This window comes from Taudactylus pleione, unplaced genomic scaffold (assembly GCF_031769625.1).
Source record: "Taudactylus pleione unplaced genomic scaffold, aTauple2 ptg000009l, whole genome shotgun sequence".
Taxonomy (NCBI): Eukaryota; Metazoa; Chordata; class Amphibia; order Anura; family Myobatrachidae; genus Taudactylus; species Taudactylus pleione.
Genome location: NW_028284412.1, coordinates 14,736,987 through 14,809,075, shown reverse-complemented (window position 1 = coordinate 14,809,075; position 72,089 = coordinate 14,736,987). Strand labels below are relative to the sequence as shown.

The following is a 72,089-nucleotide window of genomic DNA, read 5'->3' as shown; positions in this document are numbered from 1 at the left end:
AAATGGTGGAAAGAGCCACCTCTTCCCGTCCAGTGCTGGGAAGGTCAGGCATCGCAACCACCACCACACTTGGACTCTCCTTGGGGATTTGTGATATCTTCTTAGAAAGCACAGTTCTTCGCTGTGCTTTTGCCAGCTTAACTCTTTTGATTTTTTTAGTGGGAGGAGGGCTTCCATCGTCATGTGAAGCTGAACCACTAGTCATGAACATACTAGGGATCGACCTTAGCCGTTTCTTGCCACTCCGTGTCGTAAATGGCATATTGGCAAGTTTACGTTTCTCTTCAGCTGATTTAAATGTCTTTTTCAAGGTCATTTTCCTGAACTTTGCCATTTGGGATTGTATGTGCCCTCTACTATGACATTGGGCATCGGCCTTGGCAGACGACGTTGATGGCATGTTATCGTCTATGTCATGACTAGTGGCAGCAGCTTCAGCACTAGGAGGAAGTGGTTCTTGATCTTTCTCTATTTTATTTTTATCGGAGAAAGTTTGGTCCTCCATTTATGTTATATCGATTTGATATATACGTGCGGCTAAACACAGAAAATAATTTTTTTTTTGGTTTGGACTGGAGTGTACTTTGGGGGTTACAGCACCCTTTAACGGTCAAGCCAGCCGGCCCTTTACTTATGACACAGGCGCACGCTTGGCACTACTTTGTTGATGCACGTGCGGCTACTGCGCACACAATTCACAAACACAGAAAATAATTTTTTTTTTGGTTTGGACTGGAGTGTACTTTGGGGGTTACAGCACCCTTTAACGGTCAAGCAAGCCGGCCCTTTACTTATGACACAGGCGCACGCTTGGCACTACTTTGTTGATGCACGTGCGGCTACTGCGCACACAATTCACAAACACAGAAAATAATTTTTTTTTGGTTTGGACTGGAGTGTACTTTCGGGGGTTACAGCACCCTTTAACGGTCAAGCCAGCCGGCCCTTTACTTATGACACAGGCGCACGCTTGGCACTACTTTGTTGATGCACGTGCGGCTACTGCGCACACAATTCACAAACACAGAAAATAATTTTTTTTTGGTTTGGACTGGAGTGTACTTTCGGGGGTTACAGCACCCTTTAACGGTCAAGCCAGCCGGCCCTTTACTTATGACACAGGCGCACGCTTGGCACTACTTTGTTGATGCACGTGCGGCTACTGCGCACACAATTCACAAACACAGAAAATAATTTTTTGGGGGGTTTGGACTGGAGTGTACTTTTGGGGGTTACAGCACCCTTAACGGTCAAGCCAGCCGGCCCTTTACTTATGACACAGGCGCACGCTTGGCACTACTTTGTTGATGCACGTGCGGCTACTGCGCACACAATTCACAAACACAGAAAATAATTTTTTTTTTGGTTTGGACTGGAGTGTACTTTCGGGGGTTACAGCACCCTTAACGGTCAAGCCAGCCGGCCCTTTACTTATGACACAGGCGCACGCTTGGCACTACTTTGTTGATGCACGTGCGGCTACTGCGCACACAATTCACAAACACAGAAAATATTTTTTTTTTGGTTTGGATTGGAGTGTACTTTCGGGGGTTACAGCACCCTTTAACGGTCAAGCCAGCCGGCCCTTTACTTATGACACAGGTGCACGCTTGGCACTACTTTGTTGATGCACGTGCGGCTACTGCGCACACAATTCACAAACACAGAAAATAATTTTTTTTTTGGTTTGGACTGGAGTGTACTTTGGGGGTTACAGCACCCTTTAATGGTCAAGCCAGCCGGCCCTTTACTTATGACACAGGCGCACGCTTGGCACTACTTTGTTGATGCACGTGCGGCTACTGCGCACACAATTCACAAACACAGAAAATATTTTTTTTTTGGTTTGGATTGGAGTGTACTTTCGGGGGTTACAGCACCCTTAACGGTCAAGCCAGCCAGCCCTTTACTTATGACACAGGCGCACGCTTGGCACTACTTTGTTGATGCACGTGCGGCTACTGCGCACACAATTCACAAACACAGAAAATATATTATTTTTTTAGCACTTGGGGGGAGCACCCTTGATGGACAGAGCACCCCCTGGACAACACTACAGCACCCCTTTAGGACTGGGACACTGCACAGGACTTTGGAGTGGACACAGCCCCTATGGAGAACTGACTGCACAACACAGTCCAGCCAGCCCCTATGGACTTTGAAGTAGTGGACACAGCCCCTATTAACAACAGCAGCACAGCACAACACAGCCAGCCCCTATGGACTTTGAAGTAGTGGACAACAGCAGCACTACACTACACTACACTACACAGCCCTAACTCCCACCCTCCCTCTTCACTGTCCACAGCCGAGTGAGAAAATGGCGCCGACGCGGGTACCTTATATAGGATCCAAAACCCGCGAGACTCGGAAGGCGGGATGATGACGTTTTGCCTCGATTTCAGATCCGAGTCAGGCGGGAAAAGTCGAGCCTGACTCGGATTGGACTCGGATCGGGGGGGCTCGGGGGGGTTCGGATTTCAGAAATCCGAACCCGCTCACCCCTAATTATTATTACAAATTTCTACCACAAATATAATTTGCATTAAACCCATTTAATGTACTGTTACAGAAGTCAGCAGGGAAATAGTCTACAAACAATCTACAGAGGTTGATCAAATCGGACAGGGTGCTCCAGAACTTTGAAACATCTCATCCTATAAAGGTTGCATGTTACGGTACAGGGGTAGCCTTACAGGAATTGGTATGTAATGCCGCCGGTTCTAATCCAGGTGGACTAAATACTGACAGTGGAAGGCCGAACAATGAAGATCCCGACTAGGGCTCGTAAGTACCCTAACCTCCCCTCTCCCCCCTAACCCTAATCCTTCCTTAGAGGGCCCAACCCTAAGTACCCCACGGGGTGCCTAAACATAACCCTCCCCCTTCCCGCACCCTAAACCTAACTCTCCCGGGGGGGTGCCTAATCCTAACCTCCCCACAGTGGTGCCTAACCCTAACAACCCTTTCCCCTAGCCTGACACTAACCCTCCCCGGGGGTGCCTAACCCTAAGTCCCCCCGGGGCCCCGGGGCTGCCTAACTCCCCCCTTCGGCTAACAGCTATAAAGCCGGCTTACCTTCGTTCGGGATGCTGGGCGTCCAAATTTCAGTATCGGGCTAAAGATAAGCGTTGCGATTTAGATCTTTAGTCCCTCGTCGCGTTTCCAGCATTGTGACTCCGACGGGCGGCAATCCGGACGGTGGTATGTTAACCGCATCCCGTCTTACCACATTTCTCTACAATCAATCACATTTGCAATGAGGTCCTTAAACTTGGGGTACACACTAACAGATATATCTCCAGATCGAGTGATCTGCAGATATATCTGCAGATGATGGTTGTTCGTACACACTGAACAACCATCATTTGTGTTCAGGGTGTAGAAGGGGGCGGGTCCCGCTGGCGGGGGGCGTGTCTGCCCCCTCCACGCGGCTGCCTCTGCATGTGTACGGGCGGTCTGCAGATATATCTGTCCATGGGCTGTGCAGCACGACCAATGTGATATATCTATGAACGACGGTGTTCATAGACATATCGCGGGTACACACTGGCCGACGGGCAGCAGATATATTGGCCAATATATCTGTCAGTGTGGTCCCAGCTTAACAGTGGCAGAAAGCAATTATGCCCAAATTGATTATGAAGCTTTAAGTTTTGTATGGGAAGTAAATAAATTCCTTAAGTATCTTTAAGTACAAATTACTCACAGACTAAAATAAACAGATAAAACAAATGGCAGATAAAATAAAACAATCTCACTATGATCCTGTTCTGACTGACCTTTGTAGTATTCCTGTAGTAAATCAAGGGCCTGACTCAGAGTTGTACTCTATGACAATCACAGATGCAATTTTGCAGGCTGCAGATGTGAGAAATGTGCAGGTGTAGCAGCCGCCCAGAAGTGAATAGAGACGCCATCACAAAAGACACAGCAACAAAATACACATTCTCAGTGCATGCACAAATCCTCCGATAATCAGCCACTTGGGTGACTCTATGGCCACGCAGCATGTCTACCTGAACTGAGGTTCGGTAAAAAAACCCGAACGGAACCGAGTAGAACCGAGCCTGCACATCCCTAATTAGCATATGGCTTTGCAGACGCACATTAAATGGCAGCTACATGCCTGCAATTTTTCCACCACTCCTCCATTTCCTCCCTTAAACAGTGCCATTCTGCCAATCACCCTGCATGGAGGATCGCAGATAGGTTTCAGCACATGCACAGTGCGATGCATGCGCAGTTTACTCACTTTGCTCATTTGCAAAAACATCGACATAACGTACAACTCTGAATCAGGCCCCAAGACCAGCATCACTCCAGTGTAGAGATGAACTGTTAGAATGTCTTGGCAAATTTGCAGCCAATGTGGCGGTTGAGGGGAAACCAGGTGCCGTTCAGAAAGCAAATGCAGAAGGAAATGTTCAGATAATGTTCCCAATTGTGAAAGTAATCGCTCTAAAGATTCAGGGCTCTATTTATTAACATTATTTTTACTAAAATAAAGTGAAAAAGGGTGTTTTCACACCCTTTTCACATTATTTTAGTTTCACCTGTATTTATTTCAGGGCAATTGGAGTAGAATTAGTAAAATTCTACTCCAACCCCCAGTATCACTTATTTTTAGTAAAGCAGATCGCATTTCCCATAATTGTAATGGGAAATGTGATCTGTGTGCAAGTTACTAAAAATAAATTGTAAAAAAATACCGGGGGAAGCCCTGTGATAATAACGCCACCTGGAGGTGGCGTTATCCAGGGTCTCCCCCGGTTACAGGGCTCCCACTCTGCTCTCACGGGGAGAGCAGAGGCGGGAGCCGGTACCAGTAATCAGCTATGTGGTCTAAATAGACCGCAAGCTGATTGCTGTAAAAAAAAGAAAAAAAAAATTAAACATTTTTTTTTTAATTTACCTGAATCCAGAGACCGGTGATCGGGCCTCCGGTGATGGCTCCTCTCCGGTCAGCTGGTCTCCCACAGTGCACTGGGGCCCGGTCATCAGGTGATCGGGCCCCAGTGCAGTATGGGAGATCACCTGATCGGGAAGCCCGGAGAAGATCACCGGAGGCCAGGAGGATGCAGGTAAGTGTAATGAATGGAGGGGGGGTTGCGGGGGGGAGGGGGGGGTCACGGGGGTCCGCGGTCGGGGGCGGGGCTTAGCGTCGGTGGGGGGTAGAAGCGGTGGTCGGTCGGCGCATGCGCGGGCTCTTAGTCGCGGTATTTTTTCAGAAAATACCGCGACTAGAGTGCGGATGGGATCCGCAGGGACAGAGCTTTATCGCAAGCTCTGTCCCTGCAAGGGATTTATAGTAAATTCCTGTGATATTACCTGAATTCGCAATGCGAATTCACTCGGTAATATCACACTACAATCCGCATTCAGTATGCGGATTGTAGTAAATAGAGCCCTTAGGGCTCTATTTATTAACATTATTTTTACTAAAATAAAGTGAAAAAGGGTGTTTTCACACCCTTTTCACATTATTTTAGTATCACCTGTAGTTATTACAGGGCAATTGGAGTAGAATTAGTAAAATTCTACTCCAACCCCCAGTATCACTTATTTTTTAGTAAAGCAGATCGCATTTCCCATAACTGTAATGGGAAATATGATCCGACCATAGTTACTAAAAATAAATTGTAAAAAAATACCGGGGGAAGCCCTGTGATAATAACGCCAGCTGGAGGTGGCGTTATTCAGGGTCTCCCCCGTTACCGGGCTCCCACTCTGCTCTAACGGGGAGAGCAGAGGCGGGAGCCGGTACCAGTAATCAGCTGTGTGGTCTAAGCAGACCGCAAGCTGATTACTGTAAGTATGGGAGATCACCTGATGGGAAGCCCGGAGAAGATCACCGGAGGCCAGGAGGATGCAGGTAAGTGTAATGAAGGGAGGAGGGGGTCGCGGGGTTTCACGATCGTGGGGGGTGGGGCTTAGTGCCGGGGGCGGGGCTTAGAGTCGGTGGGGGGTAGTAGCGGTGGTCGTTCGGCGCATGCGCGGGCTCTTAGTCGCAGTATTTTCAGAAAAACTAGAGTGCGGATGGGATCCGCAGGGCAGAGCTTTATCGCAAGCTCTGTCCCTGCAAGGGATTTATAGTAAATCCCTGTGATATTGCCTGAATTCGCAATGCGAATTCACTCGGTAATATCACACTACAATCCGCATTCAATATGCGGATTGTAGTAAATAGAGCCCTTACTATGTTAAGTGATTCTTAAGAAGGAGAGGTGGTAAACTAGAGTGAAGATGATCAGAGGTGTAGCAAGTGGCCATATGCCCGAAGCACGTGCATGCTACGCCCCCCCCATCCCCAAGTGTGCCAGGGAGGAGGCGTGTCCAGCTTGTGGGGATAAATTTAAGGGAAATAAAAATAAACATTAGGGGCAGCATCAAACTGGGGCATAGATAGCTATTTATACTGTATATTCCAACCCACTAAGTAATTCCACTAAGCCCGAACAATGAAGATCCCGACTAGGGCTCGTAAGTAACCTAACCTCCCCTCTGCCCCCTAACCCTAACCCTCCCTTGGGGGTGCCTAACCCTGACCTCCCCCCCAGTGGTGCCTAACCCTGTCCCCCACAGGGGTGCCAAACCTAACCCCTCTTCCCGCACCCTAAACCTAACCCTCCCGGGGGGTGCCTAATCCTAACCTCCCCCCAGTGGTGCCTAACCCTAACACCCTTTTCCCCTAGCCTAACTCTCCCTGGGGGTGCCTATCCCCTAAGTCCCCCCAGGGCTGCCTAAACCTCCCCTCCCTCGGCTAACAGCTATAAAGCCAGCTTACCTTCGTTCGGGATGCTGGGCGTCTACATTTAAGCGTCGGGCTAAAGATAGGCGTCGTGATTTAGACAACTATCTTTAGTCCCTCGTCGAGTTTCCAGCATTGTGATTCCAACGGGCGGCAATCCGGACGGTGGTATGTTAACCGCATCCCGTCTTACCACATATCTCTACAATCAATCACATTTGCAATGAGGTCCTTAAACTTGGGGTACACACTAACAGATATATCTCCAGATCGAGTGATCTGCAGATATATCTGCAGATGATGGTTGTTCGTACACACTGAACAACCATCATTTGTGTTCAGGGTGTAGAAGGGGGCGGGTCCCGCTGGCGGGGGGCGTGTCTGCCCCTCCACGTGGCTGCCTCTGCATGTGTACGGGCGGTCTGCAGATATATCTGTCCATGGGCTGTGCAGCACGACCAATGTGATATATCTATGAACGACGGTGTTCATAGACATATCGCGGGTACACACTGGCCGACGGGCAGCAGATATATTGGCCAATATATCTGTCAGTGTGGTCCCAGCTTAACAGTGGCAGAAAGCAATTATGCCCAAATTGATTATGAAGCTTTAAGTTTTGTATGGGAAGTAAATAAATTCCTTAAGTATCTTTAAGTACAAATTACTCACAGATAAAGTAAAGTAAACAGATAAAACAAATGGCAGATAAAATAAAACAATCTCACTATGATCCTGTTCTGACTGACCTTTGTAGTATTCCTGTAGTAAATCAAGGGCCTGACTCAGAGTTGTACTCTATGACAATCACAGATGCAATTTTGCAGGCTGCAGATGTGAGAAATGTGCAGGTGTAGCAGCCGCCCAGAAGTGAATAGAGACGCCATCACAAAAGACACAGCAACAAAATACACATTCTCAGTGCATGCACAAATCCTCCGATAATCAGCCACTTGGGTGACTCTATGGCCACGCAGCATGTCTACCTGAACTGAGGCGCCAGAGCCATGCTATTAGCATATGGCACTGCAGACGCACATTAAATGGCAGCTACATGTCTGCAATTTTTCCACCACTCCTCCATTTCCTCCCTTAAACAGTGCCATTCTGCCAATCACCCTGCATGGAGGATCGCAGATAGGTTTCAGGTAGCACATGCACAGTGCGATGCATGCGCAGTTTACTCACTTTGCTCATTTGCAAAAACATCGGCATAACGTACAACTCTGAATCAGGCCCCAAGACCAGCATCACTCCAGTGCAGAGATGAACTGTTAGAATGTCTTGGCAAATTTGCAGCCAATGTGGCGGTTGAGGGGAAACCAGGTGCCGTTCAGAAAGAAAATGCAGAAGGGAATGTTCAGATAATGGGCCTGATTCAGACCCACTCGCGAGCGGCTGTCCGCTCGCAAGTGGGTCGATGGTGTGCACTGAGCATGCGCACGACGGAGGGAGCTCCGTAGTGCGCATGCGCGAGACGCGACGAGCGAAAGACTTTCCTTCGCTCGTTGTGTCTGATCAAAGGGGGCGTGCTGTCGATGTTGATTGACAGCACGCCCACCAAAGGGGGCGTGCCTCCCAGACGGGGGCGTTCCCAAGGGAACGCCTACTGTCAGAAGCCGGCCCACTGACATCACTAGTGATGTCAGTGGGAGTGATTTTGGCTCTGATAGAGCCAAAATCACTCCGGGCCTTGCGGTTGAGAAACTCAACCGCAGGCTCCGGCTCGCAGTGGCGATGGACCATCAACCTGCACGCTCGTATAGGCTGTGGGTGGTGACCCACAGCTATACGAGCATCCAGGAGGACGCTCCATTTTTATGGAGGACGGCCCTCATTCAGAGCGAGCGCTCTGCTCAGAGCGTCCGGCTCTGAATGAGGGCCAATGTTCCCAAAAGTGAAAGTAATCGCTCTAAAGAATTACTATGAAGTACTATCAGGCTGTTAAGTGAGTCTTAAGAAGGAGAGGTGGTAAACTAGAATGAAAATGAGCAGAGGTGTAGCATATGGCCAGGTGCCCGGAGCACGTGCGTGCTACACCCCCCCCCCTTCTCTCCCCCAAGTGTGCCAGGGAGGAGGCGTGTCCAGCTTGTGGGGATAAATTAAAGGGAAGTAAAAATAAACATTAGGGGCAGCATCAAACTGGGGCATAGATAGCTCTTTATACTGTATATTCCAACCCACTAAGTAATTCCATTAATAAAATCCAGTTTTGTGTGTACACCTTACCTATATGGTGTTTTCTCTGCAATAGGGAACCTCTGAAGAAATTGATCCTCCCTGGGCAGACAGTGTCTTCAGTCGGTACTCACACTTCATGTAAGAAATGACACGGTATGGAAGATACCTGTTTGTGTAGGAATTAGAGATGAGCGGTTCGGATTCTGTGGAATCCGAACCGCTCCGAACATAGGGGATCCGAGTCCACCCGAACCCTGTTTGGGTGTTCACCGCCTGACTCGGATCCCCGTTCGGGGCCGAACGGCGGCCGCCTGATGTCGGATTCTCACTAGAGAATCCGATGTCAGGGCTCCTCGCGTGTAGGGCAGACCGCTGTGATAGCGGTCTGCCCTACACAGATACAAACACACAGCCGCCAGCGGCAGCTGTGTGTTTGTTACAGCAGCCAATGAGAGTCACACAGACTCTCATTGGCTGCTGCACGGAGGGAGCCGGCTGGAGCTTACTCAGGAGCTCCATCTTCCGGCTCCCTCTTCACCGCGTGGCAGCAGAGCGGACGGCGCAGGAGCGGGGATTCAGGAGGGCATACTACTGGGGGGCCTGCTAATGGGGGGCATACTACTGGTGGGCCTGCTAATGGGGGGCATACTACTGGGGGGCATTCTACTGAGGGGCATACTACTACTGGGGATACTGCATAGGGGACCCTACTACTAAGGGGACTGCATAGGTGGCACCACTGCTGGGGGCATTGTGTAAGGGACACCACTGCTGGGGGCATTGTGTAAGGGACACCACTACTGTGGGCATTGTGTAAAAGGGGCTCTACTGTGGGCATTGTGTAAAAGGGTCACTACTGTGGGCATTGTGTAAAAGGGGCACTACTGTGTGTCGTAACATAAATAAGAGACACTACTTTATGGAGTAATGTGAATCAGGACCTATGTGCGTTGTAATGTGAATAAGATTGTGCACTGTGACTCCTTGGGCCGTAGCCCACTATGTAAACAAGTACTGTGACTCTGCTGGCCGTACCCCACTGGGTGGGTGCACTACTTTTCATTTCTGCCACTGCTGTGTGGCAATGTGTCATAGATGTGCTTTATACTGTGGTGTCTGTGTCATTGTGCCACTGCTTTGTCGCTTAGTAACCAGTCAGCTCACTGCAACCTTTGGCCAATAATGTTGAAAACAATATTATAAGCTGTGAGGTGGTCTAAATTGACTGGAAATTAATGTTATTGAGGTTAATAATACTCTAGGAAGAAAAAAAAGACCAATTTATGTGATTTTAGCTTTTTTTGTAAATTTTTGTAAAAAAATCCAAATCCAAATCCAGTCACCGCAGTTTGGCAAATCCAAATCCAAAGCCGGACGACGAATTAGAACCAAATCCAAATCCGGCAAAAATTTCATCATTATGTAACCAATGCCATCATCATACAACAGCCCCCTGTCACACTTGCCCCGTTACACCAGGGTTGTTTATACTGTAGATCCCCTTCAGTTAATGTACCTGGACGTGACGTGGAGTGAGGGCAGAAGTGTGGTGTCCTTAAAGCGATGTTACTTTAGAAACTTGTACCCAGTGGCGTAACTATAAATTTTGCTCCCCCATGCCAAAAAAGTTTCAGGCGGTCCCCCCCGCCAAAAGATCAAACACACCCAAAGACTACGTTTAAGGTGTGTGGTTACATGATACAGCAATGTGCCTTACACATTATGACACACTAAGTAATGCCACTTATAACACAGTGTGCCATACAGGAATGCCCCTTACAACACATTATGCCACACCGGAGTGCCCCTTACAACACATTATGCCACACAGCAATGCCCCTTACACATCCCACACAATAATGCCACATATAACACATAATGACATACAGTAAAGCGCTTATAACAAATTTATGCCATGCTGTAATGCCCCTATTTCACATTATGCCACACTGTAATGCCACATACAACAGATTATGCCACATACAACACATTATGCCACACAGTAATGCCCCTAATAGCACATTGTGCACACAGTAATGCCAAATACACATTATGCCAAACAGTAATGGCCATTACATCCCACCCTGCGTCCGCACCTCGGCATTATGGGAGTGACGTCATGACATCACTCCCATAGTGCCCTGTGGGACCCGGAAGATGGAGGGAGCTCCGTCCTCCGGCTGCCGCCGGGGGTTTGCATAGGAGCCGGGCGCCCACTGGTAACACACTCAGCGGGTGCCCGGCAGATGGAGGGTGCAGGAGGTGCGACCGCACCCCCCTGCACCCTCCATAGTTACTACTACTGCCCCCGTCGCCCCGAAGCAACCCAGCGCCTTCAAGCCACCGCGGGGGCTGCGGGGGCAGTAGTTACGCCACCGCTTGTACCCTTGCGGGCTTGCTTCATCGTCACATGGATAGTAACTGGGCTGCCACCAGAAATCATGGGGCCCAGGACTGACAAAATAGGCAGGGCCCCCCTGTGTTTCTGCAACTCCGGCCCCGCAGTGTCTCCCCCGCTAACACCTCTTCTGTGTCATGACTCTGGGAAAGTTAGCCTCCCGTGACGAGTCTTACTCTGCGGGCTGAGACCGTGGTGGCAAGAATTGAGGAGATCTTCCTCTGGCGGTCTGGTGCGTCCTCTGGCTCCGGAGGCTGGTCGGACACTGTGTTCTCCCAGCAGAACACAATAAAGATTAGAAAAAAAAACCTTTTTTTTCTTTCTAATCTGTACTGTGGTCTGCTGGGAGACCATGTGACAGACCAGCAGGACGGAGACGGAGGCTGCTGCGCGGACAGGTAAGTGCTGAAGGAAGGGGGAGGTCGCAAAAATGACAGCTTTTCGGAATAGATAGTTATGGAGAGGAGGAATGATGAATTCCTCTGGTAATTAGGTAAAACTCCATGCGAGTTCCAAACCTAATTACCTCCAGGGAAAGTTTAGTAATGATGAATAGGCCCCTTAGTCCCAAGGTGCGCTGTATTGGAGTTATCCTGGACTCATCCCTATCTTTCAAACCACCTTTCACAGTCCTGTCGTTTCCATCTCAAAAATATTTCTAAGATCAGACCCTATCTCACCCAGGATGCTACTAAAACTCTCATACACTCACTGGTCATCTCCAGATTGGACTACTGTAACCTCCTCCTATCTGGCCTCCCCAAATCCCATCTCTCTCCTCTCCAGTCTATCCTTAATGCTGCTGCATGGCTTATCTTCCTCTCCAAATGCTCTAAATCTGCCTCCCCTCTCCTACAAGCCCTCCACTGGCTCCCCTTCCCTTTTAGAACCCAATTTAAGGTTCTCACACTCACTTACAAAGCCATCACCCAATCTTCTCCCATATACATCTCTGATCTCATCTCTCTTCACTCTCCTCTCCACTCTCTTCGTTCAACTAATGCACGCCACCTTTCATGCCAGCTGATTACTTCCTCTCACTCCCGCCTCCAAGATTTTGCCCGCACTGCTCCCCACCTCTGGAACTCTCTCCCTCTCCCCATCAGACTCTCCACCTCTTTGCAATACTTCAAACGGGCTCTTAAAACCCACTACTTCATCAAAGCCTTCCAGCTATCATTCTAACTCCTTGCTACATGCTCCCTCCTCCCCATCTACCCCATCTGTGTCAAACCTGTTTGTCTTCCCCTCCCTTTTAGAATGTAAGCTCTTACGAGCAGGGCCCTCTACCCTCTTGTGCTTCTCCCTACTTTAGTTTCACCTACTTCTTAGTCACCACTAGGGCACCTAACACTTGGTTGCTTATGCTCTGTTGCTTATCTGGGTGTTATGGTCACCAATGTAGCAATATATATTATCCATGTCCTGGTCCTGTAGTGTATTGTTCTGTAAGTCACTTGTCTACAACTTGTTTGTGTACTTTGTAAGGCGCTGTGGAACATATGTGGTGCCATATAAATAAATGATAATAATAATATACATACATACATACTGTACAAGCAGGGTCACACATACATATATATTATGCACACACATACAGGCAGGAAGGGTCACACATACATATACAGTATGATAGATATAACCAGACAGACATAACTGGGTGTAACCACTCTCACCTTTATGTGGACCCAGCAGCTTCTTCTTCCATGTTACAGGATAGATAATCATCGACATGCTGCTGTAACCCCACCCTCTGCTGGGGTCAGATGCGTATGTGCTAAGCTTCACCAATCAGGGCTCAGCACAAGCTCCTCTGACCACGGAGTCTCTCACTAGAGCAGCAGGAAGGCTGTTGCTGCTGCTCTGTATCCACAGCACCTGGCAGGCTGGACATGGACCCCGCAGGCTGTCAGTTATTTGACAGCTGCTTCCAGAGTCCAACTTCAGGGCTCCCTCTGGCTACTTCGGCGTCTGGAGCTCGCACTCCAATGGAACCGCCCTCCCTACGCCCCTGAACATGAGTTTCAAAGGCAGCTGAGAGGCTAGATGAAAGTCCAGTGGAACATGGGAGGGCACTTCAGAGGTAAGGAGAGACCCAGGAGAAATCCTAAGTTTGAGAATGGAAAGTGGTTATCCAGGTAGAGTTATTAGGAGAACAAAGTGTGCATGTTTGAGTATGTAAGGATATGAGGCTGGAAATCTAGGGAAGAAGAACAAAGCAAATTCCGCCAGCACACTGTTTAGATGGGATGTAGTTAGTATGCCGATGGATGGGATGCCGGCTGTCGAAATACAGACGTCGGAAGCCCAACCCGGGACTAAAGGTAGGCATCAAAATCCCAATGCCAGTCTATATCCAGATGCTGGAATCTCGAGAGCCGCCACCTCGAACGAAGGTACACCGGGCCATCTTAGCTGTTAGTTACGGGGGGGGTTAGGTTTAGGCACCAACAGGGTCAGGGTTAGGCTTTGGGAGGGAGGTTAGGGTTAGGCACAACTGGGGTGGGGGTTAGGGTTAGGCACTAAGGGGGGAGGGTTAGGTTTAGACACTAATGGGGAGGGTTAGGGTGTGGGATGGGGAGGGTTAGGGAGCAAGAAGGAAGGGTTAGAAGGAGAAGGGGGGAGGGTCAGTATACTTAACCGACCCCTGTCGGGATACCACAGTCAGTATTTTGACAGCAGGTATCCCAACTACCAATATTTCATAACCATCTAGATTAAGCCCTCCATTAAATGCACCTGTGATGGGCCAATAAATTGATTGAGCTACTACCATTCTGTGTATCACTGGAGATTTATGGAAGCATGGTATAGTTGAGTACTTTCCACGTGAAAGAGAGAAGTTTGAATTAGATTCTGAATGGTTTCGGGAGCCAGAAGAGTGACTGTCAGAGGTGGTGGCAGAGGGAGATAGTAAAAGAGATAAATTATGCAGATAGCAGAGTTAAAACTAGACTTAAGCAAGGCAGGAATTTGGAAGGCCAAAGAGGAAAAGAATACAGTATATAAGGTAAAAATTACGAGAGCATGAATGATACCTCTGTCAGATATAAGACCCGGAAATTGCCGGGTCTATCAACCCGTCAATTTTCCGGGTCTCATTCCCCGACCCTGCTACATAGTAGGGTCATGGACCCGGGATTTTGACCCGGGTCGTTTGCTTTCACACATAGCAAAAACCCGGGTTGATGCGCGTTTACGTGCAAAAACACGGGTTTTTGCACTTATGTGTGAAAGGGGTATATGAGTTTTAGTAGCTTCCAGTGTGAGAAATGGCCTGATGATGGAAATGTTGCTTAGGAAGAGGATCCAGTATAGTGGAAGGGACTGAGGCCCTCATTCAGAGGTGGTCGCAAGAAGCGATTGCTCTCTCTGAATGATGGCGGCCGCTTTCTTTTTTTTAGTGCGGCCTCCTGGTCACTAGCTAAGCTGTGGGTTACCACCCACAGCTTAGTGACCGACCAGGTTGATGGTCGCGATGGTGAATACCATCACGACCATCGGGGCTTGCGACGAGACCCTAAGGTTGGGTTTCTGCAACGGCAAGCCCCAGGGAGCTTCCTGCTCTGATCAAGCAGGAAGCTCCCCACTGACATCACTGATGACGTCAGTGCGGCCGTCCACAAAACGGTAAGCGTTCCTTAAGGAACGCCTCCGTTTTTTAAACCACCCCCCTGGCCCACCTACAAAACGGGGTGAGCTGTCGATCAACATCGACAGCCACCCCTTTTGTAGAGAGCTCCGGAGCGAGAGAGTTTCTTTCTCGCTCTGGGGCTTGCGCACGCGCAGTGCGGCCACTGCGCTGCGCAGGGCTAACCATCGACCCGGTTGTGAGCGCATAGGCGCTTGCGACCAAGTCTGAATGAGACCCTGAATGTGGTGGGAGTAGGAAAGAGTCAAGCATGCCATCCAGACTTTGGACATGGGGTACAGAAGATTAGGATCATTTATCAAAGGGAGAGGATGGGAAAAGGGGGGGATTACACTACAATTACTATTATCTCATAATACTATCAAATACGGTAGCTTTTTCAGTCTTTGTATCTGTAGATTCACCTACTCTCCTTTCTTTATCAGTTGGAGTGCTACAATGCTCTGTCCTAAATCCTCTGCTCTTCTTTATCAATACCACTTTTCTTCAAAGACTAATAAGCTCCTTCAGATACTAATATATAATCTCTATACCCAAAGTTATCTATCCTATTCTGGATCTCCCACCATCTGTGTTGTCCCACGTTATTGAATGGCACCCTGCCAATTCACCTTGGAAATCCTATCCCCGTCTCAATCTCAGTCTTTTAAAAATGGTGCTAATAATATTCTACACCAACACAAAAATAAACAATACCACTGAAGCTTGATACCTAGGTGTTATTCTTGATTCAGAACAGTTCTCTTCTCCCCACATTCAAACTGTAAATCCTGTAACATAACAAAAATGTTTACGCATCCTTATTCCTTACCTATGCAGACATAGATACATTTTTTTCTTATGACTCCTTGCACTGGGGATGGGAATGGGGGTTGGCAGTGGCGGGCTGGGCCAGGAAGCAGGGTGCCATCTGCTCCGCGGGCCTGTACAATCGTGCAGCACTAGGGCCACCACTGCGTGCATATACCAGTGACAGCTGGGGAGGTTCCTGTGCCTGCCTCCTGGCCAAAGGCGGGCTGGGCCGGGTGGCAGGGTGCCTTCTGCTTCCCGGGCCGGTACAATCGTGCAACACTAGGGCCACTGCTGCGCGCATATCCCAGTGACAGCCGGGGAGGTTCCTGTGCCTGCCTCTTGGCTGTCAGTGTCAGGCTGCGGCAGTGCAGTTAGAATGAGGAGGGGCCAGCAGACACAGAGGCACTGGGCAAACTATGGGGTGGTCCTCCGGAGGTATGTGCTGACCACATATGTGTCAGCACATACCATAATGGAAGAGTATAAATCCCCTTCACTAGCAGTACCTGGAAGTGATGTGAGTGAGGGCGGATGTAGAGGTTTCTGCCCACACTTTCCACAAAAATAAGAAAGTTGGCCACCTGCGGGCTCGTTGCGCTTGCCATGCTGCAAGCTTGGTGACTTGCTTCGCTCGCCACATGATTATATTCCCCCTCTATGCTCACTTGGATGGTAGGGAATGACGTTGGACACTGGCAGATGACGTCATCATACAGAAACGGAAGGGGATCTATCTCTTCCCATACTGTAATAGCCTATTTGAATTTGCCGTAAGAAGGGAGGGTACAGGCAGGTGGGCGGGGCCTTAGGGGACCACCTGCTGAGCCTGAAACATTGAGAGAGTAGTGCTTTCAGAGAAGGGAGCGTAGTGTGGGCGGAGCGGCACTCGCTGCTTCCGCCATGCTCACACCACACTCTCACTATGAAGGCACTGATCTCTTAATGTAATCAGGCTCAGCAGGATATCTCCCCCTCCCCTGTGTGTTCTGTGTTAGAGAAGGGGGAATCTATGTGTGGGTGAAGTGCTGTGTGAAGGAGGGGGAGGGGTGGAGAACTGTGTGGGGATCCTGAGTGATTGAGGAAAGTGTTTGTTTGTGTGAGGGGGGGCTTTGAGTAAGGGGAAAGATTTTTGTGATGTGGGTTCAGAGTGAGGGGGATCTGTATGGGTGCAGCACTGTGTGTGTGAGGAGGTGATCTCAGTGGGGAGAGCTGTGTTTGGGGTGGGGGGAGTCAGAGAGGTGGAAGCTGTGTGTGTGTGGGGGGGAGCTGAGTGAGTGGGTAGAGAGCTGTATGGGTGAGTGGAGAGAGCTGTGTGTTGGGGAGGTCTGTGAGGAAGGGAGAGCTATATGAGGAGAAAGATTTGAGTGAGCGGTGAGAGTTGTGTGTGTGGAGGGCAGGGGAGTATCTAACCCTTGTTCAGGATGGCACTCGACAGGGGTATCGGGTGAGGGGGGACCCTGCCTAGCAGTGCCACCCATGGCCAGGGGGTAGAAATCAGGGCTGCCGATCATGACTGTGGTCAGTGGTATGTGGTCTGTGGACGGGGAGCTGCTGGCTCTTGCCGTCAGCCAGGGTGCGTATTGAGTGTGGAGAGCTGGTGGCAGTGCAGTCAGCCCCGGACCGCACACACTTACTGTGTGTGACACTTCCACTTCTACTTTTGGAATACCGGGCTGGCTCCCCGCACTGCAGCATCTTGGCAATGACCGCGCTGCCTCGTGATGTTTGGCAGTGGGTTGTCAATGATACTGACAGAGTCAGAGGAGTCAGCAGCACTCATGGAACAAGACTGCCCGGGAGCACCTTTCCAGCATTGTAAGAGCGCGTATCCACTACACGATAAATTGGACAATTTGAACAATAACGATATTGTTATCGTTCATCGTCCACAATATCATGCAGTGGATATGCAGTCAACGACCAGCAATGTGCGCTGGTCGTTGGCGACACTCATCCCCCCCAACCTGCTGACCAACCTTACGATATTGTCAGATTGTTGCAGGTTCGGGGTTGGAGGAGGGTGTCCGGCACTGAACGATATCATTCAGTGTGTGTGCTCAGTGTTGTTAACGACAGTGAGCACACCACTGCCGGGGACACACTTGAGCACACCACTGCCGGGGACACACTGGAGCACACAACTGCCGGGGACACACTCTATTTATTAACATTATTTTTACTAAAATAAAGTGAAAAAGGGTGTTTACACACCCTTTTCACATTATTTTAGTATCACCTATAGTTATTACAGGGCAATTGAAGTAGTATTCGTAAAATTCTACCCCAACCCCTAAGTATCACTTATTTTTAGTAAGCACATCGCATTTCCCATAATTGTAATGGGAAATGTGATCCGACCAAAGTTACTAACAGTAAAATGTAAAAAATACTGGGGAAAGCCCTGTGATAATAACGCCACGTGGAGGTGGAGTTATCCAGGGGTCTTCCCCGGTTACTGGTCTCCTGCTCTGCTCTACAAGGCAGAGCAGAGCCCGGAGCCGGTCCCAGTGATCAGCTGTGTGGTCTAAACACTGAAAAAAAAAAAAAATAGTCAAAAAAAAATTTTACTTACCTGACTCCAGGGATAGGTGTTCGGGGCTCCGGTGATGACTCCCCTCCTGTCAGCTGGTCTCCCATGCTGCACTGCATCCCGGTCATCAGGTGATCGGGTCCCAGTGCAGTATGGGATATCAGCTGACCGGAGGTATGGAAGATATCACCGGAGCTCCGATGACTGCAGGTAAGTGCTATTAAGGGAGGGGGGGTCGCGGGGGGGTCCGCGATCGCGGGGGGCACAGCTTAGTGTCGGGGGCAGCGCCGTGGGAGTAACAGCGGCGGTGGGTCAGCGCATGCGCAGGGCACTAGTCACGGTATTTTTTTGCGAAAATATTGTGACTACAGTGCGGAGGGGATTCGCAGGGACAGAGCTTTCTCGCAAGCTCTGTCTCTGCAAGGGATTTGTGGTAAATCCCTGTGATATTGCCTGAATTCGCAATGCGAATTCAGTCGATAATATCACACTACAATCTGCATTACAAATGCGGATTGTAGTAAATAGAGCCCTTAATGATATTGCTCATGGAGTGAATCGTTTAGTGGATACGCGCCTTCATAAGTTACAGTAACTAATGCTGGAGGGGCATCTGGTCCCGTGGAGCACAAAATGTGAGATCAATGTGAGGGGAGAGGGGGACCACAGAATATAGTGTGGGATGTGGAAGGGAAACAAGGGCGCATACACAGTGTGGGATACGGGAAGGGGAGTACAGTGTGGGAGCTGGATTTAGAAGGGGAGCACAGTGTGGGATGTGGAGGAGGGAAGGGGAGCACAGTATGGGATGGGGAGCACTCAGTGCGAATTACTCAAAAGTTGCACTTCTGGCACCGCAGTGATCCCGGCAGGTGCTGTTACAGTCTCTGATGCTGTCCATAAGGATCACAACTTTTGAGTGACACATACTGACAGTGAGACAGAGACTGAGCAGGTAAGTGTACTGTTTGTGATGACTGGGAGCGATACTTGCAGGCAGGGCAGCTTCTGACGTCGTTGTGCCCTCCCTCCTAGGCAGAAAGTAGTCAGTGAAGGTGGGTACATATTAAATTAATATCTATTTTAAGTTTTTAACAATATAAGTAGAGGATGTAATTCTTCTGAAAATATGGGGGGCAGCCCCTTACTTTGCCAGGGGTTCTCGGACCCCTAGATACACCTCTGGTGGGGGAGAACTGTGTGAGGAATATATATAATGTTTGTATTTATATATACATTAATATGGGCCCCAAAGCGGCATTTTTATTAATTATCGGTTCCTAGTCCTGATAAGTATAGAGTGCTGCATTGCTGTGCCCCTTCCCTCCCCTTGAGCATTTATCTAATAACGCCAGCGGGAGGGTGGGGGCAGGGTTTTCCTGTGATGGCGCGTTCAGGCATTACCCTATCGGGGCCAAGCTCCTAAATGCTTCACAATGTGCTGGCCACCTGCTTGTGTTTGCCCCCCCGGGTTGAAAGTTGCCACCAGCCCCTGGGGGTTGGAGAAGGTAAGTGTGGCAAAAATGCTGTAAGGGAAATTTTCACACAAAATGTGTCCTGTACAAGACAGATTTATCTGTGCCTGTTTGGAAGCGTATTACTAACAATGATGATGATCATCAGTTGCTTCTAGTAACTGCAATCTATTCACATTATCACAGTGATATCAGCAATTTTTCCACAGCAATAAAGTGTACACTATATCCAATTTATCTTTTAAAAGGGAAGGTGATGGGCGTGTGTATTGATGTGAACTAAAACAAATCTTTAATTTTGTAAGTCACACCTCCTGGCATTAACCAGGTCTATTTATTACTGTTCATTCCAGGTGTTTAACAGGCGCATGAAGGAGATGAAGCGCATATGAAGGAGAATGCATCTTGCATATACAGCCACCCCTGCATGCAATGCAAAATATATATAATATATAATAGAATTAGATGCAAAATAGGTCACTCTGCTAGTCGCATGTGATCTGAGAGATACATGAATTTTATGAGTAATTTTCTAAATATATGTTCTTAAAAATGCATTTGATGTTTTCCACCCTTTCCAAAAAAATATTACAGATATGTGTAATAATTTCTTCAGGAATGGATACATGTATCTCACAGATACTACGCGAGCACTGGTGTTAGTCCAAATAAGGCGAGCAACGGACTGCTCACCTCACTTACAGCTCATACATTGACTAGACATTGACATTTTAATTAGAGATGTGCGCCGACCCCCGTATTTTTGGTTTTGGATCTGGATCTGGTTTTGGATATTTTTCCTTGGTGTTTTGTTTTTAGGTTTTGGTTTTGAATCTGTATTTTTTCCAAAAAATTATATAAACAGCTAAAAAAACATCATTTGGTCCTGCTTTTGTTCCTACAGTATTATTCACTGTAATAACAATCATTTTCAGGCATTTTCATGCATTTTTAACCACCTCACAGCTCACAATATTGATTTCACTATTTTTCACCAATATAGGCCAAAGGCTGCAGCGAGCTGGCTGGCTAAAGTAAGCAACAGAGCAGCGGCACAAATGAATGGCAGTTTAAAAAAAATATAGGACATCTATGAAACATTGCCACACAGCAGTGGCAGACAGGATGGCAGTTTAATAAACTATAATAAGGTCAGTCGGCAATGCCCCAAATTGTGCAAAATGTAAAGAAAAGAGCTGCAAGATAGAATTGTCCCTCCCACCCACTCTTATGTGGGATATTAAGAAGGACAAGCACAGTTTAACAAACCAAGCACTTTAGCGACTAGGACTGACACTTCCGTGGCTGAACTCCTTGGTTTGTATGGGCCCCCACAAAACATTTTTTTGGAAGGACTACCTTCAATTATTAAGGAGGAGGTTGATGATGAGGGTGTTGGTGGTGGAGATTGCATGTGCTAGTCCAAACTGCTGGTATTATATAATTATTATAATTTTGTTAAACAAATTGCATGAACTTGCTGCAAATGACATAACAGGGAGGAGGCGCCTAGATGGTTAATGTCCCTTCCTCTTCTAACTTTGGCCTTACAAATGGAATAGATGCCTTCACAACTGTTGTCAGAATTTAGATTAAAATAATTCCACACCCAAGACGTGGCTTCTCTGGCTTTCTATTTATCAAGAGCATGAACTGCTCCCACTGGTGGCTGATTTACGCAAACAACATCCTCATCATCAACATCTTCATCAGTTATCCTCCTTTTGCACTTCCTCCACACTATCATCCTCATTTTCTATTATTTCACCATCTAATACTAGCACATCCTTCATGGCGTCAGTGATTCGCTGTGAAACTGGGTGACAGCTGTTATACTTACTTCCTCTATCAAAGGACTGTTTAATAGTCAATTTTTTTTTTAAATTACTACTAGTAGTAGTCTTCTTGGTCCCTTTCTGGGATGAAGATCCACCCTCAGCAGCAGCAGGCATAGCACTCAAGGATCCCACGGATAGGAGAGGAGTCAGTCATTCTTATGTAATTGGATGCAGGACTACTTCCAATCATGAATGAGGATGTTGTCGATGATGCAGGCATTGGTGGTGGAGATTGCAGGTAATTCGATCCACATAGAAGGGAGCAGCTAGGTGACACTGGACTGATTGTTGTTAATTTTTTTGTCCCCAAAGTTTCAGAATTTGAAATACCCTTTCCAATTTGATGAATGCACTGCAAGTGACGTAATAGGGAGGAGGTTCCTAGATGGTTAAGGCCCTTACCTCTACTCTCTGTTACATTGTAATGGTTACAAATGGCTTGGCAAAGGTTGTCTGGATTTGGCTGGAAATAATTCCACACAAGAGAAGTGGATTTTTTGGTCCTTTGCCCAGACATGCCAACAATGAGATTATTCCCACCATGGGCAACAGCTGTTGCCTGATTTACAGTTTTTACACAAACATCCTCGGCATCAACATCCCCATCATTATCAACATCCTCATCATCCTTGTTGTTATCGCCAACTACATAAATATCCTCCTCATTCTCCTCGTGCAATTCCACAGAAGCATCCATGATTTCTACGTCAGCATGTTGACTTGTGCTGCTCGTTCCCACATTTGCAGAGGGCACACAAATGGTGGAAGTAGGATCCTCTTCAAGTACAGTATTAGAAAGGTCAGGCTCACACATGGCAACCGCAGACACACTTGGACTCTCCTCAGGGATTTGTGGCTTTTCGGAGACAATTTTTTTTTTGTAACTCTCCTACAAGCAGAGGGACTTAAATCATCACTAGAACCATCAGACATAAATAATAAAGGCCAAGGCACTTTCCTTGCCACTTCGTGTAGTGAATGGCATATTGCCAATTTTTTGTTTCTCTAAAGCTGACTTAGCTTTAGATTTTTTTTTTCTTTAACATGGTAAAAGTAAATTTTTTCAGCCTGACTTTTTGGCCTGACTTAAACCCTGGAGCATTGGCCTTCATAGATGATGTTGACGGCCTTGAATCGTCATCATAACTGCTGCCGGCAGTTACAAGACTGGTATGTGGATCCTGCTCTCTTGTCATGTGACTGTCCTCCATACTCACTGCAGTCTTACAGCAGTGTCACCAAGCAATTATAGCGCAGCTAAGTTGCGGCTAATGCACACAACCAACCACAAACAAAAAAATTGTTTTTATTTTCACACTGGTGGTGTGGCAGGCTAACACGCGCACACAAAAAATATATATATATTTTCACACTGCTAGTGTGGCTAACACGCACACACAAAAAATTGTTTTTATTTTTTTCACTGGTGGTGTGGCTAACACGCACACACCAAAAAATTTATTTATTTTCACACTGGTCTTGTGGCAGGCTAACACGCACACACAAAAAAAAATGTTTTAATTTCACACTGTTGGTGTGGCAGGCTAACACGGACACACAAAAAAATTGTTTTGATTTTTACACTGGTGGTGTGGCAAGCTAACACGCATACACAAAAAAATGGTTATTATTTTCACACAGGTGGGGTGGCAGGCTAACACGTACACACACACAAAATATTTTTATTTTCACACTGGTGGTGTGGCTAACACGCACACACAAAAAAAATGTTTTTATTTTCACACTGGTGGTGTGGCAGGCTAACACGCAAACACAAAAAATATGTTTTGATTTTCACATTGGTGGTGTGGCAGGCTAACACGGACACACACTTTTTTTTTTATTTTCACACTCGTGGTGTGGCAGGCTAACACGCACACACCCAAAAAATTGTTTTTATTTTCACACTGGTAGTGTGGCAGGCTAACACGCACACACCATAATATTGTTCTTATTTTCACACTGGAGATGTGGCAGGCTAACACACACACACCAAAAAAAAAAATTATTTTCACACTCGGGGTGAAGACAGAGCACTCCCTGGACAACACAGCAGAACAGAACAGCCAACCCCTATGGACAACAACCAGCCCCTATGGACAGGACAACAGCCAGCCCCTAAATGGATTATGGACAACAGCCAGCCAGCCCCTATGGACAGGACAACCTCACAATTATGCACAACAGCAGCACAGCACAGCTCCCAGCACAAACACACAAGTCACAATTATGCAAAGCAGCAGCGAAGCACAGCTCCCACCTCCAGTGACGTAACTAGGGCAGGGCGAGCGGGGTGCGTGCCCTGGGCGCCATTGGACCGGCGGCACAGGAGGGCGCCACCGGCCACGGTATCGGCCCGCCCTAGTTAGCCAGTGTAGCGCCGACCACAATGAGTGCGGTCAGCGCTACACATTTACACAGGACCGGCGCTAGGCTTCCAGCACCGGTCCTGTGCTGCACACCTGAGCCCGTTCCCTCCCCCTGAGCGCTTGCCCAATAGTGCTAGGAGGCGGGCTCAGGCTATTTATAACACGCATCGCCGCCAGCGCTGGCAGCGATGCGTGTGTTAAACAGCAGCCAATGAGAGTCAGATAGACTCTCATTGACTGCTGCAGCACCCACTGCAAGAGCCGGACTTCCGTCCGGCTCCTGCAGTGGGTAATGGGACAGACGTCATGATGTCATGATGTCTGTCCCATAATGCTGAGCGCGCCAAAACGGGAGGACTGGCGGAAGCGGCGTCGCGGACCGGAGCAGCAGCAGCGTGGATTCAGGTAAGTATATTTTTATATATTTTTTTTTTGTTAGCCAATCTGCACTATTGGGGACACATTGGGGGAGGGGGGTGGCTACTACTGGGGGGACCTCTACTGGGGGTGGGGGCACAACAGGGGAGGGGTGGCTACTACTGGGGGCACCTTTATTGGGAGGACCTCTACTGGGGGGGCTACTACTGGGGGCACTTAATCGGGAGGGGGAACCTCTACTGGGGACTACTACTTGGGGGGGTAAACTACCACTGGGGGCATTATAAAAGGGGCCTACTACTAGAGGCACTGCACTCGGGGGACCACTACTGGGGGCAATAATAGGAAGGGCCACTACAGGGGGCACTGGACAGGGGGGGATCACTACTGGGTGCCTGCATAAGGGGACCACTACTAGGAAAACTGCATAGGGTGGGGACTACTACTGGGGGCACCATATAAAGGGCACTGCATAAAGGGATACCGCTACTGGGCACACTGCATTGTGGGGACTGCTACTGGGGGCACTGCATAAGGGGGAACACTACATGGGGCACTGCATTTGGGGGGGCCACTACTGGGGGTACTGTATAAGGAGAACCAATGGGGGGCTGTATAAGGGGGACCACTACTGGGGATACTGTATAAGGGGCACTACTATGGGCCTGCATAAGAGGGACCACAACTGCATACTGGGGGTACTGTATAAGGGGTACTACTGGGGTTAAGGTGCATATGGATAGGAATGTTCATTGTGAAAATAAAGGGGTGTGTCATGTTGACACGCCCCATTTTTAAGTGACCACGCCCATTTTTTTGCTGTGCGCGCGCACATCGGAGTGGGGGGAGGCTCCCTTTTCAAATTTGCCCTGGGCTCCAAATACCCTAGTTACACCACTGCCCAGCTCTCTCCCTCTTCACTCTCTACAGCTGGAATGAAAAATGGCAGCGATCGTGGGACCTTTATACAATCCAAAACCCATTAGAATCCGCCAGCTGGATGAAGACATTTTGCCTCTTTTGAGATCAGAGTCAGGTGGGAAAACATTGCCGGCTCTGATCTGCCTCGTATCTGCTAAGTTTGGGTGGGTTCAGTTCTCAGGGAACCAAACCCGCTCATCTCTAATTTTAATACAGTAACTAGACTGATTTTTTTTTGCAAAACATTCTTTTACTGCTGCTCTGTGAGGTTACAGATTGCCTTCAGTTTACCTAATTCAGTCTAAAATAATTCTACTAACATACAAGACTAACAACAAATCTACACTAACATACATCTCTTTGCTTGTCTTAAAATATCTCTCAACTCGCCTTCTTTGCTCTGCATATATCTGCATCTCACATCCACTCTCATTACCTGGAGCAGTTACAGGACTAATTAGCAGCTGCACCCACTGTGTGGAATGTCCTTCCTTTTAAAACAAGACTTTTCTCTGGCCTCCAAAACTTCAGGTGTTACCAAAAGTTTCCTCTTCAGGCAAACTTATCATATTACTTAACTACGCACATAACCTCCCTATGATGTTCTACTCCATTACCAAATACTTGCCAACTCTCCCTGATTGTCAGGGAGACTCCCTGAAATAGTAGCAATCTCCCTGACTCCCTGAAAAGTCTAGCACTGTCCCAAATTGCACCTCACTCCAGTGACGTAAATTCATCTCAGGCGCCCAGAGGCAAGTTATAATTTGGTGCCCCTCCCAAAAAAAGGAAAATAAATATGGTGCATATCTATCTATCTATCTATCTATCTATCTATCTATCTATCTATCTATCTATCTATGCCAGGAAGGAGTGCCATGTATTGGGCAGCTGTGACGGTACACTCCAGGTACATAGTTATAGCCTTAAGTGGGGTGAATATATTGTGGACAATGGAGGAGGTGCCCCTTCAGAGCTGGAGCCCGGCGGCAAGTGCCTCCATTGTCTCCCGTAGTTCTGCCCCTGCCTTACCCCCATTATAATGCTTTTATATTTAAAAATAAATAAATATATACTGTGTGTATATTATATATATATATATATATATATACATTCAAATTAGATCATTAGAATCGTTTCACTGTATTGGAAATAAGGCACAATGATCCCTATGGCTACATGCATTTTCTGAAAAGTATCAGTGTGTTTTCATCAATAAGTAGATCTTACTAACTGCTTCAGGGCTCATTTACATTTGGATGTAAGTCAATGTTATGGCACGTCTCTCAGATGTAGCAGTATACATCCACTTTACTGCGGCTCTCATAGGTGTTGCTTTCCCAATCTTCCCTGAAAAGCTTTTTCAGAAGTAGGCAAGTATGCATCACCTCCAAACTCATACAACCTAGGCCAACATTGCTGTGTGACTGGATCATATAGACCACCAAGACCAAGAACCTTATAATCTGTCTGGACCAATTTGCAATACATAGCACTAACCCTCCTGTGTCAAGTTCCTATTTCCATATAAATTGAAATCCTGCAAGCGGAGCCCTTTTACACTTACTGTACCTCATTGCTGCCAGTTAGTAGCAGGTCTTGTTTTACTACTATACAAAAAAGCCTCGTCCAGGAAGTGCTGCTGCTGCCTGAGACCTACATACAGCCTCTCTGCCAGCCTAGTTAGGCAAATATTCCCAGTCATGCTGACTATCATTGACAGCAAGCATAAGGAAACACGTTTCAACAAAAGTCGGAAGCGGGCAGAATACCCTAAGGTCCGTTGCCTTCTCTTCATCCACGACACTCCAAGACACTTTAATACAGCAAAATATTTATAGCACTCGTTTTCAATGCAGGCTGTAGGAAACAACTGGAACACTGTGTGAGATGATTATTGCAAATATTATAGCTTTGAGAAAGGCTCTGGGCCGAAATGCGTTAGTGTGACTGAGGGGACCGCTGCCGCTGGGTAACCTTACCGGACCACGAGGTACCATTGGGAGGTGATTTGAACCCAGGTACTCATTCACTGTCTCATGTGTATTTTTCCTGCCTTGGTTTGAAGGCCCATTCTGGTACACAGCCATTTTTGTTATATGTCTTATATTTTAATTTGGTGTTAAATAAAATTGTCAGAGTTACACTATGGGTTGTTCCCCGTTATAACTTCTTTTTGAGGAACTGGTGACTTGAATAGGATCAATATCCTTCGGGTGAAGAAAGCAACATTATTAAGATGAATCTAAAGGGGACAGACCCTATAACCCTAGATGTAAGTAGGAGAAGGACAAATCCCTTTTCATTGATTTACAATTTTCCGACACTATATTCTCTCTTCTTTTGAGGGACATTTGAAGGCGGATTCTCTAAGAAGATTGATTCTGGAACTTTATGTTGGAGATTGAATTTGACTTTATACACATATATATACTGTATATATACCTTGGTGTATTGGTGTGTGTGTATATATATATATATATATATATATATACTTCAGTGAAAGTAGCACTTGAAACATTGTATTTTTCTTGTTTTACTACTGTTTTGTTGCCAGTTGTTAATTAATAATTAATCCATCCACAGTTCCTATAGCCATTAGCCTGTTCTTCAGAACAATAGGTAGTTCTATCTTTTGATCAAAATCCAAATCTATGAATTTCTCCATGACATTGGAATCCACAAAGGCCTTGGCGTGTACAGTGCAGGTCCAGCAGCAGAGAAGGCAAAGGACTTAATTTGCAGGAAGGAATGCAGAGGAAAAAAGTCCCCTAAGCACATGAAAACTTGCCCTCTGTTTCAATGAACAAAGCTGTTTCCTTACAGTTCCAGTCTTTCAAATTATTTTTGCAGAGGTCTCATGTATTGCAATAAAAACATCCATACATCTCTACGCCGTAAGTTTTTTTTTTCAGTCAAAGAAAACCTCCTAAGATGCAGGGGTGCCGAGATTAATACTAATTACCCAGGCCAGACTTGTTGGAGTGTTGGAGGCCTGGTGGGGGGGGCCCGAGTCCGATGCTGCCCCCTCTCCCTCTGAGCAGCAGCAGTAGTCTCCTCTCCTCTGCTTGTGGGTGGATGGGAGTGATCACACTGATCGCACCTCCCCCTGGATTTGCACCAGGCTAAGGGTCTCTACGGCCCTGCCAAGCTGCCTGGGTTCATGGTTGTGCCCAACTATTGGAGCACAGATCATCTGTAGCTAAGAGCTAACAGGAGATGCTAAGTAGTATGGGTGTCAAGCCAAATGAAAATGGTGAGTAGTCCCTGCGGGGAGGTGGGATGGTAGTGGCAAGTGAGCAGGTTGACTTTGCCTTTTAAATTATCGCCACTTTAAAAATATGGGCAGACTTGCCAGAATCGCGCCGGTTCCTGCATCTTGCAGGCTCTCCTAAGGCCCCCTTTGCTCTTCGGTCTTATTTAGGTGTATTTTTCTGGACTATTACTAATCTTTGGTATTAGCAGCGGCTCCTGCCCTCTTAGCTGAGTGGGGCTGCTGCTTCTGCTGGCTGGTCTGCCTGTGCAATAGATCTGGCAGGCGCCGGGACCTGCGCATGAGCGGCGGTGGAGCCCCAAGAAGCCGTGTAGGGCTGGCTGCCCGAACGGCAGAGCAGCGGCTTCCACTAAAAGCAGCTCTCTCTGCTAATCGCAGCCCGGACTGGCAGTCACGGGGTGAATAGACACCTCCTCCTGGAGCTGCCTGTCCTGTGCATGACTGGCAGGTGGCGCTTCCAATGGGAAGCCACCTCCAGTCACAGTTTAGCCAGTGCAGTCACGGACTGCAATGGCTCATTGAAGTGGCTGACTTTCCTGGGGGGGCTGCAGCCTCATAGTCTGCCACTGGTTATTATATATAAATATAAAAACACAATTTCCTGATTCGGAGTCGCACGCTATGCTTATGTTCATGGATTTGAGCGATCTTTTGCTATTGTACATGTGTGAAAAACCATGAAAACTTGTACAGCGCATGCGCTACACTGCGAGCACGCACAGAGATGCAGTTGCAATTGAGACACACAGTATCAGAAATGTATTGTTAAGTTGGATACACACTAGACGATGTGTGTACCCAGCGACGGCAGATGCTACAGCACGATTTATCTGGCGGTCCATAGACACTGCACGATCTAGTGTAGGACCGCCCCATATATTGTTCCCCCGCCGCATCCAGAAACATGGTGTGCACTGCAGGCAGATCTAAAGATACGATGATCGACGCACAGGAGCACACAATAGTGCGTACACACTGGACAATGTGGATGATTTGTCATTCTGATTAATCCCATTATGACAAATCGTCCAATATATCATCTAGTGAGTACCCAGCTTAAATGTGCTCTGTGTCCCTGAGCTGTGACTCTTCAACGCACGGAGATGGTCTACCGTGGGTGTGCCGCTGAAGTGTTTGCGTACACAGATCCTTCATTGTTCACAATGGAAGCCATATTCAGACTGAACCGCAAGGCTAGTGCAAGTTTTGCAGATGTGACCGATGGTGGCATCTAAAGAGTAATGCAACGTCTATAGATGCTGGAAGTGGACGTCTCATATGCATAGATGTGCACCAGGGAAGGGCTTTGCAGTGATATTTGCATAAAGTTGCAGAGCTGCGACTACCAAAAGATAGAGACATGGACTTGGCTGCATCCGACTCAGAGTCAGGCCCTATATAGCAATGTGGGTACAGCACACATAATGCATGATAAATATTAAATTAATATTGAAGAAAATATTATTAATATGTTTTGTTGATGCCCAGATACAGTATATGGCACATACATAGCAATTCAGGGCCTGATTCAGAGCCGCTCGTAAGCGGCCGCTCGTTCGCTCCGAGCGATGTTTGCCCAACTGCGCATGCGTACGGATCGTTATACGCATGCGCGAACCAGTCAGTGCGGCCGAAATTCATGTGCTCACAAAATAGCGAATGCCTGATAATTTGAGTGACAGGATGAGGCGTATGTGGGTGGTAACAGGGGAAGGTGCTTGAAAACGGGGAGTGGAGATCCGATCGCAGGCGTGCTTAAAGGTCAAAACGGGCGTTTTATGGGTGTGCATAATTAAAACAACAGCGTCATTGACCACGTCACTGGGTTATTTTTTAGCCAGAACTGCTCGCAAAATTGTGGTAGCAAAAACCAACCACAAGAATAGCGAGCAGCTCATACCATGTTCGATGTACTCGATTAATCTAATAAATAGCGGACATGACGTAGGATGCGAGCGGCCAGGGGGCGTAGTTTCCCAAAAAACGACCGCAAGTTTTGTTCGCTCGTTCAGACCTAGAGGCGTGAATAGACTACAAACAGCGAACGGTTCTTTTGAATAGCCACCCCTATTTTCTGGACGAGCGAGCGCAAATAGCGACCGGCTCTGAATCGGGCACATTGTTTTGTATGTTGCACATAACCGAAAGAGATTTTTGAATATTTTTAAATCTGCTAAGCAGTCCCTCACAGATTCTTTATCTTTATTCAAATCTTCTCCTACTCCTACCTATAAAAAAGCATATTTGGAACACAAGGCCCATTTTGATGAGATTCTGACTGAAATGGGGCATCGATATACTTTTCATAAAGTGTTTCAGTTTTATAAGTATGGCAACAAAAAAACGACCGCAAGTTTTGTTCGCTCGTTCAGACCTAGAGGCGTGAACAGACCACAAACAGCGAACGGTTCATTTGAATAGCCACCCCTATTTTCTGGACGAGCGAGCGCAAATAGCGACCGGCTCTGAATCAGGCCCTCAGTTCCCTGAATGGTATGAAGAGTAGCCATCTAAGAGCAGCCTCTACTGGGTTATGTTATTGCTATTATTGTTATAGTATTAGTATTATTGTTATAATTTTTGTTGATAATCTAAAAATAAATCTAATAACATTTTAAAAAGTCAAACATGTAAGTGAAGGTCTGGGAGGAGGGTAATGGGGAGACAGGGGTGGTATTGTGTTGCTTTGCCAAGAGTGACTAGAAACGGAAGAGGGTAAAAGCCGGAAACATAGTAAATGCATTGAAAAAGCCGGAACTCCATAGTAAGTGTGTTAGAAAAGCCGGAAATCCTATTACATGTATTGAAAAAGCCAGAAATCCATAGTAGATGTATTAGAAAAGCCGGAAATCATAGTAAATGTATTAGGAAAGCCGGAAATCCATAGTATGTGTATTAGAAAAGCCAGAAATCATAGTAAATGTATTAGAAAAGCCGGAAATCCATAGTAAATGTATTAGAAAAGACGGAAATCATAGTAAATGTATTAGAAAAGACGGAAATCCATAGTAAATTTATTAGAAAAGACGGAAATCTATAGTAAATGTATGATTGCCGGCTTTTTCAATGCATTTACTATAATTTCCAGCTTTTTTAATGCACTTTACTATGATTTCCGGCTTTTTCAATACATGTAATATGATTTCTGGCTTTTCTAATACATTTACTATGATTTCCGGCTTTTCTAATACATTTACTATGGATTTCCAGCTTTTCTAATACATTTACTATGGGTTTCCGGCTTTTCTAATACATTTACTATGGATTTCTGGCTTTTCTAATACATTTACTATGGGTTTCCGACTTTTTCAATACACTTACTATGATTTCCGGCTTTTTCAATACACTTTACATTGTTTCCGGCTTTTTCAATGCAGTTACTATGTTTCCAGCTTTTACCCACACCCACTAGAAACCTTGCACTGACCCTGGCTGAAATACATTCAATGTACATGCTGTGTTAAAATACAGATGCTCCCAATGATCCTGCATACACAACATTGGTGTATAGGAATCCTGGTTATACCTTGTTTCATCTTCATCTCCCCACAGTTGAGCAACATCCTCTACATGTATCTATATCGCATTGCAATTAGTAATGTTTTATGAGCCCCATCTTCCAAACTATTTGAAATGTAACTTACTGTACACTTAACTGATGTAGTCATATGGGATGTGAACGCAGCCAGCTGTGCTTCAGCCAACAAGGTGCATAGTATAAAAGGAAAAAACGAGCGCTAATACTAATACTGGATATAAAGTGATAAAACAATAAAAAAAGTAAATCAAAATAAAACCAGAAAAAATAATAAAGCCAAAAAAGAAAAAGGATATATAAAAACACATATGCACCATAGAAACCATTACATTTTTAAGCTCTTTTGAAAAACATGTGAGGCAGGTCTGGGTACTCGTATAATAATGTTTTTAGTCCAGAGTAAATTGCCCTAACTGTCCCTACCTTAGTCTTCAGTTCCAAGTGCTGGCGGGGTGTGCACACTCTGAGGAGGACTTTCACAGAGTATTGGAGGAGTAGAGGCTACTGTACACGGCGGCCAGAGATGACATCAGAGGTGACAAGGTGCGACCACAATGCCTCACTGTGTTTTTAAAGAGGAAATCTACACAAGTGCAGAATGTATCTCCTCCGACTCCATGGACTCTCCTGCGGACCCAGCAATTTCTTAACGGCAGCTAAGTGGGTTAAATCATGTGATTTGGGATTATGTTATGACCTGTTATATTATACTTACAATACACTAAATTTTGACTACATAAAGATCAGTATCAAACTATGGGATGAATTGAATTAGCCGCGAAAAGCGGATTGAATTCGCCTCATTTGCCTGTTTTGCTGCAATGTTTTCTCCATGCACGTCCCCGCTTTTCGCCCTATTCAATTGTAAAACACGCGAAAACGCGGATAGGCAAATGTTCTCTAAAGCGAAACTAGCGAAAGGGACCTCTTGTTTTGGGGAAATCAGTCTGTATCCCATAAAGAGCTTCAGTGACCCTAGTAGTAGTAGCCCTAATAAAGGTATTTAGTAAACTTATTTTGTTGCAAATGGCTGTTATATGCATATTTGCATATGTGTGAAAAAACTATAGAAAGCAATGTTTTTTCGGAAAAATAAGCACTGAGGTTAAATTTGGGGTACTAGTATATTTTGATGTCTCTAAAATGAAGATTTAAAAAATCTCAAAAATACACCTGCTGCAGCTTCGTGTAATCCCAAAAACACCTGTCCCAACCATATAGTCCCCCCCCCCAAAGTACCAGACCCCCCACTTTTTTACCATTTTCCAACACTTTTTCCATTTTCACCCCAAAAACAACGTGTTTTTTTAGGTGAATTGAGATAATTTTTTAAAAATGTTTGCCCTATTAGTCATTAGGGGGCGGGGTGACCAAAGGGTTCTGAACCACGTCCCCACATTTGTACCCCAAAATATGGATTTTGCGCTTCCTTTCTCCTGCCTTTCGCTGGAGAAACTTTTTCGTATGTTTTTGCTTATGGAGTTTTCGCGTGGGCGAAAACTCCAGGGAATTGAATATGGAAATACTTTGAAAACAGACGAAAAGTGCAAATTGGAGAAAACTTTTCTCCAAACGGCACTTTTCGCGGCTAATTGAATTCAGCCCTATGATGGTGAGGATAAATAATTGGATATACAGTAGATTCGTGCTTATGTCGTACACATGAGCTAGCCAGTCCATCATTTCAAGTGTTTGAGTCATATATTGTATACAAAAGTAAGAATTTGACTGAAAAGGCTACTTGTTTATCATCCTCATGCCTGCCAGGTTTTTTTTTTTCTTTATGTAGGTCATTATCCCATTCCAAGAATACTGTGGTTTTAGAACAGAAACAAAAGGAGTATAAACCTTGATAGACATGCAAAAAACTACTGTTTCTTTTAATTTTAGTATAAAGCAAATAAATTGTACTCCCACATTTTATCATGATGGAAATGTCCTTGGTAATCACAAGATAAACATGTGATGTGTCTGAATGTCAGATGTCAATTGTAATACAGTAGGGATCTTTGGTCCTTTAAATAATGTCACAGTATATATGGCAGTTATAGTGAACACTGGAATAAATCACAAAAATTATAAACTATGCAAGTGGCATTCAGCTTAAGGCGGGTATCCACTGCAAGATCTGAAAACGACTGCACGATTACAACACTGCAATCGTTCAGTCGTTTGGCAGTCATGTGATGAGCCTGCACTGAACGAGCAGTCATTCAGTGCCGGGTCATCAATCATCTGGAAACATGCTGAACCTGACTATATCGTCAGGTTGACCAGCATGTTGGAAAGACGATAGATGTCTAAACGACCAGCGGGCACACGCATCGCTGGTCGTTTTAGACACTTTTGCAAACGATTGAACGATCAAACAATCATTAAACTAAATCGTCTAGTGGATACCCCCCTTACATTTGTAACAGCAGGGTGCACATTAAAGGACCAGAGAACATTTTTTGTGATGTTTTAGCTGTGCAAATGTTAACAATCCTGTATTGGTAGAACTACTTCTATTCATTTAATATTTTCACACAGTCAAGTGCATTTTCCTTCCATTTAACATACTGACAAACACATGAAAGAGAAAAACATAGCATAATGCACTGTAAAGAGCCCAAATTGGGAGGTCGCACTTGTTAAAGAAAAGATATGAATTTTCAAATAAAACTGTGTACTAAAACTAGATGAAAGAACTTGTACTGCCTGGTCCACAACCTCCAGATGGTCACTGCATTAGGAACAGTGTGACTGACATTGTGAGTGGAGTAGAGAAAGAAGATGGAAAGTAATTCCTCCTGGTCCCCTCACCTCTGAAGATGTTCATCTCTAACTATTAGTGATAACTGTGAAGCTGCGCAGGTAACTGTTCACTACTTCAATTAACCCAGAATATTTGTGGTAACTAACACAGGGTGAGAAGGCGATCTCCTTGTCTCTTCCACCCTATGGCTGGGTACACACGTAAAGATTTTCTGTCCAACCATCCAACTAGTTGATTGGTTGGAATGAAAATCCGATAAGCTATGAAAGCAAATGACAATCAGCAATTTGCTCCCAAATGCCGGAAAATGGACAAAAACTGTTGTTTGAACAAATTGTTTAGATCAAACATTTAACAAACTTGTCTGACCGACCATTTTCATCTGTTTTCTGGCATTTAGGAGCAAATTGCTGATCATCACTTACTCCCATACGTTACCAGATTTTCATTCCAACCAATAAACTAGTTGGATTGTTGGACAGAAAATCTTTACGTGTGTACCCAGCTTTAGATTGTGCCATTGGAGACTTGGTTCCTATCTAGCTTTATGGGAGGAATTACATTGCCTACAGGAAGAGTTTGCTGCTTTATAGAAACAAAGTGATGAAACAAAAACACAAAAAAACACACACACATCAAATAGTGAAATAAAGATTTACATTTTTTTTTTAAACATTTAAACATTAAGCTTCATTTTTACAATGTATAAATTGTGGAAGATGTGGGAGCGGGGTCCCGTTGAAAAGTAACTTGTTTCTACAGCCAGTAGATATGGTGATTGGTGAAGAGGTGGTCATAGTAAGACAGGAAGAGTCAAAGTGCTTTTATTATTCTTTACATGCTTCCTTTTCCTGATCAATGGCTGTAGGGATATGAAGCAATATGTTAACATTAGATAAATACACATATCACACCTCCCAACATTTAAAATCTGCAAAATTGTGACAGCCTGTAAATGTGCAAATGGTGCATAGTCAAGCCTTGCTGGAGGAGTGGCTGCATCACAATGCATGGCAATGCAGTGGTATTTTCCCCTGAGAACACCACAGCATTGCCACATGCACCAGCAGCAAGGATTTGTGGCACGCTGTCATGGCACTGACAGGACACCCCTACTGACAGGACAAAATTCAGGCAATTTTGAAAAATAACACTGAATGCTCATTTCGTTAGTCCAGACCTATTCAGATGAAAAATATAAAATAAAAAGTTATTCACACAAGGGCTACTGCTATATATATATATATATATATATATATATTCACAGAAAAGTTTCAGGAAATTAACAAAACTGAAAGCTAGACTATGGGGTCAATCCAATTATATGCGAAGGTGCGAGTTGCCGTTGCAACGGCGTTAAAATGCTGGCAATGAACCGGCATCTTGCACCCTTTGCGGCCCGCTCCGAGTCTGAATTCGCTTCATTTTGCTCAGAGCCCTGTGGGGCTGCAAGCACTTTGAAGCGAATCCGGGCTGCCGTAAATTGCGACTATTGCCTCAATGACTCGAACCCACGAGTTCATCACGGCTAATTGGATTGAGCCCTATCACTACAGAGATAGCTTCCAATACACAGCAGACATATAAGACCTAATTTACAGTTAAATTAAACATTATGTAATTATATTTATGCTTTGGCAACTATTTTTTATTGATATACGTACAACTTTAAATCTAGCTTATGGAAATATTCAGCACAAAAATGTCACCATCATCATTAGCACTGAAACTTACACCACTCCAAGAAAGGTGTATCTTAAAATAAGTCAATGTCGAACTCATGAACACCGCTAACCTTTTCAAGCACAAGTTGGGCACAAGTATAAGTTATACTCAACTCAAAATATGGATGTAAATTGTGCATAGTGCAAACATTTTCAGTACTCTCATTTTTATGTGACACAGATGGCCTTTTACCAAACTGTTCCACAGTCTAAACCAGGGATAAGGAACCTCAGGCCCGGGGGCCGTATAAGGCCCACGGAATAATTTGGTATGGCCCTCTGGGCATTTTTCTTCTAGCCTAAAATGACACCCTGCAGCCAGAATCTATGAAGCAATGCCATCTGCAGCGTCACACTGCTGCCCTTACAGCTCCCTGGAGCATCCTCATGATGCTCTAGGCATTGCTGTAATAACTGGCGATTGTGACCCCACCCCCGTGTGATGTCACAAGGAGGGGGCATAGCCTGCGCTTGGCTCGCGAATAATGTTAAATAGGTCAATTTGCCCTCGGCAGAAAAAAGGTTCTCCACCCCTGGTCTAAATCATGTTGCTTAGACACCTCTGTCTAAAATGACTGTCTTAAAATATCTCAAATTCTTTAACCCTTTATTTGGCAAATATTAAAAATACCAAGAATATAAATTGTTTTCACATTTTTATTATTATTATATTTTCATTTAATTGTGAATTTTGGATCCTCTGAAACAGTCGGCACCATAAAAGCACAACTGTAGATATTGCTTGAGAACATCACAGCCAAAGAAAGGATAAAATGTAAACACTACAGCATAACTATGGTATAAAATTAATGTTGTGTGAGAATAACACTGCCAAATAAAGGGTTAAGGGGAACTGTAACATGAATATTAGTGCATTTTACATACAAGTTAGCTTAGTTTACTTCTAACATTAAATGCACTTAGGATTCTGGATCAAAATACAACTACAACTACAAATGTATGCTTAATAAGAATTAAGGTGACTAAAATGCTTACAAATTCCTGAATAATGCAACAAGGATACATGCCACAACCTTACAGTGCTGACAAGATTATAGCACACAGGCAGCAGTTTAGGTAAGAGCTTAGATTTTTGGTCTCTGTGACTAATGCTTTGTGTCCTATGCTGTTAATATTCTTTTTTACTAGAACCCTTCCCAGAATCCCGTAGAAACTTCAACAGCAATGGACACAATGACAGGCATGCAGGATATACCAGTGTTTGGTTACATGTATCTGATATGACTGGATTAGAGTTAATAAAAGGGTTGAGGCAGAGCTGGGCATTTCCAAAACAGCATGGAAAACTAGAGTATTTCTGCAGATATGCAGCACCATATACGAGCTGCACCCTTTTACATATCAGCAGCATACAGTATGCACTTGGTGTATGACAAAACATCAACAGTGTGTGTACTTTGAACCTACCCTATAGTAGGTGGAAAAGGGGTATATGTGTTTCTGCAGGTCTGCATGATCCGCATTTGTTTGAACATGCCTTTACTGTACTCACCCTAGATTAGAGCATTCTTTCCCTCCCCCGTCTGCCTCTCCAGATGTAGGCAGGCGAAAGTGGAAGAGTCATGCAAGTATCCATAGACAAATATGTGTGCACCCTCTTTCTGGTCATGTGCAGAGAAAATTCATACAAGATACCCTACTGGCTACTGGCCTACATCCTGATTGCATCAGGCAATTTGAACATAGAACAACTCCATCAAAAACTAAGTAAGTACACAATGAAAATAAAAAAACAATCACATACTGTATTGGCATATCTATCATGGGTGTAAGGACTGCAGAGCACACTTGCCCATGACTCAAATGGGCTCTGTGCCCGCAGTGATGTAGCCAGATATTAAACCCTCTCCAGTGATGAAACTCCCACTAATGTTGGGTTGCTGGAAAAAACAAAACTACAGTTGTCCTACAAATCTCACAGTATGTGCAGCACTGAGATGAATGTGTGTTAATTAACTTGTGCAAATTTGCACGGAACACAGAAACGAAAATATGCTAATGCTTTCCAGAGCTCAGCCGGCATAAAGACGCCCACTACTGCTTTCTCACATCCATCCAATGTCGCTCTTCTGTGTAAACATTGGCACCATCGACGCACGTTGCACAGGTACAAAGCATTGATACCAAGTCTGACCAGTCGCAGAAACTGCATGGTTCCTTGCACGCAGTGGGCTCTCAAGCTGCGAATGCAATCGCTGTGGCTAATTTATGCACGCCCAAGCAACGGTGTTCAAACAGCGTTTTTCGGATCACTCTCCCGTCACCACTCTCAAATACTCTCAGCTTGTCACTCACTCTGTGATGGATTCCTCTGTGCGTACGTAATCTCAGCGTGATGGCAGCGCATGCGCAGTGCAACTTATACGCATGCACAATGGCTAACAATCACTCAATCTGCGTATGTAGTTGCATTAGAGATCGCCGCTGCATCAGGCCCTAAGTATGTTTATAATGCTCAGTCACCCTCTCTGCAGCAAGTTCCCATGACTTTTGTTCTGGAAAAATGCAATGTGTGGATTGATTCATACTCAGGGAAAGGGTCAGTGATATCCTTGCATCCTCAATAACTGCGGTCTCAGCTATTTGTTCTGTACCTGTTTCTGTTAAATCACGATCCTAAAAATTTGGGTGGTCGCTTCATTGTCCATAAAGAACAGGGGGTGGGGGGGGGGGAATACTCCATTCAAAACTTTCATAGAGCTGCACTGTAATGTCAGGCTAAAACAAAACGATTTTACTTTCATGCTTTATATCTGGAATTGTCTCTTAATTTCACCTAAAATTACTAGAGTAGTAGCAAGACTGCAATACCTAAGCTGGGCAGGAGAAATACCTAATGCACACATACTCACTCTCTTTAGAGGGAAGAGTATTCTTCTCCTCCGTGTTAGTTTTTCTCAATTTCCGATGGTCAAATTTCTCCACCTCTGATAGATCCGGTTTATCAGCCATTGCGACTACATGTAAAAAAAAAAAAAAAAAGACAATACATTTCATAAATCTCACACTGCAGGCACAGGGTGTGGTATTACTAGCTAAGGAAATGGGTGGCTCTAGCAAGAGGGAACTTCAGCCAGTTTTCTCATACAGCAAGATATAAGGGATTAATAGTATGCAATTCAGATTGTTACTGCTGAAACCTAAATGAATAGTTGGTACAGACATAATTTTAATATCAGTATTGTCCTACAGTGTCCTCAGGAAAAATATTACACCACTGTTTAGAAGTAATATGTTCTCACAGCAGCCCATGTTCTGAAATACAGACTGTGTGATACTGTTCAAATAAAGGAATATATAAGTAAAATATTCAAGAAAACGTAGAGCTGCAATCATTTTAGATTCGCCATATAAATATATACTGGCTAAAACGTGATTTGCAGAAAGTTATTGGTGTGCAGACAGCTGACTGAATGAGCACATTACCAACTAATGCAACGTACACAAGTTTACACAAGTTTACAGCATTACATAGGGGCCCTAGATAGAAAGAAATGTATTAAGTTCCTCTCCCGCCCTTCCATGCAGTGCATTGCAACAAGAGTCACCTACACTACCCAGAAACGACAAATACAGTACATATTTCTGCAAACATTTTGCAAACATTAAAATTAAACAAACCATTCGCAGAAAGGCAGCTTTACCATTTTCAGATAAGACTCCTACTCAAAAAGCAAACAGGATTACTGCAGATTCCAAATACACTCTACCCAATAAACTTAATAACAATTGCCATAACACCCAAGCCTAATCTAGGTAAGTACAACGCACCATAAGCATTCCATCAAACAACACAATGTAACATCTCCAGCGCAATAATAAATACCACATTACAACGCTGGTTAAATAGACTAACAAAAGCAGAACAAGAAGCTTTCATATAGAACAAACTCTGCTTTCATTAAATAAAAAATTACTCTGCCATACGTTTGTACAGTACCACGAATCTAACTCACCAAATTCTGCTTTCTTCTGCTTATTAGTCTGGAGTGTCATTCCTATATATCACACTGACTACACGCCTTCCAAATATCTCATTGGATCCAGGCTCTTTGACACCCTTTTAGATCCAGCCTTTACTATTTCCTAGCACATACTGCCTCCTCTGTTATTTTGCAGAATTGTAATTGTACATGTTGCAATACAAAGCAAACTGTCATTTACTTGACACCAAAATACTAATGTAACACAACCACTACTGTCAAGCACATTTTCTTTTTCTTAAATCATGCGGATACGAATGTTTACATATGATCTCAGCTATGCAGGAATGGGCTGATGGAGAAGATAACACAATTATCTTCGCTGTTAGGGGCCCTTTTATCATTAACTATTGCAGGGGCCTGTGTGCAACGCTTACCCTGCACCCATTATTGATACACTCCTGGCATATTCCCTGAAAGTACACGTTTTAGAGAATCTCCAATATCTGCTACGGTCCCTCCATTTCCAACAGCAGCGGCAGCCCCCATAGGTTTCTATGGGGGATGCAATGCTCTCAGATTTGCCCAGCTCCAGAATGTGAAGCATATACTGCAATGTGATCATGTGCGCTAATATTGCACCCTGATCATACTGAGTATGCGATTATTGATAAATGGACCCCTTAGGGCTCTATTTAATAAGGAAAACAAAAAGTGGAATTAACTTATTGCCATTTTTCGCTTTCGTTTTATGTCCAGATTTATATTTTTGGGGTGCTGGAACAGAGCTAGCATCCTGGCGAGGAAATAATAGAGTATAGTGCTGTCTTTCGCCTTTGCATAAGACAGGATGAGCCCTGTGCCGCAGGGACAGGGCGGCGCAAAGCACTATGGGATAAAGTAGGAAGAGTACTATATTTTCCTGTGTATTTCCCCTGGGGACGCCCATACGCCATCCTGAGATGTCGTATGTGTATATGAGAGGCTTCTCTCATTTTATCAAATCCAGTTTGTGCACAGCTCTTAATGAAACCAATGGGGGCTGCAGCACTGCTATTATAGAAAAGAAAAGACGGAGAAATCAGTGATTTTTCCGCACTTCTCTTTTTTCTAAATAGTGACAAACAATATTAATGGCTTCCTCCAGCAAAAATCCTGGAGAAAAGCCATATTTAATTTACTAAATAGACCACTTAATACCCCGCTCCTACACAGGGCTGGCACCAGAAATCCTGGGGCCTGGCACACTCATGTTTTTAGGGCCCCCTATCCCCTCCCAGTAAGTATATGGAGATCAGTCATTGGCTCATCTGTGTCTCTCCAACATCATCCCCAACTGTGTCTCTCAGCCTTATTATTGCTGGTGTGCAGTAGCCTCATCCTAGCCTGTGTCGCTATAGCACCCCTGTCTCCAGCCTCATCCCCGTGTCTCTCCATCTTCAGCCATCCACTCACCTCCCCTCTGTCTTCCAGTTTAATCATCCCCCAGCCCCTTCATCTCATTTTGATCATCCCCTAGCCCTTCTGTCTCTCAGCTTAAACATCCCCCAGCCCCTCTGTCTCTCAGTTTAATCATCCCCCAGCCCCTCTGTCTCCCATCTTAAAAATCCCCCAGCCTCTTTGTCTCTCAGCTTAATCTTTCCCTTTGTCTCTCAACTTAATCATCACCCAGCCCCTCTGTCTCTCATCTTAAACATCCCCTATGTGTCTCAATTTAATCAGGAGGAGAAACTCAGGCATGCCAGTTCTTGTGAACGCTGTTGCATGGGTGCGCATAAACTAGCCACTGTGACGGCATACGTGTACTCACTGTGTGTGATGAGATTTTCAATTTCTGAGTCAGGTCAGAGCTGCTGTAAATGGTCCAATAGTACCGATGGTACCAATGTGCACGCAGAGCTGAAAGGGAATTGGAGGACAGAGCTGGACATGGGAACGATAGCAGGTGCTATCTATCATGGTGATTGTAAGCAGAGTGGACAACAGGTACAGAGAATACTGCTGAGCAAGTTTTGTTACACAGGTATGAACGCATGTATACTTCTGCAATGCAAACTTTTGTATATTTCTGCCAAATTTGTGAAATGTACTGTACTGTCTCGAGAAGTTTTATCATTGTACTTTTATTTCAATGCAAGTTGTTAGCACCAAGCACTGAGATTACTATAAACTCACACAAACCGATGATCGGTCCACTTCTCCAAGTACAAATCCAATGGGAGTACCTGTTAAAAAAGATCCTATACTCACCTCCATCCTGGCGCCGGTCTCCGTAGCATCCCTGGGTCTTGGCAAAAAAACAAACCGGCACCCGGACCATACACTTAAATTAGTGATGTATGCGTATGACCAATACACCACTAACCATCTCCTTACTGGTCAGCCCACGTGTGAACTGTCAGGAGCTGGCAGCCAATCAGCGGAACCTAACTGTAGAGCTGCCGTTGATTTGCTCCAGCTCCTGACAGTTCCCACGTGGGCTGGTCTGTCAGTCAGGAGCCAGTTAGCAGTGTATGTGGTCACACGCATACATCGCTAATGTAAGTGTATGTTCCGGGTGCCGGTTTGTTTTTTTGTTGTGCAAGACCCGGGGATGCTGCGGACACCGGAGCCAGGATGGAAGTGAGTATAACATCTTTTTTCACAGGTGCTCCCATTTGATTTCTACTTGGAGAAGTGGACCAATTGCGATTAGCAGGTAAGTATGTGTGAGTGAGGTAGGTGTATATATTAAAGTTATACCTTCTACGGTGTGTGTTGTGGTTTTTTAACTATTTTTTACAGCGGGGGTACGGGTGCCGGCTGCCTGCTGACACTTCTATTTCCACAAAGTGCCAAAGGGCAGGCATGTTGACATCTGTAGTTCCACGGTAAAAAAACAATAGTTTCTTACTATTTACATTACTATTACCCCCATACCCACAGCCCAGGTTTGCGGGGAAGAGCCCTGAGCTTCAGACTAAGCCTAGGGTGCACGTGATAGGGGGGACCCCTCTATTGGAGGGGTCCCACCTCCCCTGAGATCCCCATCTTGGGCTGACCGGCTTGGGGTGATAATGCTTTTACTGGGGTGACCCAGTGATAGGGTCCCCTACTCTGGCATTACACCCCAGGCAGATTTGAGTCCGGTGCTGGTTTTAAAATGAGGGGGACTCCTACGCAGTTTTTTCCTCCTATTTTTAAAACCAGGACAGGCTCAGGAGCCCAAATTTTTAGGAACCAGAACTGGCTGTGCAGTCCGGGGCTGGTTAAAATTTTTGGCGGGGGACCCTATGTAGTTTTTTTTTTTTTTTAAATAATAACCTTTTATTACAAGTACAACACACAAGCAGCCTCCTGAATGTTTGGGAGAGTTTGGCAGAGAGCAAACACTGCAAACTCGGGTGTGTAATCTCTATCTAAACTTGCTACTCGGGGGAGATATCTCGATCTGCTTCACCATCGGCCAACTTCGTCACAGCTAAACTCACTTCTTAGTAAATTTGTGAGTTTCAGAAGCATCAAATCACCCGAGTTGCAAAAAGAGATGAAAAATAAAAACTTGATCAGACTCGATTGTTGGTAAATTTACCCCCTAGTCTTTTCATGTACAGTAGGTCATTAGGAGTAAATTGGTTAGATCAAAGGGACAATTTGCATTAATTATGTGTACACATAACAACAATAACATCGAATGATGTGATAAAACTGGTTCAGGTCCTTAGCTATGCAGGATCTGCGATCAGTGGCAATGGCGCCTGGTTGCAATTATATTTGATCCTGTTTGCCATTGCAATTGCATACGCAACTGCGTACTGGTGGGTGTGTTAAAATCCTTTTGCAGTTCTGCAATTGATCACAATTTTTAGTGATCGTTGTAGCATCTGCGATCCATGCTGAATCAGGCCCTTTATCTACAAGTCCAAAATACTTATCTCTACACTTCGAGGCATATGCAATTTGGGAGTGAAAAAGTCCGTGCTGGACTTTTCGGTCCACATGGCAGGTTTTCCGGGGATAAAGTGTCGGGCGCGTGCCCGCTTTATCCCCGTATTCAATTAGAAATTAACGAAAACGGGAGCCAGCGGAAAGGTAAGTATTGCCAAAAAACTGGAATTTTCTGGAAATATTCCAGGGACCTCCCCTAAAGATGTCTAGACATGGGGGACCCCTATGGGTACCCACATTTTTACCTGCTGATTGAAGTTGGGGTTTCTAATAGCCGCGGCAGGTGCATATTAGCGGTTATGAAGAAGGGGTGAAGAATAGCACTTAGCAATAGTTTGTTTTGTTTTTTTTAAATATCTATCAAATTTGGGATACATGAAAATGGGGGTAAGCATTTTTTTAAGTCCCTAAAATGATTTTTACAAATTTAGCAAAAATGCACCTGCCGCTACTCCCGCAATGAAGAAAACACCTGCCGCATACTTGGGAACCCCTCTGCATTTAATTTGGGTATTTAGAAGTGTGTTCCCTATTTTTTATTTTTTTTTTAACCCCAAAATTCAAGTTAATTTTTTGAGGGTGTCACTATTTTTATTTTAAACTTTTTTTGACACATAATTTTTTTTAAATGACATTCCCAGCGGTGCAGGCTATTTTTTTAAGCCTGCACCTCTTAACCCCAATTCTGTACTTTTGTTCGCCACCTATTTCAATGGTGAAAAGTTATGCCCGTTTTTTTTCAAAGACTTTTCGAACCTGCGAAAAGTCTTTGAAATTGTTTACGGGATAATTGAAATAGGCGAAAATGATTCCGACATTTCGCTCCAAATTGAATATGGCCCTTCATCTCCTTCAGCTTCTCTAACGGCTTTTCCAGTAGTTTCATTAAAGGAATCATCTGACTTAGACTGACAGTGTCTGAACTCACTTCATTGAACAGTATTCTCCACTGTGTTGGACTAAGGAACAATGGGCCTGATTCAGAGCTCGCTCTGAATCAGGGCCCTCCTCCATGAAAATGGAGCGTCCTCCTGGACGCTCGTATAGCTGTGGGTGACCACCCACAGCTATAGCGAGCGTTCATGATGATGGTCTTGACCATCGCGACCATCAGACTTGCGACGGAGACCCTGCAGTAGGGTCTCCCTGCCACAAGCCCTGGAGTGATTCAGAGCCAAAATCACTCCCACTGACATCACTAGTGATGTCAGTGGGGCCGGCTTCAGACGGTAGGCATTCCCATGGGAACGCCTCCGTCTGGCAGGCACGCCCCCGGCACGCCCACCAAAGGGGGCGTGCTGTCAATCAACATCGACAGCACGGCCCCTTTGGTGCGAGACCCGGAGCGACAGCTTGGCTGTCGCAGTCCGGGTCTCGTGCATGCGCACGACGGAGCTCCCTCCGTCGTGCGCATGCGCAGTGGGGCAACATCGACCCGTTTGCGAGCGTCCTTTGCTCGCGAACGGGTCTGAATGACCCCCAATGTCCCACTCCCCTAGTCTCTATGTCATGGCTTGCTGTGTATGTTTGGTTGGCTTGTTGCTATTCCTCCAGTCGCTGAAGCATATAAAGGGTGGAATTCCATCCGGTTACTACCTCTTGCTTCAGTTGGTGTCATGGCAAATGGAACTGTTGTTGCAGCAGCTGGAATCTTCTACATGCATTTGCTGAATGTAAAATATGTCCAGTAGTTTTTTGGGTCACAGATAGCATGAATTGTAATTTTTTCAGAAATTCAGACCCACCAACTTTCTTGTGTTCGCAAAACATGGTACATGTTGAAATTTACCCAGTTGTAATGCTTGTACAATGTTATCGGAAATTACAAAGCTTGTGGAGAGTCTTAGGGCCATATTCAATTTGGAGCGAAAAGTCTGTTATCGGCGATGACGTTATTTTCGCCATTTTCACTTATCCCCATATTCAATTTCAAAGACTTTTCGCAGGTGCGAAAAGTCTTTGTTAAAAAACTGGGATAAGTTTTCTCCACTGCATAGGTGGCGAAAAAAAGTGCAGAATTGGGGTTTTCGGGTATAGAATTAAATAAAAAATACCCTACAGCCTTTGGAATGTCCCCTTAAAGTAATCTGTGTCAATTTTTTTTTTAAATAAGCATAGGACACACCCAAAAAAGTGTTTTCATTTTGGGGGCGAAAAGAAAAAGTTGGGGAACAAACCTAGCGAAATTGACTCATGGGGGGTCCCCAAGTATGCGACAGGTGTTTTCTAGAATGCGGGTGGTTGCGGCAGGTGGATGTTTGAAGAATTTTAAAAATCAATTTAGGGACTTAAAAATATGTTTGCACCCATTTTCATGTACCCCAAATTTGATGGCACTAGTTATTTTTTTTTAAAAACTAAAGCTAAATGCTATGCTTCATCACTTCTTCAATGACACATTAATGCACCTGCCGCGTCTGTTTAAAAACCCCAATTACCTTAAGCAGGCCAAATAGGGGTACCCATAGTGATCCCCCATGTCAGACCATCTTTTGGGGGGTGACAGTCTGATTTCCCCAAAAGTGACAGGACTTTTCTATACTTACCTTTCCGCCGGCACCCATTTTGGACAATTCCTAATTGAATATGACGATAAGCAGGCACGCGCCCGATACTTTATCCCCTGAAAAAACGGCGATGATGGCGAAAAGTCCGACCTCAGACTTTTCGCTTCAAATTGAATATGGGCCTTAGTGGGGTAAGCCATTTTGCTATCACATCCCTGAGTTTTTCCAACAGGTTGACACTGGTATGCCTCTTGTACCACTTTCAGACAGAAAAATCCCCAAAACCCGGGTTTTTCCCGTATATCTTTCAACCCGGGAAGGACCCGGGAATTTGCTCCTAACCCCCTTTCACACAGCACATCATTCCCGGGAAATTCCTGGGTCGATCCCTTTCACATAGAACCCAGATTATCCCTGCAATATACTGTGTGTCATAATAAATGGACTGCTTTTATGGCACACAGAGATGAGGTCATGAAAAGTGGGTGGTGTCTGATCACTGCATACATACAATGACATAGTATAGAGGACACAAGTGTTACAATGACATAGTATAGAGGACACAAGTGTTGTTTTGCAATCAAATTTTTTTTATTTGAAAGGCTCATGTTATGTACATGTTATGTCACATGTAACACCTTTTGTATTAAATTTTTAAAAGTGCTTCTTTTATTTTTCAACAAATATGCATTAGCCATTAACAACATGGCCTTAATGCATTCAACAATTTAAATATATATATAAATATATATATAAAGACAATAGAAAAATAGGTTGTGCTGTCATGGAACTGAAAACTATAATAGGGGATGCACCCCAACTATTAGAACTGTGTGTCAGGGCCAGCCTTATGGAGCGTACACACGGTCAGATTTGTCAGACTTGTCAGATTTGTCAGATGAACGACTGAACGATTAAACGATTTGAACGATTTGGACGATTTGACCAAAGTTTTGAACGATTTGAACGATTGAACGATTTTTGACTGCATTAAAATGAATGGAATCGTCCAAGTTTGACTGCAAACCCATCAGATGTCAGATATCGTTATCTGACAAACGGGAACGCGCATCGTTGATCGTCCATCGTTCAGGCATGTCAGATATGAACGATTTTCCTTCAGATATGAACGACTGAACGATTTTTAAATCGTTATCGTCCATATCTGAAGAAAAAATCTGATCGTGTGTATGCACCATTAGAAACGACACATATACAGTATACATTTGGTAATACAGCGGCCACACCTGGGAGAAAGCTCACGACTGGCCTGTTAAGTGCAGTATACAAATTTTTAAATACAAAACAAATGGAGGTAATGTGTGTACATTCTAAATTATGTACATCCCCCATATATACATGTAGTTGACTTAAAGTGCACCCACACATTGCCCTAAGCTCTTGCCAGGCCTGTTAACGGCAGGATAAACAATATTGTCAGAAACAACAAGCTTCAACAAAAAATAAATATAAACTAGACAGCAAACATGTAAAACATCATACAAGTCTACAACTGTCTTTAGGCAGTGCTGACAATAGTGCTAAGTGGAGTGTTATGATGAGTGCCATCTGAATAACTATGCACTCTGCCATTCTGTGTATTAATCCCTGTGCCATCTGCATAAGTATGCACAGTGCCATATTGATTAGTATTTCCTGTGCCGTCTGAGTACTTAGGAGGATACATTACATAAGGTTGTGGAGTGTGTAACCTAGACACTAGACCGTTAAGGAAGGACACCTGTGCCTCTCTGTTTTCAAGGGGAAATTTGTTCGTGTAGACCAACAAGCTGACTGAAAAATGAATTTTGTAACTCTCAATCATTGTCAAAGAAGTGCTGGAGTCTGGCATCCTCCTGTGCCTGGAATTCAGCATCAGAATCTCGCAGCTGATTTACCAGGATTCTGGTCATTGTGCGCGGTGCTAGCTCCATCTTGGAAGTTTTTTCTTCCGCTCTGGTACTTCAAAGACTAGGAATAGAAGAAAAGAAAAATACATTTACAAATGAAATCAAAGCAGTAATGTCAACATATATGAGCTTGCGGCCTACTGCACACTAGCTTCACATTGCAACAGATACATTGAGCTTGGAATTCAGCATAGTAAAATCAGCATAGTCATACTATAATGACAAGTCAATACAGGACAATGTTAACAACTTACTGTTCCTGCGCAATGTCGGAGTCTCAGTCTGTGCAGGAGTTGGCGTCCCACTCACACTGCTTCCACTCGCCTCAACCACACCCTCAAGTGTATTGGTGTCTGGGACCCCCATGGCAGCCATCGGATCTGTGTCACTTATCTCTGTGATGTCATCAAAGAGTATTGGTGGTGTCATTGGGCAGGATTGGCTGTTCTCCGGGGTAACACTTCGTGAAGATGCACAACTAGACGATGATATGGCAATGGGATTAAACAGTGCAGAATTGCCAAAGACTTCATTACACTGATCGTAGTAAACCCATTCCATTCTGGCAGCACCACTTTTTTGCCTGTTATGGTTGTGAACTTTGTTGTAGTATTTGCGTAGAGCTTTCAGTTTGTTCACTACCTGCTGCTGGGTCCGCACAATGCCCCTTGAGGTGAGGACCTTAGCTATGTTTGTGTAGACTATCGCATCCTTCACTGTGCCACTGATTTGTTTGCGGATCTCCTCCTCCTCTCTGACTGCCAGCAGCTCATGGATCTCCTCATCCTTCGAGTGTGCCATGCTTATCTCTCTCTCTCCTTTTCTGCAGCACAATTGTGACATCAGACGCCAGCGCCACTGCCCCGCCCGCTCAGCCAATCAGGGATACCCAGCCGCTCAGCCAATCAGCCTGTGCACCGCCATCTCAGCCAATAAGCGCTGTTTACTATGCCCGGAGTAGAAAAACCCGGGTTGGCGCCTTTCAGACAGCCGCAAACCTGTGTAAGACCCGGGAAAAACCCAGGTAAATACCTGGGTCAAAGTACCGGGAATTAGGTCCCGTGTTGACCCTTTCAGACAGAAAAAAAACCCGGGTCGACTTGGCTAGAGCCGGAAAATTACCGGGTTCTTTTCTCTGTCTGAAAGGGGTGTTAATGAAGCCAGTGATACAGAGAGTAGCCTGCCTGTGAACGAGCTGGCATTCTGTATTAGAAGGTGATACACCCACCCAGTGGGCTGTCCAAGTCATGTAATTTTAGTTTCACCAGTACCACTTGTCCACACTGTCAGGACTGATGGTTTTTCTGTACCCAGACTGGAGTTTACAATAGGACTTGGTTGGAGGTTAGGTAAAGAAAGCTAGGTGGCTTAATTAAGTCCCATTACATTGAGAAAGGACTGAGGAGAGAAGTAGGCACTGGACAAGGAAATAAAAAGGTGGGAGTCCTAGGATATTAACTACTGTAGATGCATAATAGCATTAGGTAACCAGGCTGAGATGGTATTGCGATATGGTAACTGTGCTGTAACTGGTTAAACATTGCTGGGACCGGCAACGAAACTGGTAACCGGGCCAGGACCAGCAATGCAACTGGTAACTGGGCTGGGAGTGGCAATGCAACTGCCAACCAGACTGGGACCAACAATGCAACTGGTAACCAGGCTGGGACCAGCAATGCAACTGGTAACTGGGCTGCCAACTGGTAACCAGACTGGGACTGACAATGCAACTGGTAACCAGGCTGGGACCAGCAATGCAACTGGCAATGCATAAGAAGCAGGAACACAAAGTATAAGTTCAGACAGGAATACACATTAGGGATATGCACCCTCTGCTGGTGATGTAGATCTTGAATGTAGAACTCTGCTGGCTGAGACAGGAACTGCATGATGGTAAGCAGGTTGTAGTTTAAGCTGTGCACAGGGAAAGCCAATATTAAATGCAGGGAAGCACAGGTTCAGACTGTTCACAGTAAAGATCAAGTTGAATTTGCAGGTTTGAGACGGCATGCAGGGAAATATGCAGCAGAGAGGGTACACTAGTGTAATGAGATACTGAGCACATGATAATGCAGGAAGCTATAGTGAATATCTAATGCTAACCCAGCCATCATGGCTTCAGTGATTCGCTGTGCAGCAGGATGGCGTCTGTCATACTTGGTCCCTCTTGCAAATAATTGTTATACAGTCATTAGTTATTTTAAACTACTAGTCTTCTTGGTCTCCTTCTGTGATGAAGATTCACCCCGAGCAGCCCTAGCATGCAAGGATTCTTCTTGGGAATCTTGGATAGGGATGGAGTCATTTAGTCTTTACAAATTGGATGCAGGAGGACTACCTCTGATCATGGTGTTGTCGGTGTAGATTGCATGTGCTGGGATCAATCCATACTGCTGGTAGCTGATGCTGGACTGCTTGTTGTTATACAGGATTTTTTAGATTTTGACAAATAATTAGCATGAACTCTCTGCAAATGATGTAACAGGGAGGATGTGCCTACATGGTTAACATCCATACCTCTACTTACTTTGGCCTAGCAAATAGTACAGATGTTTACATGAAAACAACCTTCTTTTTATCACTGGCAATAACTGCTGTCACTGGTAGTTGACTTGCTTTGACACAAACAACATCCTTCTCTTGAATTTATCAACTTATTCTTGTCAAACACATTCATCATCAACATCTTCATTAGCATCACTTCCACAGTAGCATCCTCAATTTTTATGTCATCATCATTACTTTTACTACTACTCCTCACATTTGCACAAGGGCCCTGATTCAGAGCCGGACACTCTGACAGAGCGCTCGCTCTGAATCAGGGCCAGCCTTGTTTTTTAGAGCGGCCTCCTGGCCGCTCGCATAGCTATGGGTAACCACCCACAGCTATAGCGAGTGGCCAGGAAGATGGTCGCGATGGTCAAGACCATCACAACCATCGGGCATGTGACAAGACCCTTGTGGTAGGGTCTCGTTGCCGCAAGCCCCAGAGAGATTTTGGCTCAAACAGAGCCGAAATCTCTCCCACTGACATCACTCGTGATGTCAGTGGGGCCTGCCCCAAACAAAGGCGTTCACATGGGAGCGCCTCAGTTTTGGCAGCCACTCCCCCGGCCCACCCACCAAAGGGGGCATGCTGTCACTCAACATCGACAGCACGCCCCCTTTGGTTCGAGACCCAGAGCGATGAATTGCCCGTCGCTATCCGGGTCTCGCGCATGCGCACGACAGAGCTGGCTCTGTCGTGCGCATGCGCACTGGTCCACCATCGACCCGCTTGCGAGCGCTTAGCGCTCGCGAGCGGGTCTGAATCAGGCCCAGGGTGCAGATATGGTGGAAGGAGGCTTCTCTACGATTCTAGTGTCAGAAATGACAGACTCACACATAGCATTTATAAACACCCTTAGACTCTCCTCAGAGATCTGTGCAAAGAAAGGCCATGGTTTCTCATTCGCCACTGCATGTGGTGTAGGACATGTTGGCGATTTTATGTTTTTCGGAAGTAAGTTTTCCCTTTATTGTTAGACGTGGTTTTCTTTAACATTGTAAAATATATTTTCTAGATTTCAGGTTTGCTTTCTTAAACCTTCCTTCCCCTTTACCACATTTGGTAAATGTTGAAGGAGTACTAGAACTGGGTTGATCCTGCTCTTCTATCAACTAATCTATGATTGGTTTTATTTTTTACACCAGGACAGTAGTAAAACTACTGTTTTTCAACTTACCTTTATCATGCAGTTTTATTAAAAGAATGGAGATTTTTTTTTTTATACCAGCTAAAAATGTTTTTTATTTTTTTTGCACTTATAGATTTTTTCCACTTATGAGTTTTGGGGAGCAGGTTATGGGGATACCAGCACACACAGTAGCACAATTTTTTACATTCCTAAACAAAACACTGGCATTTTTTTATGCACCAGCAACAGAACAGGTCGACTTTGTGACAATTATTTTGGGGTGCAGATGATGGATGATGCCACTACACACAATAGCTACCACTGCAAAACGCACTATGCACATTTTTAGATTCCTTTACAAACACTGGCAAATGTTTTCACGCACCAGGAATAGAACAGCTCTCCCTTGTGAGAATTGTTTTGGGGTGCAGATGATGGGAGATACAACTGCATACAGTTAGAACAGTAATATTATATATCCTGCGTCTCAACACACACTTCTTGAAATATACTATATTTTTTTTAAATGAATTAGAAAATACTGCAGTTTTTTTTAGACAAAAGAAAAATTTTTTATTTTCTTTGCATTTATTATAACAAGAAAACACTCAAAAGATGTCTTCTTGGGGTGCAGCTCAGACACAGCATAGTATTTTTTTAGACAGATAATCTTGAAATCAACACTGTCTCTGCCCTCATACACAAGTGGCATACAATATGCTTCAGATTTCCTTGAGAAAAAAATGTGCTAGACGCCCAGGCACGCCTGCGTTTCTCTGACCACTCCCCGTCACCACCCTCCAATGGTCACTTCCTGTCAATCACTGTATGAAGCCTCTGCGTGCTCGCTGCGGTCGATTCCCGATTACAGCGGCCGGTTCGTTCACACGCACTGCTAATATGCATACGCATGCACACAATGCAAACATCGACAGGCTGCGTGCGAATGCAGCCTTGTGACCGGGTCTGAATCAGGCCCTAAGTCTCAGCACTGAGATCACAGATGCTGACATGAGGAGTCTCTTCACTTCAGATGCCTCCTGCAGTATTTGAATTTTTAGCAGGACGGAATTGCAAAACCTCTTGTGTGCGGCTTTGCAATTCCGTCCACTGCTGAATCGGGCTCATAGTTAGTTGCTCTATCTTACTCTACTCCGAAATCTGAATCAGGCCCTATGTAGTTGAGGAAGAATATTAAGTCCTGCGGGTAGGAAATTGGAAGAATATTAAACATTACGGGGGCCTATTTAGCAATAATCGCAATATTGGCGTGAATATTGTAGTGCTTATTACCATTTTTCACTAACTTTACGCTGCTATGCAGCAAAAATCTTTACCGTAACAGCCGTTGCTTTAACACCCCATACCTGCGAAGCCCCCAGCACACTTTGTTTATGGATAGAGGGCACCCTCTCCCAAGTTCTATGCTGCTGCTAAGGGATTAGGGGAAAACACACCATACAGGTACCTGTAGCTGCTCCGTCCCCAGCCGAGCTCTCCCACTTCCAGTGAGGACTAACGGTCCCGCAGCTGATCGAGGATGCAGCATCGGTGTCCATCTCCCCACCCCCTGGATACACAGGAGCGACTGTTGGCTACCTGATCACATTGACCCGGCTTTTCAGCACATGCGTCACTAAGAATAGCACACAGGCTAGTACTGTAACAGAAATTACCAAAGTGGGAAAATATTGCGTTGGGGTCCCCCTATATTTAAAACCAGGACTGGCCCTGCAGCCTGGTGCTGGTTCCTAAATTACGGTGGAACCCTACTCGTTTTGTTCCCCATAATTTATGGAACCAGGACTGGCTGACAAGTCCGGGGCTGGTTATGCTTTTGGCAGGGGGACTCTACGTCATTTAAAAAAAAACAAAAAAATAACTCTATTTGAACTATTTACAGGAAGAAACATACACAAATCACAATGATTTGTGAATGTTTTTGCCAAACTTGCAGCTCAGGAGGTAGAGTGTTTGAAAAGTCAGTTTGGCAGAGAGTTTGCTGTCATCTCACCCGAGCTTGTCCTCTCAATTCTTGGTAATTTGAGAGTGGTATCTTTTAGGTGAAAAGTGTCCCGATGGTGAGTTGATTCGAGTTTACTATCTCATCCGAGTTTTACGAGTGAGAAGAGACATATCTCTCTCTAACTCACCCGACTTTGCCTTTAGTAAATTTGCAAGTTGAAAATCATGCCTAAACTTTCCTGAGATTGTCATCTCGACCAATCTCGATTCTTAGTAAATTTGCCCCTAGGCATGAACAGAAAGTTTAAACAGCACCTGATCACTTCACAATGAGACCAACGTGGGTCGGTCCCCACACACCTGAGCATCTCATCCTGTGCCAACTTGTGCCAGAATTTGGAGTGTGATGAAGATGCCACATATTCAGCCTACCTGGGCATTTACAGATGAATTTGTCATGATCATGTGGCCCACGACCGGCTCCAGGCCCGACAGATTGCAGCATGGAGGATCTGTTGGGGGTCAGGAGAGGGCAAATAAAACCCAACCTGATATGCCAAAGACAGAGGAAGGAGTGTAGTTAGTGAAAGTGTTTTTACAAATAGTTTGAGTAGAAGATCAGTGTTTGCAGGGTTTGTGCTTTGCCGGAGCATCCCTAACATTAGTAAACAAGACCTAGTGCCCAGGTCCCATTAGTTGGAGCAGCAGAGCTCAAAAATCATTAGCGCAGGGGATGTGGGATCCCGGTATATCAAGTCAACTAATGCTGGGAAACAGACTACAAATATTGAGGTGGCGTTGTTAGCAAAGTTGTTGGATAAAATAGGCAATGATCTGGGCAAAGGCTGGTCACCCATTTTGTTCAAACCCACATGCAGCATGGTACTTCTTGAAAGTTCTTTAAAGCATGTACCCAACCCACGCAGCCAATAACCACCCACACCAATCCACAACCAACAGCAGTTAGTAGTCAAAGTGTTAATAACATTGTGACAAGAGTTGTCTTTAGAGACTTACTGTAGGCCTAGAGGAATTCAGGGAGGCCTAACCAACTGCCCCAATATTAGTGAAACTATGGAGCACACTGATAGAGGAACACATACAGTAGATTCCAAGGTGTATCAGAAATTTCTGAAAATTGTTTGGCGTATACATTTTTTACCCCGTTGCTACATATAGACAAAGTACTGCTTCCAACAGTGTTCCTTCATGCATATAGGGCCCAGCTCTATAATATACCTGTTGAGAGACACTTTTGGATCTGTTAAACAATTGCCCAGTTAATTTGCAGGTTCTGTTGTCCTGTGTTGTCTAAGGATGTATACACCTTCATGTGATATGTACAACAGACTAATAGAAGTTTCCTATACTCTCTATTATTGGGAAGCAATTTCAAAGGGTAGCTGTAAACATTGTGGGACTTTTAAAAACACTCAGGGGCATATTCAATTAGATGCGGAAAGCCATTTTCGGCGAAAAAGTTTCGCCGGTGGCGTCATTTCGCCAAGCGAAAACTTATGCCCGTATTCAATTGTGGCGACTTTTCGGCGGTGTGGAAAGTCAATGTATTGGTATAGGCGAAAAAAAGATTTGCCTACGAAACCAAGCGGAAAAAAGTGCAGAATTGCGGTTTTGGGGTGCAAAGGTGACCACCTTGCACCCTTGGGACAGGTCTCCAAAGGCAACTGCGTCAAAAAAATCCAAAAATAAATAAATGAAAGAACACCCCAAAAAATTACAAAAAAAAGGGGGGCAAAAAAATACAACATTGGGAACAAACTTAAAAACTAGCGAAATAGACTTTAGACTGCAAGTATGGGGGAGGTTTTTTTTATTGCGGGTGCTTGCTGAAGGTGCGTTTTTCAAAACCACACTTTTGGGATTTTTAACCATGCTTGCACCCATTTTCATGTACCCCAAATTTGCTGGGACTTGTTATTTTCACCAAAAAAAACTGCTAAAAGCTATTCTTCACCACTTGTGCAAAAACGCTAATTAGCAGCTATTGAGAGCTTTTAAGTACCCCAAATAGCTTCAGTAGGGCTATTCAGGGTATCTACAGTGATCCCCAATGTTAGTGCATCTTTTGGGGGGTGTCAGGCTGATTTCCCCAAATCTGACAGCACTTTTCACTTGTTTGCGTTTTGCCGGGTCCCTTTTTCGCATCTTTGGAATTGAATAGGGCGAAAGACACGCGAAGACGGCGAAAAGTGCGGCAGGCAAAACATTTCTGACTTTTCTCGTCCAATTGAATATGCCCCTCAGTAGATCAGTTAAGCGTTTTATATGGATACCAGGCAGAAACCTTATAGCATGACCTCAATAGTAGCTAAGTAAATAAAAAGTAAAACTGACAAGATGTTGGCATTATCCCATGCAGAAGTCCTAAAAAGGATTACCATAGATGATAGATTAAATTAGGTACAGTAACTGTAAAAGACACTTATCACATGATCTATAGGATCATCAGAGCACTATACGTATCCACCTTACATTTATACAAGGAGTACTGACAAATACTTTCATTCAAAAAGGCACAGGAAAAATTGGCTGGCTTTTATCACACCATTTGGCTTGTTACCCATACCTTTTGGAATTAAAGATGTGCTAGCCACTCTCCATAGAGTATTGAAGTCTCTATCACCCAGGTTTATCACACTTTGTAATTATTGTATGCTTCATAAACTGCTTTTATTGCAACAATCTGTCTGTCTGTTATTAATTCTTTGGAATTTTTAACTTATAACTGATTTCACCATGCAATACAGATGAAAAAACAGTGTTGTATGTTAAATTATTTGATATATATATATATATATATATATATATATATAGATATACACACACACATACATAATATATATATACATACATTATATATATATATATATATATATATATATATATATATATATATATTTATATTTATTATGTATCTCATCTGGCTTCATTCCACCATTTTACAACAAATATTTATGCTGTGCTAATATTTTATTAATGACTGATGACTGTGTTAACACATGTGTGGTAAAAACATTTGAAATTATAAAGGTTTTGTTTCAAATAAAGTTTTCTCTTTAGTAACAAAAAGTTTTTCCCTATCAATCTCCAGTCTGGGATATAGGAGACCACAGTCAGGCCCTAGAGCTTGGCCCTGGAAGCAACAATTTTGCCCCCATGCAGCTGTGAAAAACTGGTTTCCTTTCAGTGTTCTATAAACATTGGCAACACCAAGCCTATCCAAGATTGTTTTAGCCAAGCCGGGAACTGCAGGCTGCAGGAGGGTAGCATAAAGTCTCAGTGCTTCAAGGGTAAGATATAGCACAGAATGCCCCCAGGCCTTCTCTTCTTCCTCCCCTCTAAGCAACTTCCATGGGGCCTGACTTTGGAAGAAGGCATTTGAACATCGTACACTACCATCAATTGCCTCTAAGGCTTTGTGCACTTGGAATATTTTCATAAAATGGTCTACCTGTCCTGGGAGCTCTTGTAAAGCTCCCAGCATTCTCTGGAGTTTATCATATGCAGAGGGTGGAACATCCATATACTGGTAAAGGGGCCAGGATTGCTGTGGATTGATTGTGTTTGCAGTGCAGCGGTTTAAAAGCCCACCAAGAGCATCAGAAAGCTCAGAGTTTAACAGCTTGCGGACTGTGTGGTGGGTAAAATCACAGTCTCGCTCAGGGGAACCATTGCGAAGCAAGAAATATCGTAATCCATCTCTTGTGTACTGAATAATACATTCTGCAGGATCTACCACATTCTGAAGGCTCTTTGACATCTTAACTCCTTCACAAGTCCAGTGAGAATGGACAAATAAATTTGGAGGGGGGGGCAGACCAGCAGCTATTAAGAAAGCTGGCCAGTATATTGCATGAAATCGCAAAATATCTTTTCCAAGGAAATGTGATGATGGGCCCCAAGGAGATAAATTGGGATCTGGATATCCTGCTGCTGTCAGGTAATTGACTAGGGCATCCAGCCAGACATAGATTGTATGAGATGGGTCAGAAGGCACAGGGATGCCCCAAGATACACGATTTCTCTGGCGTGACACAGAAAGGTCTGGTAGTTCCTCTTCCAGCCATTGTCGTACTATGTGAAGGAATGGGGCAGGGTGAATTGGATCTGTCTGAAGCCAACAAAGGAGTTTAGGACGTAGCGAAGACAGTCGAAACATGTAATTTTCTTCACTCATCCACTGTACCTAAAAGGAAAAAACAGAAACAAAGAAGATTACAAGCGGATTGCAAATTAACAAATATCAAATAAAAAGAGGATTTACAGGTGCTAAAATAATTTTCAGTAAACAACTACAACCTGTGGGCATAAAAGCAAAAAATATAATTTATACAAAAAAAAATGTATTCCTACAAATCTACACTTATTATTCCTTTTTAAATATCTATATTTACATTTATACCCCTTTCAGACTTTAGACACAGGAAATTGCCAGGTTTATCAAAACGACAAATTCCCGGGTCTCAGCCCAACCCTGGTAAAAAACAGGGTCGTGGACCTGGGATTTCGTCCCGGGTGCTTGTTTTCAGACATACCAAGCGATATATGTCGTGTGTGCGTCAGTCAGTGTGTACCAGTGATGTGCGGCCAGGTGAGGCAGATTTGCATAGCTTTTCCTGTCATACTTAGGTATACTCCACAGTTTTGACTATAAGCATAAGAAAAAATTAAAGAAAATATTATAAATATCTTCTCTGTATTATTCTAATCATTTTTATAGTCAAATCTCTGGTGTAAAAAGTGTATGGCAGGTGAGGCACTGCCTCCTCTGTCTACCTTTTCCGCACATCTCTGATCAAAACTCATCAAATTTCCAGCACTATATACTGCTGCACCTTTGTATAATGCCGACATGAACCCTCGGGTTCATATATGTATGTGTAAATCTGGCTCTGATACTAGCCAGTGCCTCCCCAGCCATTTACCTCACCGCACGTCACTGTACGGGCGGTCAGCCGACTGCCAGTACGCTTGCTCCACGGGCCGGCGGTGATTGACAACTCAACTGGGTGGGCGCATGTAAATATGCTTGCAGGAGAATCATGTAAAGCAGGGAGTATCAACTGTAGTCCTCAAGTACCACCAACAGGTCATGTTTTTTGGATACACAGGTGAGTTGTTGTTGGGCCAGTAATTGATGGAAAATTTGCAGAGATTTAGATTTGAGAGGGGGGTGTCTAAACTCTAAATTGCAGTGTAAAATTAAAGCTGTCCAGCATTTGTGGGCTACATATAAAAGCAACCAGTATTTACCCTGCAAGCAAAAATAATAAATGTTGCACCCCTTGCTTTGCACCATGGTTCATTCCACATATTTTTTATATATATATATATATACAATCTCAAAAGTTCAGAACACCAGACGACCGGCACACCCTTTTCATATGCAAAAAGTAATATATATATATATATATATATACACACACATACACACACACAAAGGACCTCATTCAGACCCACTCGCAAGCGGGCCGATGTTTGGCTGTGCGCAGGTGCAGCGGCCGCACTGCGCGTGCGCAAGCCCCGGAGCGAGAGACAAATTCTCTCGCTCCGAGGCTGACCACAGCTCGAGGCTGATCGACAGCTCGACCCGTTTTGTAGGCGTGGCGGGGGGGGTGGCTTCACAAACGGAGGCGTTCCCAAGCGAACGCTTGCCGTTTGTGGGCATCCCCACTGACATCACCAGTGATGTCAGTAGGAGAGCTTCCGGCTCTATTACAGCCGAAAGCTCTCTGGGGCTTGCGGCAGACGAGACCCTACCACAAGGGTCTCGTCGCAAGCCGCGATGGTCTTGACCATCGCGACCATCATCCTGGCCGCTCGTTAAATCTGTGGGTGGTAACCCACAGCCTAGCGAGCATCCAGGAGGCCAGATCATTTTTTAGATGCGGCCGCCCTCATTCAGAACGAGCGCTCGCATTTTGCGAGCGGCTCTTAATGAGGTCCAAAGTTACTTGCTTTATTTTATCTGCTCATAACTCAAAATCAGCCCCTTTATTCACTGACTACTGGTGATCATTTAACAGTTCTCCTTTCTTACAGTCCCTATGAAAAATGAAAAAAAAAAACTACAGAAAGTTCAAGAGGGTTGGGAAGTAGTTATGTAATAGGTTCCAAGATGAAGGAACTAATGTGATATCGTCGAGTTAGCTGCTAAACGTAAGGTGGCAATTAGTTATTAGGCAAAACCAATCTTATAAGTTATTGCAGCTTTAAATGTAGTGGCACACTCGCCGATAACACGCTGGTTGCTTCTTCTCTGAATTTATTACATAACTCCCCCAGTGGTTTTTAATTCACTTCTGGTAGCCTAAACATGCCTATATCTAGGCTTACTAAACTTTGGGGATTGTATCAGGCAAAAATTGTGAGTGCAGTATTCACTCTATGCTTGCCGACATTTAGCTCCCTCCAGGAGAGAGCTGTCGGAGTTTCAGAGCAGGGGGCATGTCGCTGTAAAAGGAGGCGTGGTCCGGCAAATGACGCATCATTGTAGGCGGGACATGGGGGCGTGACAGCGCGATCGCATCATCGTGGCCCTGCTCCCTCTTTGCAATGCCGAATTAATGGCATTGTGAAGCAGGGGGCGGGGCCACGATGACGCGATTCAGCGAGAATCGCGTCACATGCACCCCCGTCCTACTGTTACTGCCGGGGTAGGGGGGTCGCCGGGGGCAGGGAGGCTTGCCTGCCTTTCCAGGGGGCTGGGAGTGGCACCCGATTTTCAGGAGGCTCCCGGCCAAATCGGGAGGGTAGGCAAGTATGATTCTCTCTTATTTGCTAAGAAAACCAGAGATTTCTGGTATAGTACTCACAGCCACTATTATTCTATGAGCATTTTGAGATGTTAAAACCCTGCTTAAAATTTCTCACAATGAATTCACAAATCTCTGTTTATGTCCCTGAAGCTATATATGACCTGTGCACATTTATAGTGAGCTGAATAATAGTAATGTTCTGAGAGATCAAGCATAATAGTGCAGTGAAGATACCCTCACTCACATTTGTTCAGGACAATACAGTTTCTAACATACTGTAGCACTTAAACATACTTTTGCTAAACTCCATAAAGTGACTCCTGGGTTTATCTTTTAAATGCAAGCTGAGACTGCTATAAATTTATTGTGCATTCCTTTTTTTTCATACCTTATGTCCGCTTTCCAATGATACCCTTATTTTGTTGCCTTCAAGGTCTTTGCGCTCTGTTGTTTGTTCCACACTTAAAAACGCCTCATCAGAGGTGCAGTACCAGCCCTGGTATGTCCCTTTATAGATATATCCTTGTTCTTCCAGCGTTTTCCAGAAATGACTAACTGCTTGTGCATGGCGAGGCTCTGAGGTTCGCACAAAATCAGTATAGGATATGGCCATTGCATCAAACATAGTGCGAAATTGCTGAGAAACTTTTGTACACAGCTTGGATGGTTCTGAGCCCAAAGAAACCGCAGCTTGCTGTACTTTGATACCATGCTCATCAGTACCTGTCAAGGAAATACATGTATTTTTATTATTATTATTAATTTTAATATATCTTAATATTTTATATTTAGAAATCATGAGATGTAGAAATTAGGTTATCTGGCTCAGAAGTGTATGCACTAATCAGCATCTTTACATTAATCCTCTAATTAGTTCTAAGATTGTTAAACAAGTAAATACATTATAGATTAGTAGCTATATAAAAAAAACAATTGTTTGCAAATCTACATTTTAGCACAATACTGCTTACAATATAAAGGTTTCAAATAAATATTAATATTGTGCACTGGTTTTTTATTTTTTTTATTTAAATGTGGTAAACATGTTAATGTTCACAAATGTTTACTGATCGATATCATTTTTATTACCTTTTATTCATATGGTACCACACAGGTTTTGTAACACTATATAGTGGAAGGAACATACATAGTAGGTGGGTGGCCGTACAGGACAGTAACAGACAAGCTTATGTAAGTACATAGGTGGAGAGTGCCCTGATCGCAAGCATTTACATTCTAGAGGGGCAATGGTTTGACACATAAATGGAGAGGGGTGATGGATATTGCGGTGCCTGGAGAGTTAGGAGGAGTAGTGGTAGACTTGGGTAAATAGATGGATTTTGAGGCCACGTTTAAAGGTTGGGAGGCTGAGGCTGGGTGGATGTTGTAGAAAGTGTGAGTGGGCATGCCAGAGGGTAGGAGCGGATGGGAGATATCTTGGAGTTGGGTGTGGGAGGAGTTATCAGGGAGGAGGAGAGGGACAGGAAGCAGTTGGAGTGACTGGCAGAAAGAAGTAGCAGAGGTGGAGTGGCAGTAGGGGAAAATGAGGCAGGCAGCAGAGTTATAGATAGACTGAAAGGGTTTTACCCACCTGTCTCCCGTCTCGCACCCTTTCAGTCTATCCATAACTCTGCTGCCTGCCTCATTTTCCTGTCGCCAGAGCCAGATTTAGACCTCATGGGGACCTAGGCAAAATACCAGTTTGGGGCCCCCTTCCCCCAAACAATCCATCACACTATAATTTCGTTCCTGATTCATGCCCCTTACATTATTTGTCATTCCTCCTTATATTCAAAGCTTTAAATATTACAAACATGGTGTAATGGTTAGCTTTACTGCCTCACAGCACTGAGGTCATGGGTTCAATTTTCACCACAGTCTTGTGTGGAGTTTGTATATTCTCCCCGTCCAAAAATATACTGGTGAGTTTAACCCTAATGTGTGCGTGTACATGTGTTTAGGGCAGACTAGATGGGCCAAATTTTTCTTGTTGTTTAAACATTTGAAACAAACATTTAAGAAACATAACAGAAAACATTCTAGGGACTTAAAGAGCGTACACACTAGATGATATGCTCCCTGAGCGATATCGTCTAGTGTGTCCCCGGCAGGCTGTGCTCAATGTCGTTCATGACATTGAGCACACCTGCTGAACGATATCATTAACGATATCGTTCAGCGCCGGGCTCTCTCCCCCATTCCATAACATGCAGCAACCTGACGACATCGTCAGGTTGGCCTGCATGTTAACCCGATGAACGATAATGACGAACGACCTGCGGGAACGCGCGTCGTTGTTATCGTTCATCGTTTTTGTGTTAAAAATGGACAATAAAGTGGATGACTTAACGATATCGTTCAGTTGTCCACTTTAATCGTCCAGTGTGTACGCACCTTTACTGTAATTACAATAAAGGGACATCTATAGTGACCAATGTACAATACATTCTTAATATTTTACCAAATTGACACCAAAGTAACTTTGATCACATTTCTTACACATTCTGGTGTTTGCTTTGAGCAACAGCTGAACCTCTTCACCATTCTGAATGCTTTCATGCATTGAGTTGCTGCCATTTGACAGACTGATCAGATATTTGCATTAATAAAGTTTACTGGTGTAATTAATAAGCTGGATACTGTGTAATGTTATCAGTTGCTGAATCTACTGTGCAGTTCACACACTAACCCCAACATTATCAGTTGCTGAATCTACCATCACACCACTCTCCATGCACCCACAGCAGTCACTGAATGATCTGAATCCTGCCATGTTAAACCGATGGTCCAAGCGGTTGAAGCACATGATGATGGGCACACAAAGGCCCTTATTCAGACCCGGTCGCAAGCGCTGAGGTGGTCAAGATGTTAGTGCTTTTCAGCATTATTGCCTCATGCTTCATCTTAATAAGCAACATAGTAGGGGCATCTTTAGTGGCACAATATAAGCTGGGTTGGGTACAGAATCCCGATGGTTGGGATACCGACAGTCAGAATACTGACAGTGGCATCCCGACGGTCAAAATCCCAAATTTGAACACTCCCTTTAACCCAGCCCTCCTGCAGCCAAACCCTAACCCACCCCTCCCGCAGCCTCCTCCTAACCGCCCCCTTCCCCACAGACAAACCCTAACCGTCGCCGTAGTGCCTAACCTAACCCAAACCCTAATATAGGGATAAATTTACTAAGAATAGAGAATGGTCGAGTTTAGTTTTTTTTTATCTCGATTTGCATCGCCGAATCTGATTTTCCCGTTTTTCATCTCTCAAATTTACTAAGAAGTGAGTATAGCTGAAAGTGAGATGGCAGATGGTGATTGAGAAATTTCCCCCGAGTTGCAAAGCAGATGAAGTTTACTCACCTGAGATTGCAGTGTTTTCTCTCTGCAAATCTCTCCCGAGCAAGCAGCCTGCACACATACATACAGTATCTGTGAGATATGTGCAGGCTGCATGTGTGTTAGACCTGTAAAAAACAAGTTAAATTCTTTAAAAAAAATTACGTAGGGTCCCGTCCCCCCCCGAGCCTAACCATCCCCATCAGCCTGTCCTGGTACCTAAAATTACGGGGAACAAAACGAGTTCCACCGTAATTTAGGTAAAAGCACCAGGCTGCAGGGCCAGTGCGGGTTTTAAATATAGGGGGGAAAAAATTGCGTCGGGATCCCCCTATATTTAAAACCAGCACCGGTCCCAAAACGACCGGAGTGTAATGCCACAGCCCGGAGACCCTATTACTGGGTCTCCAGGGCCAAAGCTTTATCACCTCAAGCCGCTCAGGCCAAGCTGGGGAGGTGGAGACCCCCAAAAAAGGGTCCCCCCTCTCCCGAAACCCTAGGCCTGGTCTGAAGCCCGGGGCTCTTTCCTACACCCCTGGGCTGTGGGTACGGGGGTAATAAAGTGTTAAATTGAAAGAAACTATTGTATTTTACAGTGCAACTACAGGTGCCAGTCCTTTGGCACTTGTGGAACTACAGCACCCGTACCCCCCACTGTAAAATAAATAGTTAAATAAAAACAATACTCAGACACCTTAGATAGTAGAAGTTTATTTCACTCATATCTCACTCATACATATTTACCTGCTGCCAGATGTTTCTGTCCCCTTGTCCCCATGGATTCCAATGGGAGTACCTGCAACAAAGATCCTATACTCACCTCCATCCTTGCTCTGGTCTCCGTAGCATCCAGGGGGGTCTTTGAATAACAAGAATACGAATTACGCGAAGCCAGACGGACAAGTATGGGTATGAGTGTTGCCACACATACCAATACTTTGCAAATGCCAGCTGAAGGGACGTCATGGGAATTCCCACAGTCCGCCAGCCAATTAGAGGCCACTTGACATATGGGTCCCACGTGGGTCCCAGCCAATGAGCGGCCGCTACATGTAAGTGGCCGCTGATTGGCTAGCGGCCTGTGAAAAATTTCAGATGATTTCGGTCATCTGTCATTTCGTGAGGTGTAAGTGGTTTCGGGTAAAATGTTTTATTTTTTTGCCAAAACCCTGGATGTTACGGACAGCAGCGCCAGGATGGAGGTGAGTATACGATCTTTTTTGCAGGTCCATGCACACGGATTTCTACTTGGAGAAGAGGACAGACCGGCTATGTGTGATTGATGTATGTGTGTAATAAACTTGTACTATCTAAGGTGTATGTGTTATGTGTTATGTCTTTTTTTAACCATTTATTTTACAGTGGGGGTACGGGTGCCGGCCGCCTGCTGGCACTTGTAGTTCCACAAGTGCCAAAGGCTGGCACCTGTAGTTCCACTGTAAAATACAATAGTTTTCTTTGATCTTACACAATATACCCCCGTAAGCATAGCCCAGGGGCGCGGGGAAGAGCCCTGGGCTTCAGACCAAGCCTGGGGTTTCGGGAGAGGGGTATGAGTGTTGCCACACATACCAATACTTGGCGAATGCCAGCTGACAGGACGTCACAGGAATTCCCATGTTCCGCCAGCCAAACAGAGGCCGTTTAACATATGGGTCCCACGTGGGTCCAAGCCAATGATATCACGCCCGGTTACCAGGTACCTAAAGGCACGGGAACTCTTGGTTATCGGGACCCCCCCTAGGTGTGACCACATTATTCACCAGCTGACGGATGACTATAGAGAATTATTTAACCATCTTATACATTATACTTTGTTACAGATTTTTTTCAACAAAATATCAGTCATTTGAAGTGATACATTGTCTTGGAATTTTGCTAGAATCTTTCTTGCATATCTCTCATAAGATCTTGACAAATATCAGTATTAAACATATGAGATCATTGCCGTTATATATGTTATTTGTGAAATGTATACTGTATTAGGTTGCATGTTCATTGAATGGTTTAGAAACTATTAATGACACTGTTGTATATGGAATGTGGGTTAAACTTTTAAAACCTTTTTGATCAGGGTGGATAATTTCAAGGATAACCTTATTAAGTCTGAGAGCCAATATATTGGCCAGGATTAATTTCGATGGATAACAGGGGGATGAGATGGTAGGAGTCTGGAAAAGAGCCCCAGCCATCAAGGAAGGGAGGGAACCCACTTCTAAAAGGGCCTCAAAAATCTCCATTTTAGGGACAAAAAAGACCAAATTACTTTTATAAAATAGACCAATATTTAACAGTACCTCCTATTATGGGTGACCTACAGACACTTCTTGTCAGACTTTACAGGGTGCAGCAGACAAAATTTTGGAGAAACTTTAAGAAAAGGAACATTTACTTTGTTATTAATTTGTCATCAAAGTGGAGAATATGATGATGTTTGTCAGCAAAGCCTTTTGACAGGCAAAAGGTTGTGCCACTATGGCCTGAGTTCTGATCCAAATAGAATGAAAATGTTTTAATCTAAAAATAGAACCCCATAAAAAGTGGATAATTGAAATTCTTTGGGGGGTATCCAATTAGCCGCGGTAAGTTACTGCAGCAAATTACCTCCCTTGGGACTATCCAATTAGACCCGAAGTCGGCCTGACACCGGCACTAATCAGGTTTTTTTTTTCGGGACCTGATGTTTCCCGAAAAAGAATCCACAATAATTGACGATTTTTTCACCTGAAAAAAGGCAATAACACATAGGTATCGCAGCACCTATGTGTTTTTGGGAGAACTATCCTATTATTTCAACCAAAATAATAGGATAGGGAGAAAAAAAACATCAGCAAAAATTCCCTGTTTTTCGTCGATCGCGGGGGTCAATTAGTGACTGAACAATGTTCGGGGCTAATTGGATACCGCTCTAAATTTGAACAGTCAGTGCATCTCCACGGTATCTTTAATTATTATGGTAATACTTTGTTACATTATGGTAATACTTTGTTACAATTTGTTACCTCGGGCATACTAGCATCCCATATAGAAAACCTCTCTGTAATACTCTGCTCAATAATTTGTGGGCAGCAGGTACAAATTGATATATCATGTTGGAAAATGCTAAATATATCATTTCAAAATAGTACCTAATATAAATGAACGGCAACCTAGGAAAATATTTGAAGCCATTTTTCCTAACTTCATTTCTCTTAGGGGTCTATTCATCATTACATAATTATCACTAGTGATAATTATGTTTTACACTCGCTGCGAGTTTAAACTACCTTTCGGAGGCATTCATTATGCCTCTGTGCCTAAAGCATCATTTCCGAAAAGCTGCTCTTTTTGCGGTGTCAGCTTTTCGGAATTGTGATACTTTTCCGCTTACAGCTGAGGTGTCCATAAGGACTAGCTCACACTGCGCATGCACTGATTAGTCTGACCACACACTTGCAGTGCAGTGAAATGTGTATTTAAAGTATATATATTTTTATTTAAAAAAAATGAATATACTTGAAATACACATTAATTGCATAGCAAGTGTCCCATTATGAAGTGGTGTGTTTTTTTTTCCCAGGAGCCTGGAGGGGAGGACGGACAGAAGCAGCAACAGTGAGCCGGACCCACTGAGACCAGCCGCTGCGGGCATTGGGGAGCCGGAGAGAAGCAGAAAAGACCAACCGGCCCCTCAGAGGAGACCAGCCACTGCAGACGCAGGGGAGCTGGAGAGAAACAGGGAAGACCAGCTGGACCCTCCGAGGAGACCAGCTGCTGCAGGCGCCGGGGATAAGCAAGGTAGACCAGCCGGACCCTCCGAGGAGACCAACCGCTGAGGGTGTCACGGGGAGCCTGGAAGTGAGAATGGACAGAAGCAAAGGGGGTAAGCTGTGGGCAGGGAAGACACGCACTGTACCTCCCCCCCTCAGAGTTGCATAAACCCCGCCACATGAGAATGTACTCGCAGCTGTACCTGCTGCTGCTGCTGTAAACCCCCTTCGGATCTGTAGCTTCCCCCCGCCGCTGTCTGCCCCTGCACCAGCTGCTGCAGAGAATATGGGGACTGTGGAAATTGAAAAGGTCTTAATACTTGGATAGGTCAAGGGGGGGGTCATAAGTATTATTATATTTTTTTTAGACATTTTGAGTTACGTGTATCCGAGCTATCGTGATATCTCTCTTTTAAACGTAATTTGCGTGTCATTTTATATCTATCGATCGACCATCTCAGTTCATTGATGTAAACCGTAGGTACGAACGACAGGCCTCTGGATAATAAACTCATCTCACTGTCACTCAACTTATAATTATCCATTTCTCACTATTATTGTTTCCTTCTTTTTGTTTTTTATACTTGCCCCGCCTGCGGTGGGGCCTTCTGTGTTTAAAGGTGTATTGGGCACTTGTGAGCGTGTGTAAGCACTTGGTAATGGAGGTTTATTACTTCTCTGTGTGTCAGATAATTCACATTCAGATGAAGATGCTGAAGAATATTGATCGACAATATCGGCTATTCCTGAATCTCGATGTAAAATTATCACTGCCTGTGAGCCACCGACAGATCCTGTGTTCCTGGTAGTCACGTCTAACTTTTTCTAATTTTGCACGTTTGAAGGCAATTAAATCTCTACGATATTTTTCTGCCTGGTTATTCAATTTCTCCATCCAAGTGTCAGATGGGTCTGCCTGTATCTGAACAAGGGCTGTTGGACGATATGCTGCTATCTCTGCTCTAACTCTCTTAAGATCAACGCCCACTTCCTCAACCACTAGTAAAAGCAAATCAAATGAGCATTTGTTTAGAACAGAACACCACTGACTGCAAAATGTAGGATTATTGCGGCCGATGGTGGGTATGTTTTTCAGTCAAAAGCCATGTGGTAGTTGTTTATTATGGAAATAGTCCGATAAAAACTGACCATGAAGTAATAGATCTATCTCTTTCTTCTCTAAATGTAGCAATTTATTATATAAATCTAATGAGCTTTCACCAGGTATCTGACTAAAGTCATCAGTATCAAATAGCACACGTGCTGCGTCATCATCCGTCAGTGCCAACTGTTCATTTTCAGCACTAAAAAGTAATTCAGCTGTTACTAAATTCTCCATAAATAGCTTACTAGCAAAAAGTGTAACCACCAACTTTTATAACAAAAGAAAAACAGAATAAAGAAAAAAAAGCAAACAAAAAAAGGCTCAATTAAAGAACATCAGACCCAAAAAGGAAAAATAGAAAAACACAAAGGAGTTATACAAATAAAGGCTCACACATACACAGGTCTCTCTGTATTGTGCAGGGCTTACAAAATGTGTCTCTGACTTGTACAGGGGGATATGTTTAGTAAAATTATATATACTGTATTACTAAAAAAATTTTGAAAAAATAGAGGGCACTCACCAATTTCTTTCAAGAAGGAGAGTGTCTTATTTTCATACCAATAGTGTTTAAAAAAGCAGTCCAACGACATGCTACAGTTATATAATGACTATGGTTTTAAAGTGGTGCAGACTATCAGCTTTGATTTGAGGTTATTCACATCCAAATTGGAGGAAGGTTTTAGGAATTACAGCTGTATCATATGTAGCTCCCTCTTTTTCAAAGGAGCAAAAGTAATTGGATAATTGACTCAGAAGCTGTTTCATGGACAGTGTGAGCTATTTCTTCATTATTTCTATATCAAATAAGCAGACATTAAGGTCTAGCGTTGATTCCAAGTGTGGCATTTGCATTTGGAAACTGTTGTTATGATCCCACAACATGCACTCAAAAAAGCTCTTAATGCAAGTTAAACAAGCCTTTCTTAGGCTGCAAAATCAACAAAATCCAGCAGAGAGATAGGAGAAAGCTTAGGAGTGGCCAAATCAAGTTTGGTACATTCTAAGAAAAAAAATGCACCGGTGAGTTCGGCAACACAAAAAGGCCTGGACGTCCATGGAAGACGACAATGCTGGGTGTTCGCAGGATCCTTTCCATGTTAAAGAAAAACCATTTCACAACATTCAGTCAAGTGAATAACACTCTCCAGGAAGATGTCATATCATTACCCAAGTCTACCATAAATAGAAAACTTCACAGGAGCAAATACAGAGTGTTCACAACAAGGTGCAAACCATTCATAAACCTCAAGAATAGAAATGCCAGATAAGACTTTGCCAAAACACTTTAAAAAAAAGCCAGCCCATATCTGGAACAGCATTCTTTGGAGGACAGATGAAACTGAGATCAACCTGTACTGGAATGATGGGAAGAAAAAAGTATGGAAAAGGCTTGAAATGGCTCATGAGCCGAAGGATACCACATCATCTGTAAAACATGGTGGAGGCGGTGTCAAGGTATGGGCATGCATAGCTTCCAAAGACACTGGGTCATTAGTGTATACTGATAATATGACAGAAGCAGCCCGGATTAATTCTGAAGTTTACAGGGATATATGTCTGCTCAGATTCAGCCAAATTCAGCAAAGTTTGTTGGATGGTGCTTCACAGTAAAGCTGTACAATGACCCAAAATATACTGCGAAAGCAACTAAGAAATTTTAAGTTATAGAAGTGAAATATTCTGCAATGTCTGCATCAAAATTCCATGAACAAACAACAAAACAATGAGGTAGATGTATGAACTGCTGATCTGGGGGAGGAGTGGTGCGCGATACCGCTTCTCCACCATGTATGAAAGTTGGGTTCAGTGTTAAACAACAGGGGCACTATGCGCCCCTGTCATTATGCTGATGTGCTGGGCTATGTATTAGCAGTCAGTGCCACTGACCGTTTCGACAGCTGCAGTTATAAATATTGACAGCTGCAGTTGTCGTTGCCCTATTACCACAGCACGGACAGCATTGTCCCTGCTGCGGTGGCTGCCGGCTCCGGGTGCTGCACGCGAGATCTCACGACTCTTACGAGATCCCGCGCATGCCCATTGGAGCCAGCCGGGAAGGGAGACGCAGTGTTTCAGCAGTAGATTAATGCACTGTGTGCTCAGGCAGGGATCGCTGGAGGGGGAGTTTTCACTCCCCCTCTCTGGCAGTGGAGATGTTCATACATCTCATTGGTAGTGCTTCTTGCTTCGCCTCAGTAATGAGGTTAAGCATGAAGAGTTATAATGGCACGATCTGTGCCGCTATAATACATCTACCACAGACAGCTGCAGTAAAGGCCTGGCAAAGCAAAACAAAGAAAGAAACTCAGCACTTGGTGATGTCCATGGATTCCAGACTTCAGGCAGTCATTGCCTGCAATGTATTCTCAACAAAGTTTTAAACATGAACATTGTATTTATGATTATATTAATTTGTCCATTTATCTCTGAGCCACTGAAAAGTTGAGATTGTAAAATAATGGCTACAATTCCTAAATGTTTCATATGATATTTTTGTTCAACCCTTTCAATGAAAGCTAAAAGTCTGCACGTCAATTGCATATCTGTTGTTTAAATTCAAATCCATTGTGGTGGTGTTCAAATTATGAAAATTATGTCAGTGTCAA

The 72,089-nt window shown here is 44.5% G+C and overlaps 2 protein-coding genes and 1 pseudogene across 4 annotated transcripts in view; all 3 read right to left on the bottom strand.

The window, feature by feature from the left end:
* Positions 1–35,495: 35,495 nt before the first annotated feature.
* LOC148542793 (thymosin beta-15A homolog) lies at positions 35,496–39,577 on the bottom strand. The gene is made up of 2 exons (XM_088467399.1): positions 39,453–39,577; positions 35,496–35,717 (listed from the first exon to the last, which is right to left on the bottom strand). Exons 1-2 carry the CDS (start codon positions 39,550–39,552, stop codon positions 35,683–35,685), a joined length of 135 nt encoding a protein of 44 aa, XP_088323525.1. The 5' UTR covers positions 39,553–39,577; the 3' UTR covers positions 35,496–35,682.
* Positions 39,578–42,362: 2,785 nt separating this feature from the next.
* Positions 42,363–49,668, bottom strand: LOC148542792 (uncharacterized; annotated as a pseudogene).
* Positions 49,669–57,489: 7,821 nt separating this feature from the next.
* MARS2 (methionyl-tRNA synthetase 2, mitochondrial) overlaps positions 57,490–72,089 on the bottom strand; it is a 28,102-nt gene continuing 13,502 nt past the window's right edge. For all 3 annotated transcript variants that reach the window (XM_088467396.1, XM_088467395.1, XM_088467398.1), the window contains exons 2-3: positions 61,677–62,011; positions 57,490–58,716 (exon numbers count right to left, since the gene is read on the bottom strand). In XM_088467396.1, coding sequence (XP_088323522.1) covers positions 57,553–58,716; positions 61,677–62,011 — 1,499 coding nt within the window. In that variant the 3' untranslated portion in view covers positions 57,490–57,552. The remainder of the gene's footprint in view (positions 58,717–61,676; positions 62,012–72,089) is intronic.

Excerpts from the sequence above, each read along its gene's own strand:
- LOC148542793 (XM_088467399.1), bottom strand. The coding sequence starts at position 39,552 with ATGGCTGATAAACCGGATCTATCAGAGGTGGAGAAATTTGACCATCGG. Across the intron at positions 35,718-39,452 it reads TACTCTTCCCTCTAAAGAGA|CCATTGATCAGGAAAAGGAA; the intron begins GTGAGTATGTGT and ends ATATCCCTACAG.